This window comes from Marmota monax, unplaced genomic scaffold (genome assembly GCF_021218885.2).
Source record: "Marmota monax isolate L192 unplaced genomic scaffold, Marmota_monax_Labrador192_F-V1.1 WCK01_AAM20220418_F8-fsc00045, whole genome shotgun sequence".
Taxonomy (NCBI): Eukaryota; Metazoa; Chordata; class Mammalia; order Rodentia; family Sciuridae; genus Marmota; species Marmota monax.
The window spans coordinates 1738202-1810290 of NW_026692132.1; positions in this window are offsets into that span (position 1 = coordinate 1738202).

Genomic DNA, 72089 nt, shown 5'->3' on the forward strand with positions numbered 1-72089 from the left:
TGCAGAAAATACAAGTCCGGGTAATAAACCAGAAGTGATGGTATGAATGGTTTTTAAATCCTTCATATTTCAGCCACAATCACCCTGTTTGACCCCAGAGTTTGATACAAATGCTGCCTTATGGATCTCAGCTTGTTTCTGCTGAGTCTCTTGGCCAAGGGGGATACCCAGCCTCAGTGGCCCAGGCTTGTGTTGACAGCCCCTGTTGGTGTCATGCCACTGCCAGTGTTCCTCATCGCTATCCTACTACATGGTGGTCATGTGAAGAGCATCAGAGCTTTTGATTCAGAGCCAAAGGTAAATTACATTTGCCATAAATACATGAAGTGTATTTGTGAGGGTGGCTCCTTCCCAGAGGAGCAGTTTCTGTTCAGATGCTACCTTGCAAATGGAGCAAGAACCTGGTGTATTCCACTGGGTACCACTTCTTTATAATTTGTAAATGGTATTTTATTGGAACACTTAAAAGGGTTAGTTGAGAAAAACTGACCTCACATTTGAGGATAAACTGTACACAGCCATCAAGCTATAATGCAGCCAATTTCAAAAAATAGTCAGATGATATAAACTGGTAGAATGGATGGTGGGGGAAACAGAAGAGACCAGGAGCTGTCCCTGATCTGGCCTTTACCTGATTCTAATTCCAAGACTGTTGCACCGCAATCTGCCTCCCACCAGTAAAGCCTTGTTTGGGCATCATGAATGATACCAGATTGCAGAGCTTTCTCCGTGTCTTTCGGCAGATGCTCAATATTGAATGCATATAAGAAGCTGCTTTGACCAAATAGGATCCATCAATCACACCACTTTCCTCTTTTCCCTTCAATTTTCACTCCCAATTGTTAGTATACAGGCCTCCACACCAGAGGCATCTCAGAAGGGACAACTCCCAAATGAAAAGGCCTCTCTGCAAAATCCATTTTTTTAAAGTGTGTCTTTGTTGGTGTGAGGGCTTCTATGATCTCCCAGGGTATTTGTTAGAACTCTACCTACCTACTAGATTTAATGATATATGTCAAGCACTTCCCATTTTATTTCAAAGCCTTTTCCTCTATAGTTGCTTTCTTTATCTCCTTTTGAATCAATTCTATTATTTCTGGCCCCTCTCCCTCCCATCCCATCTCTTCCACCACACACATATCCTGCCTAAAGTGGCTGAATTTTAAAATGTTTCCTCTTACAGCAAATTCCACATTGCAAATACTTTACTGTTCATTTGTTCTTAATTCAATTGTGTGAAGGAGGTTACTGTGAAATGCAGTGGGATCCTACCTCATTTTTATGTACAAAGACAATCCTTAAGGCAAGATTAACTAACATAGGGAATTTAAAAATTTGCTAGATTTGGGTGAGTTAAAATTATGCAAGTTAAAATTTCATATGTCTAGCTGGGTGCAGTGGCACATGTCTGTAATCCCAGCCAACATCTCATGAGACTGAAGCAGAAGGATCATGAGTTCAAAGCCAGCATCAGCAACTTAACAAGACCTTAAGCAACTCAGTGAAGCCCTGTCTCTAACTAAAATACAAAAAAAGGCTGGAGTTGTGACTCAGTGGATAAATGCCTCTGGGTTCAAACCCCAGTATAAAAAAAAAAGAATTCATATGTCTGACTTTCACATTAGTTGTCTCAGAACCTCCCTAGACCTCCCTAGATCAAGGAGATGTGGATGGAGGAGGCATATGGCCCAGTTGAATGTGCACAAGAAAATGAGAGATCTTGGCTGCTGTTAATTATCATCTCATTACATCAGTTGCCCATTGGCTTTCTCCCCGAGGTTCCATCCCAATGTAGTATCTAAGAGGACTCTCATCTCAATTCTTCATTACCTTATACCTGTGACAGCATCTTCATACACAGTGTTGCCTCTTACAGAGCTTAATTGATTAATAATGCTCTTTAAAACCTAGCAGGGTATTGCAGTGAATGGACACTTTCTCCTCACAGGTATTGTGTATTTGAGTGTCCATTTTTTCCCCCTTGTTATGGATGTGGTTTTTTCCATGGATGAAGTGTGAGATTAGAGACTGCTAATATTGCAATGGGTCAGAACGTGAGTGACAGAGTATATAACAACAGTGGGGAAAACATCTGGGACATGCTGTGGAGACAAGAAACATAAAAGCCAGACAAGAAAGGAGAGAAGAAAAGATATGAGATGAGACATTAGAAAAAAACGCTGCAGGAAAATATTGATTCAACCAGGGACAAAAACTTCATTGAGCAGATAGAAAAAAACTGACATTGTGTGGTACTTGGGAAAGAGACTTTGTTCTGACCATGCCTGGTCTTGGGCAAAAGGAAAAATTTCTACTCATTCTAGAGAATCAGGGGCTACTTTTGCAATTGAAATTTTTGCCTAGAATCTTGTGGAAATGGCTTTGTTTCTGGGGGATGGAGGAGGGAAAAGCTAATTGAGAATAATCTGATTGTGAGCATGGTGATTCCCTGGAGGAGGGAGTAATATTGGAAAAATCAACATCAGTTACAGGCCCAGTGGATAAGATGAATAAAGTTAGATTCTGAATCTCTTATAACACACACACACACACACAGACACACACACTCGCACACTTATATACTCTTATATTCTTATATTGATATACTTATATATCCTTATAATATACTATATATACTTATATATTATTATATAGGTTTTGAATCTCTTATATATACTCAGAATGTTCCTATCAATATGAATTCTTGGAATCCTCAGTATAGGAAAGTTATTGCAAGTCAGCTCATCTCTTCTAGGAAAACCTCTCTGACCCCACTCCCTCCATATTGTTTTTTCACTCCTTTTTATTTTCATAACTAGGATGACTAGATGTTCCAGTTTTCCCAGGATGGTCCTAGTTTACATTTGTCCTGAGATAATTATTAATGGTTCCCCCTTTCATTTCCCTGAGTATCCTGGTTTGGAAAACATCACATATGAACATTCTATCATAACCCTTCCATATTATAGTACAGTACTTCTTGCCCTGCAAACTAAGTATTGATCTGTACCCTCCATTAGACTGGAAGACCTCTGAGTGCAGGCAGCTGTCTGTCTTGTTCACTGCTGAATCCTCAATACCTAGTACTGAAGTAAGTGTATTATTGGTGTCCTAAAGTGTTTATTAGAGAGATGCCCATGATACAACCCAGATTCTCAGGGGTTGCCTAGCAGGAAATGATTTATGGACTGTTCTAAACAAGTTAATAGTCACATAGAAAATAAAGAAATTGATTAACCATATACTTTTCCCATACCCACCCTTAGGTAAACTGATTTCTACACATTTCAAAGGACCTGCTCCCTTTGCCATCTGAGTGTCCTGGGCATAGACAACCTAGGTTACAGTTTCTGTAAAGTCATTATGCTATCTCAGAGCCAATGTGTGAACAAGAATTACTGCTTGGAAGTAATACTGTCCTAAAGGCCAGCTGCCAGAGAACAAACAGAGAAGAGGGACAGCAGAGGGACGCTACTGGCTGAGTTCAGTTTGGCTACTCATTGACTTCGTGATCTTGGTCAAAATTCTTTATCTCTCTGGCCTTATAAGAGAAAAGCCCCTTCCAACTGTAATTCTCTGTAATGCAATGACTTTTATAGTAGTTACTAATGGGAGCCAAGGGCTGTGAGTCAGGATGGACATGGGAAAAGCCAATTAACAGATCATCTGATTGTGATTATAGGGATGCCTTAGGGGAGGGAATGACATTGGAAAAATTAAAATCAGTTGCCTGTCCAGTGGATAAGATTAAAAAAGTAAATTCTGAGTTTAACTTTAGCCAGGAATATGATAAAATGGGCTGCTTATAAATAACCCTGTGGAGAGCCAAGAACCAGAGATTGCCTTTCGAGTTCTCCACTTTACTTCCTGTCTTGCCATCCTACTTCATGCTCAAACCCATGAAATAGTCTGCATTAGTCTGTTTTCCATTGCTATGACAAAATGTCCACGGCTGGGTAATGAATAAAGAAAAGAGATTTATTTAGCTCATGGTCCTGGAGGTCCAAAGCATGGTGACAGTGAGAGCTCTAGTGAGAGATCCCTGGACATGTCACAGTGTGGTGTGTGGCATAACGATAGAAAGAGCCTGTGTGGGAGGAAGAGATCACATAGTGAGACAGGAAGTCAGAGTCAGAAGGAGCCTGGCTCACTTTTTTATAGAAACCCCTCTCACTAGAACTACTTGGAGTCCCAAGAGAGCTAACTTATTTCCTTCCAAATGCAGCACCCCCAAAGACCTAATGACCACCAAGTAGGCCTATTTCCTCAAGATTATACCATCTCTCTATATACTCACCCTAGTGACCAAGCTTCCAATGCACTAGCCCTTGGGGCACAAACTCAAACCATAACTCAAACTCTAACTCACCACAAAGCTTTAGCTTAGTGTCTTGTCACTCATCAGGGCTTTCTTAGGGTCTTCCGTTCTTTCCTCAGAGCCTTGCTAATCAACCTTGCAGTAAGAGCCAGGTGTATATGGGAATCATTTAGGAGAATACAGTCCCAGGCAACCATCAAGATATCTAACCAGGAGAGTCTAGGGAAGAGCAACTGAAGACTATTCTGACCGTGACTGATAAAGAATGCACAGGGTTGATCAGACACGTGAGGAATATCCAGCAATAGGGAGGTGGCAGCATGAGATCTGAAGCCAGAAACACTCAGTACAGTTCAGGAAGCAGAGAGTGAAGCTGGTGGAGGCAGAGAGGGCAGTGTGAACCTGTGAATTGGGGGCACACCTGAGTGACATCTCTTTGTCAGCTGTGGGTATAGGGGAGGCACAGCTTTTGAGAAGGACTGGAATGTTAATGCTACTGGGGGTTCATTTGGCATCATAGTTGGGGTTATTTGAAATTTAACAGAGGATTCCCGAGGATGCAAGGCCTTCTCTCAGAGGGCTAATTCTCAAATGATTAAACTTCAGAAGGCATGGCAAGCCCAGAGGGGGAGATATTCCGAAGCACTAAAATCAGGTCATAAAGCTCATGCCTATTCTCACCCTCTCTAATGCCAGAGTAAGTGAGATTAACTAGGAGCGAGAAGAACTATTGAATAAGACGGGTGGAAAATCTTACAGCTTTTAAATCTCATAATGTTCCTGGAAAACAGCAACAACAAGCTGGTCAGGTCCTAATGAAGATGGCACAGAAGGGTAATGAGCACATGCCTCTGGGTTCTGGGGCATAACTCAAATCAGCTCCTTAAGCAGTTAGAGGTTCTGGTGAGACTTGTTTCCCTACCTACGAGTTAATGGGCTGCCACCTAGATATTGTGAAACCAAGGACCATGCATGGGGGCTTCCTCTGAGGGAAGGACTCCCAACTTTCAGATGGTGGCATCTCCTGGAACCTGCAAACAAAGCCTTCCCTGGGAACTGATGAGGAGTCAGAGAGGCTGCGGCAGTGCAGGGAGCTGCCAGCTCCCCCACTGCTGCCTCTCAATCCTGGAGTTCTAGACTCTCCCTGACAGTTTGGCAACACTTCAGGTAATAGCAGCAGAGCTAATTTGTTAATCTGCCAGAACTGCATCCAACATCCTTTTGTGCGCTGACACTAGAGTAATAGGAAGGCGCTGGCATGGCCACTGTTTGCCTGATGAAACTCAGCTACAGTGTTCTCTGCGTAATTCATTTGTGCATGAAATGGAAGCTTAATAGCATAAGTAAAGCACTAAGCAAAAGTTGGCGGTAAATGACTTTTTCAAGTCTTAAAGATAGACTCTACCTCACTCATGAAGCCTAATTTGGGATTACTTAATGGCATATGACTTTTTTCTCTGGAGCCGTCCCACTGATTTTTGATCCTCTGCCTTCTCTGGCCCCTGCCTGCTGGGAAAAGGCCATCATCATCGCCTTGCCGCTGTCTCCCAGCCATCTCCCAGCAGCTGGCACTGGGCCAGGCACTATGTCCTCACAGGACCCTTACCCTCCCCCAGAGGGAGGGCTGCTTATTCTAACAGTGATGGGTGGAGGCGCCCACGTGCCAGGCCAGGCCTGGGAGCTCGAGCTGGCTGTCGCTGAGAGAAGGGTGGGGGCTGAAGAGAACTCACAGGGCATCACTAGCCAGAGCCAGGAGGGCCTGAGATGGAGGAGTGGCCTCCTCTCTTCCAGAAATGGGAATGGCTCTACTGAAATTGCTGCTTCTCAACAGAGGAGTCTCAAGTTAACTGAGCCTGCTCAGAGCCTGCTCAGTCCATACATGACTCAGACACCTAGCAGAATGGACTGAAGTTCTGTAAGTCTCCTCCAGTTATCTACTGCTACAGAATAAGTTACCTTAAAACATAGCGACTTAAAACAACCATTTTATTTGGTTCACAATTTTATGATTGGGGAATCTGGGAAGGAAGTGGCTGGCCTGTACGTCTATTCATCTCATGGTGTCTAGTGGGGCAGGACCCACTTCAAAGATGGCTCCTTGTTCCTATTTCAGAGCCTTCTGGGTCCTTGGCCTCTCTGTCTCTGCACAGCAGGGCTATTCCTCCAGGACCTCCTCATGTGGGGAGGTTTCTCATAGCATGGCACTCAAGCTGGTCTCCTGTGAGGGAATGTTTAAAAGCAAGCATTTGGAGAGATGCAAGAGAAGCTGCAAGGCTTCCATGATCCAGCTTCTGAATTTCTGAAGTCTCACAGACTCCAATCTATGGATTAGTAGGGGCTGTAAGGAGGTATAGATGTCACCTATGAATCTGTACTCAGGGAAGGAGGTATTATTGATGGAGACTTCCTGGGAGATAAACCATCACCTTCTCCAAATGTGGAGATAGGACCAATCTGAGTCCCACTCACTGGTTCTTATTCATGTTAACCAAGAGGTCCACACACATGTAAAGACACACCCCCATGCTCCTGAACACGTCTTTACAGTAAGCCAATCGTGTTGACTCTGTGTAGGTACTTCATAGGTTTCATGGTTGCTTGCAGATAATAGTTTCATTAGACATGAAAAAATATCTGATTCTAATTTATTTAGATATGGAAAATGCCTTTTGAAATATATTTAAGCACATTCAAAGTAACTCAGTGGACCAAGACTGAAGCCTCCTTATTTGGGTCTATGGTTCACACTCTGAAAACACAAAGACCAGATCACTCAACCTCATGGCTTTGGCTCCTCAATGATCATGTTCTTTCTTGTGTGTGGGAATCTTCATGTCTTAGGCAAGAACCTAGTTAACAGTTTTGCTGCCAGAGACAGGGTGAGAATGAGAAGGAAACTCTGAGTCCTAAGGTGAAGGACTCAAGAGAGAACTTTGAGCTGGTTCACAACTCTGGGTAGCAGCTGGCTTCCACCTCCACCTTCCTTTTCTGGTTATTTTTTCTTGTCCTGGTGGGTTATCATAACACCAAACAAATGTGAACAAATCAGACACAAGACTAACCAGCTAGAGGCCTTCTCCAGGTCTACCCCAAACAGACAATCTTGCTGCCAATTTAACTTTTGAAACTATTCATGCTGAAAGAATATCCACCTCTGTTCTAACCTTGACTTAGTTATCAAGCCTACTTATGACAATTTGGTCTTGTAAGACCCAAAGTCTACTTACCCCTAATGCATTCCTCCTTTGTCTCCCTTTTTTCTTAATTATAGAAAGTGGGGAAAGGAAAATCCACCACAGTGAAATTATCATCAGTCATTATTTCTTTGATGCTTAATCCCCCTGCTAAGCCATATGCTCCACAAAGCCAGCCTTTGTCCATCTTGTTCATTATTGCAAAGCAGTGTGTAATAAGTGCAAAATCTGATACATGAAAGCACCCATAAAATTGTTTTTGAGCCAGTGGAAGGATGAATTGATTCAACAACATGTGTTAGGCACCTACCATATGCCAGGTGCTGTGCTGGGCTCCAGGGACTAAGATGTGGTCCCCGCACTCCAAGGGCTCAACCCACACCTACTATATTTCTTGGGTATTTCCTCCTCAGTCTCTTGATTCCTTTGCTGCTCATAAACTATCCAACCGTATGGGGCCATCCTTGATGCACAACAGACCAGATGGTGGCCTCACCAGACAGGATTATTTAGGAGTGATCTTTTCCCAGCCATCTTCCTTCCCAGCTCTCACTTAATTACCCAGCATGCCTCATAAATAAGGGAGGGGGGAGGAACGGCTTTCATTTCGTGAGCATAAATGTTTCCTAAATGATATTGTTCCTGTAGCTTCCAAGAGTCTCATTAACACGCCTGGCCCAGGATTTATTATGTGACGATAATCCTGCTTAGCCAGCTGGTAAGATTCATGGCTCTGACCCCTTCTCCAGCTCCCTTCTCCTCCTTGCCTCGTTTAGGAGAACCCAACGCTGAGGTTGAAAGATCACGTAGCCTAGAGGACGGCAGTGTTGTGCGCCAGCCTCTAGCAGGTTTGGTGCTCCAGACCACCTTTGAAAACTGTGTCCTCTCCCTGTGACATTTGCCCCCCAAGCTTTTCTAGCTAGCCTGACCCCCCAGAAAACCTCCAGGGAGCTCTGTGGCAGAAAGGCAGGTCTCTGCCCTGCTGTTCTCCTTGGCCTGGTCAAACCTGCACAGCTTCTTGAGGTGAAGCTGGCCCCCACATCCATGCTGGGATCCTTCAGGACTGTCTTCAGGCATCCACTGGAGGTTCCAGAATTCTTTCACACCGCCCCCTGCCCACCTGTTTGACTGCTCCTGGTTTCAGCCTTTCTAGTTTCAGGGCCCTCACCCTGGCTCTGAGAAATTCAGACTCTCTACTGTATAGTGTCAGCCTGGTTTGGGAGTAGCTACCCCAGTTGGTCTCGGAACCTCAGCTCACCTGACTTTTGTTCTCTGTGATGAAGCTTCCCACATTGAACCATGGATAGGAAATCCTGCAGGGCAGACCCAGAAGCGCCCCCAGCCTGATGATCTCCTAACAGAAGAGGGAAACTTGGACTTTAGAGACTGATTACTGTGACATTGAGGTCAAGATGTCATCAGCCTTGGAGTGCACACCCTAAGCCTCCTGTTATCTGTGCAGGCAAATGGGTGTCATCTAAATTAATCTCAGCCATAATGCTCCAGCCTTAAGGCCTGGTTTTGTACAATGACACATTAAAAAGAAAAACAAATCTAACTCCCAAAGCTTTGAAAAAGCAGTGTAACTTTTTCCCCTAAAGGTTCTTGAAGGATGGTAAAGGGGAACATATATCACATCACACAGACAAAAGCATTCTAAAATCCCTGTTTACTAATCTGCCTCCACAAGTTTTTACAATATCCAGTAGTAGAGTTGCACTATACAGCTGTTCATGCTATATACTGCATAACCCTAGAGGACACTACTCATATTTATATCCATAATATAAATATTTATTATAGAAAATTTCTGGAAGATACTGCTGAAGTGTTTTAAAAAGGGATGGCATTTTCAATTTTGCATAATGGTACATTTGGATACTAGCAAAATTTACGGTCCCTTCTCTAATCCCTGGTTTCCAGTTCTTTCCCGCTGAATTTCCAGGCTATACTAGATCTTTTGCATTACTTCCTCCAATCCTCTCAGCCTGTGCATCCTCTCACCGGCAGATCTTTTCTTTGGAATGGTCTGTGTCTTCCCCAGGCCAAGAGTTTAACTTTAGCCTTTTCTCGTGTTTGTCTGTCTTCTGTTAAATGCACCAATACCCTGGAGCAGGTCTGCAGAAACAAAGATCCCTCTTTACGGACACAATGGAAGACCATTTTATCCTATCTCTGCCATCCCTGCACCCTTTCCTACAGCCAAGGCATGGCCAGGGGTTCATGGATGTGTGCCCAGGGCCTCCCTCTTGTGCTTCTCAGAGTCTCACATTACCTCCTGGAGTGCTTTCCTTTTCTATCTCATGTACCCTCTCTTCCCTGGAACATAAGCCATGTGGGGAGGGATGGGCACTTGCAGAGCCAGCTCTCCTCTGAACAAGACTTCTCCATCAGCCAGCTCCCCAAAGCGTGGAATGGGAGAGGAATGAGCCTAACCTGGGGCTACTCAGAGTGAGCATCGAAATCCACCTGCCTCTTGCCTTCCTACTCTCCCTTTGATTGGCATTTTTTCTCCTGGCAGAATTCTTCTGGGAGTGATTCCATAAGATTCCACTCAGCACAGTTGCTTTCTAATTGGAAACTCAAGCCAGCTTCCCTCCTTAGGTATGTCAACCTTGTCAGGACAGCAGGTAGCAGGGAGCCTTCCTTCCTTCCTTCCTTCCCGCCACCCGATGCACCCTGCTCCCCATGGCTTCTTGCAGCTGCTGATTGACTAGCTCTCTGCCCTCTCTTCTGATCAAGGACAAATGAACCCCAGCCTCAGCACCATAGCTCACCTCTCCAAGGTGGAAGGGGTTCCTTCTCAGGCTACTGCCCTCCCCCTTCACCTTCTCTTTCCCTCCTTGCTCCTGACTCCTCTGACTTCTCCCTAAGGAACATCACAGTCTAACTGTATCAATCAGCCTCCCTCAGCATCCTCCCCAGGGGACCTTTTTGGAGAACATGGTACAATCTTCCTGTCACTTTATCATTTGCTGAAATCCAACAGCAGTGAGCAGCAGTTCCTGTCAGCACAGCATTCTGAGCAATTTATCTGGGTGGGGTGGAGGAGAAGGGAGAAGGGAGAAGGGAGAAGGGAAGGTAAACACAGACCCTGCTCCTGGCTGCTAGCTCCACAGGGCAGAGCTTGGCTTTCCACCCTCTCTTTCCCCACATGCATGCATATGTCCTACATGCCTTTCCCTAGAGAATTACAGAACCAGAGTTCCAAGCCTCATCCTCTGGGGCTGTCTGGTCTCCCTACTCAATTGTCTTAACATTTATAGATGGAAGCATAACATAGAGCAGGATGTTGGTGACAGAGGTTGGGGCCGAAGGAAGGATGGAGACAGAGAGTCTGGAAGTGAGGCGGTGCCCACTGAGAGGATAGAGAACGGTGCTGCTGAAGCACAGACCTAGGGAGGAGGTGGAAGGGAGGCTGGACATGGTCACAGAATGCTGGAAGAACTGGCTTACAGGGAAATGCTCCGTGGGCAGTTGGGATCCTCTGGATGCTGTAGGTGGCCTAACATTCTGGTAGCAATGTCACAATCCACTTTGTGTGGCTTTAATAGAACACTCAAGACTGATGAATTCATGTGATTCGTGGTTCCAGAAGCTTGGAAGTCCAAGATCAAAGGGCCACATCTGGTGGGGGCCTTCTTGCTGCATCAACCCCTGGTGGAATGTCTCATGCTATCAGAAACAACTTCCCCCCAAATGGCATTAATTTGTTATGTGGTCAGAGCACTTGTGACCTAATTACCTTGCAAATTCCCCACCTTTCAGCACCTTTGCACTGGGCATGAGGTTTCTATCACATGAGCCTTGGGGGACACTTCAAACCACAGCAGGCAGCCAAGATTCTCTGCTTGGTCCTTAAGGTATCCCTGTTTTCAACCCTGTTCCACTGGCCATTTCTGGACTATCATCATTTCTGTTGCCTCTGTTTTGTCTCTATTTTTCTCCAAGACATCCCACACCCTGTTACCATATAATCTTACCCAAATCCCAGTTTTAAATCTTGTTATTCATAAATACCTTCAATTATTCCCCATTGCCTCTCAGTAAATTCCTTATCATGACATTCAAGGCCCCCCGTACCTTAGTTCTTGTCTTATTTCATTTGGTGCACCTAGGATCTATCCAAATCAAGTCAGGATTGGTTATTCTGTGTCACATTCAATCACAGGGATAGTTGGGATCCTCTACCATTAATGCCATTAAAAGGATGAGTTCATATTCCCACATCTCTGTCTCTGTCTCTGTCTCTGTCTTTCCCTTTTCCTGTCTTTCTTATGCCTCAACTATCTCCATGTTCCCAGGTCCAGTTCAGAGGAAGTTCCATTGATGGCTTTCTCCCATGTACTCCCATCCTTTGGATTTTGCCTCTGGATCACTTTTTAGCTATTTATGTGCACATTTTACCACTCTTACTATACATCCAAAGGGGTAGGGTTTATGTCTGGACTCTCTAGCTGAGCTCAGAACCTTGTAGAGCTTGTATCATAATAAATATCTTAGGATTGGTGTCCAGCTGGGTTCTCCTCCTATCATGGGTTAGTGGGCATTAGAGAAAAAAAAAGCAAAGAAGAAGGAAAAAAGACATCCACAGGCATGTAGTAAGGGTCTCCAAGAGGCAGAAGAAAGAGAAGACCCGGTTGTTTATTTCTGGCTTCCTGAGTTGTTTGTTATCCGTTTCTCTCAGTTACAGCACATCCTTCACATCCTCACTGACAATTACCAAGGAAGCATTCAACTAATTCCCTCAACTCTGACTGCCTTTAGTACAGTCTAATTTTAACATTACTCTCATCTGTCTTTTTTTTTTTAAGAATGCAAATAAGCTGAAATGACAGGTTCCTCCCTGCCTATGGGTCTGTCTATCTGTCTCTCTTTCACTGGGTGGGCCAGATGTGCAGATTTAGGGATTGCCACTGCTTCTGTTTTTTGAAAGCTTGCCACTCCCTGGCTCAAAAAAAGGACAGTGACCCCAAAATAATATAAACATTTAAACTATGAAGCATGTGCAGATGTCTCCACAGAGATGCAAGAGTTCAGGTGTCCACCTGCATCAAACATTAGTTTAGTGATGCTGGTGGGTTGGGGGACAAGCCGGTACAATGTGTCAGAATTGTGGCCGTGATGAAAGAAGAAAGCAAGAGCTAAAGGACAAGCTCCAGCCACTGGCAGGAAAAATAGCCAGACCTTTCATGCAGGAAGCCTGAGGGTAAAACAACCACTGGGGAGTTCAATGCCAGATGCCCCGACAGGACCTGTGGTACGGAGGAAGTAAATCAGCAGGCTTCCTTGTCACCTGCCCCAGGCTTTATAGCATTCATGCCAACAATTACTTCTTGCTATCTAACTTTGATCCTCTTTTCTCTCTAGCTTCATCTGACTTGTGCTTGTTCTATACTCCGTAGAGACAAAGAATTGCTTATTTGTTCAATTCTGCTCTTGCTAGAAAAATAAATTGCTATTTAAAGAGTTATACATCAACATTTTCTACTAACTCTGCATAGCATACATATATGGAGTAAAAATGAAATGCATATGCTAAGACACACATTTCTGAACAAGATTGTATTACCGATACTATGCTTCCCAATGTGCTATTTCTTCCACCTAAACTGTTTCATTTACTCTTTACAACAATCCCATAATTTGGATTCCTTTGCAATCTTCTTTTTCTCTGTTGAAAATAAATTTCTGTGAGGTTAAGCAACTCCCCAGTCTTGTTCAACTTACAAACCAGGCTGGGACAGGAACTCAGGGTTCCAAGCACATATCTTCACGAACCTGGGTGGTCTCTTGCTAAATGTCTTCTAAAGACTGTTTGGAAAAAGGTACTGTTGGCTTCAGTTTGAGTCAGCTTTGTCACTTTTATGGCCAAAAGACCTGACAAGAACAATTTGAGGAGTATGATTTTATTTGGGTGCTCATGGTTTCAGAGGTCTTAGTCCATAGAAGGCTGACTCCATTCCTCAGGGTCCAAGGTGAGGCAGAATATCATGGTGGAAGAGTGTGAAGAAGGAAAACAGCTGAGAACAAGGCACCAGGAAGGGGGGGGGGGAGAGAGAGAGAGAGAGAGAGAGAGAGACTAAACACAGCTCACCCAAAGGCATGCCCCCAATGACCCACCTCCTCTAGCCACAATCTACCAGCTTACTGTCACCACCCAATTAATCCCTAATCAGGGGATTTACACATTGATTAGGTTATTCTCATAACCTAGTCATTTCACCTCTAAGCTTCCTTGCATTGTCTCACACCTAAGCTTTTGGGGGACTCACCTAATCTAAACCATAAAGCCTCTCACTACTTCATGCCTCCCCCAAGCTTTGGAACTGTTGGTTCACTCATTGAACAAATACTGGTGAGCATTATTATGTCCTAGGAACTAGGTAGACAGTTATCATCATGAATCACTGATAAGTAGCCAAATACAGTTTTGATTAAAGCTACGGTGGCCCTTCTGGATTTCACATTGATCACCCTTTCATTTCCTTATGTTTTTTCTGCCATCAAACCCAACCTGATGCCTGTGATTCTCTAAACCCTGATAGCAAAATCGCAGGCATGGGTCTCTCAGAAACTTCACTCATCCACAAATGAACAATGAAGGGCTAATGACTGGCAGCTGGTGCCTTCATTTACCCTTAGTAGTTTCTAGAAAGTCTCTTCATAGAGCCTCAGGCCTCCACACTGTGGAACATTGAGATGTCCACAAAGATTTTCTAAGGGATCATGGGCTTGGCTACATTTAAGGGAATCAGGTCTATATCTGCAACATCCATACATACCTTTTCATAAAATTGATCTGCCAAGAAACGTGCTTCCACTGAGATACAATGCTGCAATGCTCTTTCTACCTCCCCACCGCCTCTTATTTTTTATGTCTTTAAAATTTTTATTGGTGCATTATAATTTTACATGATAGTGGGATTCATTATGCCATATTCAGACATGCACATAACATAAATTCAATCAATTTCCTTCTCCAGTACTTTCTATTTTCCTCCCTTCCTCTCCCCCTCTTTTGTAGTTACTTTTCCCCAATTTTAAGAAAGAAAAAGTATTCATCTTGCCTGTTTTAACTGTTAGTATCATGCAAGATTTGCACAAAGGTAGCAAACCTCCTGAGCATCAAGAAAAGAGACAATTCACATTCTACCAGCCAAATTATACCAGCCAGGGTTTAGTGTAAGAAGCAAAAGCCTTTTTAGGCATTTCAAGCAACAAGTAATTTTGTACCAAAAAAAAAAAAAAAAAAAACCAAGGTAGATACCAAATTATAAGAACTCCTGCAAATGCAGGCTTCAGGCAGGGTCCTTGGAATGCTTTCTAGAGCAATAGAGAGTTGATCTAATACTCATCTGGGACTGGAGCCACCATCACTGCTAAGCAGTCCCTGCACACAAGGAAACTGGAAATTGGCCCCCATACCTATGATCCAGGTATTAGAAAGTGATATCAAGGAGTTGCCAAAGCAAAGCCATAGAGTTTCTTGACACATAGAAAGCTGGAGGATAAACACTGGGACTTGCAGCAGGAAAACAAACAAACAAACAAAAAAAACCCAGCCTTCTTGTCCAGGGAGGTTGCTAGAAGCCTGAGAAAGATGCTTCTGTGCTCAATCCTGCCTTCCAAATCTTACACAAGTGCACTGAATGGCAGAAATTAACTATGTCTCAATTCTAGGTTCAAGGAGGCACCAAAACACTGGTTGTTAGCTCTTCACTGTCTCCAAACAGGAGAATGAAATGGAATTTGAAAAGCCATTGAAGTACCTGCTCCAATGAGTATCCAAGGCACCATAAACCTGTGAAGTGCTCTTGTTTTTCTTTGTCTTATGTATACTTTTATTAATAATCACATACATCATGTTGGAAGGTTCTGAATTCATGGACTGAGAGAGTGGAATGAATTTTAGTGTAAAAACTCCACCTTTTCCTTCCCCACCTCTTGAGGGATAAGCCCTTGGGGCAAAGAGTAATGAGAATATCAGTAACAAATTTTGAAGGTGGCTTTATTTCATCCCAGTCACAAATGCAAAGTTCTTCCCAAGTTAGAATTAGACTATTTAAGATTTATCCAAACTCCCTGGGAAGTCTCAACATCCCAATCCCACACACTCTGCACTTCCCTTATTTTCAATGAGAAGGAACTTGGCAGGTGACACTCATTCACCTATGGCTCATTCAAGCCTTGGATGCATATTTTGCATGATTTTGAGGAAGGGAAGCTAAAAGCATCCACAGTTCCATCCAGCTGCTTAGCATCACTGCCTCAGGTCATAGAAACTCATCTTAGAGGTGTATCTACACTCATTTTTCACTTCTTCCTGCCATCAACCATGTGTCTGCTCCTTTACTCATTTCTACAAGGAGCTTATGAGATTTAGATTAATTTAATGAAAACACATTACAAATTCTACAATAAATAATGCTCTCAACGACAATCATTAATAAATATGCTATGGAAAGTCTCCCATTTACTAGTGACTCAATATACCTTCTCTGCTTTTGTTATTTATGTTGTAGCAGTAATTAATGTGCACCCAGGGACACTTAAATTAATTGTAAAAGGGAGTCTCAAGTCTCTTGTTATGAGAGACCCTTCCATGGTATTCTGCTTTACATATTTAATATTTTCGCCATAATTTTTTATTTATGTATAATATTCTGATCAATTATATAATGCTAATTATTATGAGAATACCTCAAGGAGAAGAAAAATATTTTACCGTTTAGAACCTATAGTCATAGGAATTGTTTTTAAAAATTAACATTAATGTATATATAATGGGGTGATCAATAAAAGACTTTAAATCATAAGAATACACAGCAACAGTATAATTCTGTGGAGGAAGTGAAATGGAATTTTAGGAGAAAATGGAATAAAGCAAAATCCTCAAGTGCTAAAGAGCCTGTTGTTTTGCTTTTTCAGCTGTTTCTATTCTTAAGTAGATGATGGTATCAATGTGCTACTCTATTCAATTTCCTTCTGATAAATGTAAAAGGTGATGTAGTGATTTTTATTATAAAATGGCAATATCTCTAACAAGAAATAACACCTTATGAAACTACTTAAACTTGTGATAAAATAAATTTAGATGTCAACTTAAAAATATGCAAGGGAGCACATGTTTTCTGTGCTCCCTTTTTTTTTTTTTTTTTTGAGTATTCCTGGTTGAAATCCAGCAGTAGCCAAACCCACAGAATGAACCTATAGTGAAGAAAATATGAACAGTATTGGAGGGCAGAGGGCAAAATCCTTTTCTATCAAGACAATGCAAGGAGGTGACATTTATCTAGCAGACCTGCTACTTGCAATGTCTCATTCTACAAGGAAAAGAAGTATTCCTGTCAAGAGTTAAAAAACTGCAGTCAAACTGCCTGGATTCCAATCCTGGCTCTTCCACCTACCAACCCAGGAGGAGCCCTTTAAATTCTGAGCCTTAGACTCTGTGAATCCCTTCCCTCACCCACCATATTGGGCCACAGGAAGAATGTGAAACTTGTGTTGGAGTAGGAGTCAATTCTGCAGGACCCTTTTGTGAATTGTTTGAAACTGCTACTGAAACCTCCTTAACACGGGGCTGCTGTGAGGACTAAGTGGGTCACAATATTCAGTCTTTAGATGACACCAGCACCTGGAAGGATGTGAACACTCATGAGGTCCATCAGCAACCCTGGTTTCCAGCAAGGAAACCCAGGCCCAGGCAGGTCAGTACCTTGAGATCTGAGCCAGTGGTCCCCACCATAGAGATGGCCTTGGACTGTGTGCCTGCAGCTGCTGTCCAGTGTAAAGCAATCCTCACACCTTACCACTGTCCTTGGATTCTCTCCTCTCTCTAATCCATGGGGGAGGTGGCACAGATACCTCTGCAGGGCAACTGTCCTTGGACAGGGTTGACAGCTGGGAGTAACAGGGAAGGGATGGAAGGCAGGTGCACGAAGCTTTTCACTCTGCCTAGCAGAGCTGTCAGTTCTAGTCCTTTATCAAAAAATCACAAAATACCTGCCTCCAATTTGAAGAACCTTTTTGCTTGATGGGAACCTTAAAACATCCATTCTTAAAATGTCACCAAAGAAGTTTAAAGGGAGGAACAGTAAAGAGACTGAGGTGTGAGCTTGTCACTTTCTCTCACACTTTCTTCCTATTTGTCCCTTCTGCTCTAGAGAGAAAAATCAGGGGAAGAAGAAACCGTGGACACTGTCTGACTTGGCTGAGAAGGCCACTCTATCTTCTGTTCACAGTCTGCCCTAAGAGAGGGCCTTCAGCCAAGAGCAGGAGAGAGACTCAGCTGCTCCATGTTGCCTTCCACACAGGCCCAAACACCTCCACCAGCGAGACTCCAACCCCTGACACTTCTGCACAGTGTACTGTTTATTATCTTCCTGTGGCTGACCCAAGCTGTTAATGACTTTGTTCATGTGTCTGCTTATTTATTGCCTGCATCCCTCCTGTCGATGTTAGAATATAAACTTAAACAGGGACGTTATCTGCCTTGTCCTTGGTAGAGCTGCCATAGTCTAGTGCAGCCTCAAGCGCACAGTAGGACCTCAATAAATGTTTAGGTGCATTCATGAATGACTGTGTGGCCAAATGGGTGACTAAAAGGTCTTCCTTTCCTTAATATACCTGAACTGGCAGGGCCTCTGTGTTCCTAACAGGACCGACATGTCTCTCGCTACAATGGAACAGACATGTTTGTTCATTTGTTCCTGGAGTATTCTGTGAACCTAGATTATGAGCCAGATACCATAAAACACATTAGGTTGACACGGAGCCCACAATACAGGAGATGGACAGACTTTAAATAAGTATCTCTCTGGTGACTTCAAAAAAGAAAAGAACAGAGAATGAGAGGACAGAAAGGGAGGGGGGCTGGCAACTAGTTTAGCTTGTACACCAGCAAAGACTCGGAAGATGAACCCACCAAAGGGAGGGAAGATGTTTTTAGGCAGAGAGGATGGTATTCACACTGCTTTTTGCAGACAAATGCATACCAAGTTTGTACCCAAGCATACACACAAGTTAGCACACATTTGCACACAAATGCTCAGCGATGGGAAAGGTACCCCAGGATATAGGAATGAAATGAACAAGGCATCGGTGGACTGACCCCCGTGGAGAGGCTCCTGATAGGCTTTGCTAAGTAGTTTTGTTTTTATTCTCAGGCCTGTAAAAAGCCTCGAGAAGCCTTGAGTAAGTGGGTCACATGATTCCACTTGTATTTAAAAAGCTCTTTTTGAATATTGTGTTGAAAACAGATTATAGATGGGCAGACATGGAGACTCAGAGACTAGCTGATGCAGTAGGAGAGTGGTACTTTGAACATAATTTCTGTCCTTCTGAGATGAACAGCCCATGGACAAGATCACTCATTCGCACATTCACTCATTCAGAAACTCATTAGTTAAGAGCTTTATGATAGCACAGTGAACAAAACATACACAGTCCTGGAACCCAAACTCACAGCCTTCCTGTCACATGAGGTTGAGCCCAGAGTGGAGAAGCAAGGAAACCATGGGAGAGGCACCTGATCCTGACAGGGATCTCAAGGACAGCCAAGTCAGAGAGAGCTATGGGCCAATATTACAAATTCCAAGATACACGTGAATTGACCCCACATCTACGTCCTGAAATAGCTCCGTGGTCTTGGTGTTTATTCATCTAACTGCCCACCGACCAACTGCTCTAGGGTGGCCACGGGTAATTGGATTTTAACATGGCCCAAACAGAAACCATTGCCTTTGGCATTTGACTACCCAATGCCCAATCTTGCACCACGCTGTCTCTCCTGACTCCAAGAAAGAGTCTCAGATCTCTGCATCACTCTGTTATCCTCTACATTCAACCACTCACCAAGTCCTATTAATTTGGCTTCCCTAGGGTCTGTTACCTTCTTCCCGTCTCTATTCCCATTGCCATTCGCCTGGTCCAGCCCTACCTGGTCATCTCTAAGAATAGCTACAACCACCCCATCTGTTCTTCCCCCTCCTTTCCATCCAGCGCTCCACCCCCATGGCTTTGCAAACACACACTGCACCTCACTGACTTCCGGCTGCATCCTTAAGCCTCAGCTTGGCTGCCACTTCCTTTGGAACACCTCCTCTGGTCTCCTTGGCTCAGTGCCTCAACCACCTGATGCCGAATACTGTGCACTGGTCACACTTCCCATTAAGTGCTTGCCTCCCCCATCAGGCTCTGTGGTCCAGGAGGGCAGGCGCCATGTCTTCCTTGCTTACACCGGTCAGAAGTTTCTAACAAGAGTCATTGTATAAAGAAGATGTGATTTCTCAGCTGGAAATTGTGGGGAGTTTTCTGACCCTAAGTGGATTCATAAGAAGCCTGCAGCAGGTGTGCAGGTGGCCCCCAGTGGCCCAGCCTCACCCCTTCTGCCTTTTCCCTCTCCTTTGCTTTCCCTCCTCCCAGAGTTGGCTGCTGTGACCACAGATGGCGAGAGGAAACATGATTTATATTTCTTTATTTGGTGTGGAGAGCGTGTGACAGACGGAGATAAATTCTCCCTCTCCTCATCCCACCCCCAGATTTCTCCTCCTTTGGTTTGTGAATCTTTGAAGACAATGCTCTGAAAGGGGCTGAAAGGCAGGTGTTTGGTGGAGAGAGAGGGCCAGGAGGTGTTTGGGCTGTGGGGAGCTGCTAACCCATCTGTGGCTGGCTATTACCATCACCTGGACCATCACGACTAAGGGGCACTTAGGAAAGGAAGAAGAGAGTAGAGAGGAGGAACCATCCTTTCAGGTGTTGGAGCCAAAGGATCTCTGAAAATCTTTTTTAAAAAACAGTCTGAACCTGAAGGGCAGCAAACCAGCGTAGGTATGAGCTGAGATGTGCTTCGTTCTTGTGGTTGCTTCCCTTGTTATTGACCCCTGCAGACCTCCCTTTAGAAACTTCTAGCTACTCAGCAGGTGGGTCTCCTCTGTGCCCCACCCCAGGTGCTAGGGTGCTCCCAGAGTTCTTATTTCTACCCTTCAGCTGAGTGAATGCATAGTGATCTCTGTGCTCTGCCCCTATGTACCTGAGCCTCCCTCTTCATGTACCATCTTGATATTTTTTTACTTTCATTTCATGAACAAAAGGAGAGAAATCCTAGAATTGAGAAAGTGCTGGGAATTGAAGAGCATGGTTGGACCCTGTGGCTCTGCAGGGAGAGAGGCTTGTTCCAGAGAACAGCACAGACAGCAGAGAAAACACAGAGGCAGGTTTGTCTGGGGCAGAGAGACAGAGAGAGAACTTAGAAGTTCAGAACTGAGGCTTATTGAAAATGAAGCCCAAGCTAGAGAATGCCAGATGATTTCTGCCCTGCTTGCTACAGACACGCAGACAGTGCAGGCTTGAGATGCCCTCCTGTCTCCGCTGCATCTCAGGGTCAGGCAGGTAAAGAGGCCCCAAAGAAACCTGAACAATCTCTACTGTCAGATTCTGAACAAAGCCCAGAATTCTGGACAAGGCTGTGCTCCACTCCTTTCTAAATGGGTGGGCTCTACTATCCCTACCTGCTTGTGCGCGCATGCACACACACACACACACACACACACACACCCCACACCACCATCAGCAGTAGCTTTTGCCAGGCAGCTGAATCAAGCTGCCTCATCATGGTCAGTAATCAAAGAGAAGAAGAGGAATTCTAGTGCCAGACCTGGCAGGATCTTGGCCTCATAAAGGCTCCCAGTCACCACCATATCCTCCCAATCTCACCTATCCCAGAAAATAACAGTCACAGAGCAGTTTAATACATATTCAGTGCTCACTATGGGTGGGCACTGTGCCAAGTGCCATAGACTTACTTTGCATAATCTTCACAACAATTCTCTGAGGCAGGTTTAGTTATTAGCTCCATTTTGAGGATAAATAGACAAGGTTAGAAGTTAAATAAGATAAATAAACTAAGCTACTCAGTCATACATAGCTTCCAAGGGTCTTGACCTCCAAGGTAGCCTCTGACTCCCAGAGCTGGCTTAGATGCCCCTTCTTTGGGTTCTAGTAAGGATCTTAGCACTTGCCACATAGTATTATAATTGAGGGCTTATGTACATGACCATGTTCTCACCATCAGAATGTCAGTGGAAACCACATGTACAATTTCCAGACCTGTGTGAGTGCCTTTGATCCAGCATCAACCACACAGACATGGACTATGCCCTAAGACAGAGGTTCTCAAACTTAGTTGCCATCGGATTCCATGTATAGCCAAGTTTGAGAATTGCTGCTTTGGAAGATGCTGGAGGAAAAAGATGGAAGGGATCCAGTCCCAGGATGACTGCATGGAGCAGAACTTCCTGCCCACTGGGAATTACCCTGGAACAGTGATAGGAGAGAGACAGCAACCCTCACAAATTCTATGGAGGCCAGGCTTGAGCAGTCAGAAGAGAAACAGGTAACACTTGGACACCTGGAATCCTGGCCACTGGTTAGGAAATGCAAAAGCAACAGCAATCACAGGCTTGCAAATATACACATGCATACAATTCACACACTTCTGCATGACTGTCTCTATCCCAGTCACCATTGGAGCAGCAATCAGCGAGAGCCACAGCTTTCCTGGCTTCCCACCAGGCTCTGATTAAGGGGGAACTTCTCCACCCACTTTCCCCACTGCAAGGCAGGCTGAGCTCCAGCTTCCTCCTTCATATTCTCTTCCTGATCATTAAAAGCAACCAAGTAAAAATTTCCTGTAGGCTCCACCTTTCCTGTCATCTCTCCTAAAACATGGCTCAGATTTGGTTTTGTTCTTGGTGCCCAAGTTTTCTCCTGCTAGCTCAGGAAATCCCATAATTCAACTGACCAGCTGTAGACATGGGGCTCCAATCGAGATCCCAAGTGCAAAACTCAGGTTGAATCCTGCCCCACCTGCTACTTGAGTGTGAGGCCAGGCCAGCTCAGTTGCCTTGGAGTTTAGGAATGAATCCCAACCAGCAGAAGACTAAGAGTAAACAGTGGCTGTTCCCTAAGGACTCAAAGCAATAGATCCAAGTCCAGGACCATGGACAGGGAAGAGCAGACCTGATGACTACATGGATAGGAAGGAAGGACATTCTCTGAATACTGGGAAGAAGTTATTAGCCTGCCTAGGAAGTTAGCACTGGGTGAAGATGCCTTAGGAACCACACCCATCCAGGAAGAGATGATACCCCTTGGGAATCAGATCAAAAACAAGAATGTCAGGAAAAGCACATGTACAACACACAAGCCACACAGGGAAAGGTCCAAGCCATGAATGGCTTTAATCGATAGGACAAGAGATGCTATAGAGTCCCCTGAGAATGGTGCTACAACCAGAGCTTTAGTATTGGGTTTTCTACTGCTCCCTGTGGAGCCTTGGACAAGTCACTAGGCCTCCCTGAACTTCAGTTTCTTCACCCATGAAATGAGTAAGATGGTGATATCTTCTTTACTGACTGTCCTATGATGTTATAAGGTCAAATAAGATGTTGTAAATCAAATAGTAGAACAAAATTTGTAATAAATATTGACATGCTCTGGTTTCAAATGAGATTCCAGTGCTGAACAGAGGAACTTTACTATAGTAGCTGCTCATCAAATATTTGCTGAAGCATTGTTGATTTTGTTGTTTAAAAAAAAAGAAATTAAAAATTCAGACACTTCTATTCAAATGAAAATATACAAAGAGAAGGAGGAAAGGGTTACAGATTCAGACCTTGAGGAACAGCAGTTCCTCAGAGGTCTTTTCTTGACCTGCCTGTTTCTATATCTTTGCAGTTAGAATGGGGGAAGTCTGCAGGAGGGAAAGTAAAACAGGGAGGCCATGAGTGAGCCCTTGGAAGGGCTCTTGGCCTCCAGGTTACCTTCCTCACATTATAGACAGATTGCTGGTGGCATTTACTATGCCTGTTGTCCATGTTGTAGGGAACCTGTCCTCAGAAGACTTATCCAAGATCCTTAGCCTCCTCAATTGACTACAGTTGAATGGTAAGCATCTGAGCCAGGGGCATTGTCTTAGTCTATTTTATGTTACTATAACAGAATGCTTAAAACCTGGCAATTTGTAAAGAACAGAGATTTATTTCTTATAGTTCTGGAGATTGGAAAGTCCAAGGCTATATGTGGTGAGGTCCTTCTTGCTGCATCATCCCATAGTGGACGTCAGAAGAGCAGGAGAACATGCACAGAGCATTGCAGGGAGGTTCAACTAGCTTTTATAACAAACCCACTCTTGTGATAATGACATTAACCCATTCATGAGCACAGATTTTTTTTTTGTACCAGGTATTAAACTCAGGGGCACTTAACCACCCCAGTCCTTTTTATATTTTATTTAGAGACAGGGTCTTGTTAAGTTGCTTAGGGCCTCCCTAAGTTAATGAGGCTGGCTTTGAACTTGTGATCCTTCTACCTCAGCCTCCCAAGCTGCTGGGATCATAGGCATAAATCACAGAACCTAGCAAGGACAGAACCTTTATGCTTGGGATTATAATTATATTATAATCATGAGGTAAAGAGAGACTGAGTAAGGGAAACTGAAGGGCCATTGGTGGGCCCAAGTTCTAAGCAAGCAGATACCATGAAAAAGAGCAGGGAGTGAGGAAGCCACATGACAGCAGAAGAAGTATTTAGGCATGGTGTGAGGCAAATGTATGGAGAGGAGCTGAGACACCTTTGGATTGTGCCCCAAAGCCTCTACTGAGTCCCAGCACCTCTTGGGTCTTTAGGACCTTCTACTCTCACCCTCTGCCAGGCCTGGCTCACCTTCAGCCTGCTCCTTCCAGAGCCTGATCTTCCCCAGATCACATTGGAAGCTTGGCTTTGTGGCTAGCATTCTCATTTCCTTATTCTCATATGCATCTTGTCTTCAAGCCCTGCATGACTTGAGGAGCCCTGAAGGGGTGTCGGTTTCTTATAATCCAAAAACCTAAACTAACAGGGTATCTTTGGAGATCTGAGTTTTGGAGCCCAGGGTCATGGTGGGCTCCTTGGGTGTCTGTCTAGCAAAACCAGTGGAGTAAATGCAGCCCCGCAGTGGGGAAGAGGTGGTCTTGAACACTTGAAGCTCCTGATCCTAGAGCCGTTTGGAGTCCTTACCTTTAGAACTGCCAGTGAGTGCATGTGAGCTCTCTGGTGTGTGCACTTGACCTGAGCCCATCTGTTCTAGTTAGCTAGGGATGATCACACCAGTGCCTATAACCAGCCAAGCATGCTGGTAGAGATGAGTATCAGGAGGTGATGCTCAACCCTATGTGCACAAAAATTCTCTGCTCTAAAATTTATAAATCTTGAAGCAAGGGTACAGAGGTTCCTCACCCAGCCCTGTCTCTTCACACTCCTAGATCCATCCTATACATCAAGGTCTCCTGCATACAGGGTTGGGTCTCCAGCACCAAGTTCAAGTTCCATATGTGCTTTCTCCCACTTCCTCAATAGTCACCCCATGGCCAATGTGCAGGGGTAGGATTTTGCACATCAATAGTGAAGTCTACCTTAAGAAGGATGGACGCAGGGAAGAGATCCCAGTAAATCTTGAAAGGTAAATTGAATCTGTTTGGGCCCTGAATTCTAAATACTTGGAATGTAGTCCAAAAGGGGATATGAATGTAGGGTAAATACCAAATTTATTCACAACATACAGCCCTCAACAAAAGCACCAGCTTTGCTTCTGTATTTTACCAGGGCTGCAGAATGCTCACTGTGTGCAGGCATAATTCTAAGTATATATAGCTCATTTGAGTGTTAAGCAACCCTAAGTTGTCACTACTTCTAATTTACAGATAAGGATCCAAGGGCACAGAGATTAAATATCTCCCCCATCGCAAGTAGGTGGTAGCAAGTAGGTCTCCCCCTGGAAGTGTGGTTCAACTCTGGGATCTAACCATCTTCCTCCAGGACTTTCATGGCTGACATGGCCTCAGGCTTTATGCTCACCTCAGGCTCAGCTTGGACCCAGTGAAGGCATGGAAACCACTATCCTATGTTTCCCTTTCTTTCTATAGCTCTGAGCATGGTGTCTTACTTGGCCCTGTTTGCATGGGAATTGCTTCAGGCAGCCCATGGACATGTGGAAGACAGTCAGTCTGGGAAGAGGTTGTTCAGAAGCCTGTCCCAAGTCTGACAGAAAGAGGATGAGTCTGAAACTAAAATCAGCCCTTCATAAAGTACCTGTTATGGATCAGCAATGGGCTCGCTGACATCACCTATAATTCTCAACTAAGAGTTTGCTAGTATTGCTTTTGTTTCACAACATATAACTAAAACTTTAAAAGGCTGAGTAATTTTACAGACATTAATCAATAGTTGTCTTGAGTAGGATTTGAACCCAACTCTCTGTGTCTCTAAATGAATGCTATCCAGAAAGTTACATTGCTGTGACCAGTTTCTATTAACACACCCCATCCCTTCCTTCCTCTTGCCTGCCTTCAATTTCCACTTCTTTGTCCTTCTACCCTACTTTGCTCCCTCCCTTCTTCTCCTTTTCTGCTCTTTCAAGAAGGGAGATCATCCCCTGGGTAAGTCCTTTCTACCTCTGCCAGTCTCTAATGAGATGGGCCTGTAGCAAGCACATTGCCTAGGTCAGCACTTGTAAAGATGAGGAGACAGGCTGTGGGGAGAGAAGGAAGAAGGGAGGGAGGGAGAGAGAGATCCAGAGAGAACAGAGAAGCCACCATTGTTGGTGCACTGGCTGCTGCCTCCCAGAAATATGGAGATTAGCAGCAGCTATCCCTAACTACTAAGCTATCCCTCCAACAGCTGTTTAAGGAAAAACATCTACAAATAAATATTTGCAAAGCAACTTAGCCATGGCCCACACACACTGGCACAGACCTACTCAGTCTCTCTGGAGCCTCAGTGACTCTTGAGTTCTCTCTCTCCAAACCTCTGACCTAGTGGAGCCTGAAGGCACTGCAGACTGGCCTGGGTTTGAGGGTCCCTGCAGGAGAGACCAGGTGCTGTCTCTAGGCCCCTCTGATAATTTCTCTAGGACTCGCAGTCTCCTAGATTCCTTGCAGGGGAGGAAGGCTGCTTCTTAACTGCATATTATGAAGCAATGAGCTGTCTTGAATGTCTGAGCTGAGAAGGGCTTTAGGGACTGCCTTCTGTCATTCCCTCATTTCATGAAATTTCTAAATAGTTTGAAGTCACAGATAGTTCTGAAATTCTTGTGGTTTGGCTGAATGTAAAAGTCAGGGTGGGCTAAATGCTATGACAAGCTCAAATTCTTAGTGGCTCAACACAATAAGGCAGCCCATAGGGGTCAGCAGTGGTGGATGGGAGGGCTCTGCTCCACACAAACATGCGGAGACCCAGGCTCTAACCATCTTAGGCTCCACCATTTCCAACAAGCTCATCACAAAGTGGAAAGAACAGGTGGGGAGGGTCATGAGCATGGGAGGTTTGGATGAGCCAGGTCCATAGTGGAGAACTCTACTCCTGCACACTTCCCATAGGCCATCTCCACCACAGCGATGCCCACAAAAAGAGGGAAAACTCAATATTGGAAAGCAGTAGCAATTTCTGTCCCTCTTTGGAAAGAGGCATAACCTTCTTTCCTTTTTTCTTTTTTTTTTTTTAATCTAGCACCTTTAATCTTTCAGGCAGGTGTTAATAATGCAAACAGTGAATAATAGAAAGAGCTAATATACTTGAGTGCTTATTATATGCCAGACCCTGTGCAGAGATTACTTCTTTTAATCCTCACAAGGACCTAATGCCAAGATATGAGCAGTATTTCCATGTTTCAAGAGTAGGACTAATAAGGCTAAGAGATGTTCAGGGTCTCCTGTTAGGTCACATAGCTTGTGGGCTGGTGGTCCTGCTGGGATTTGAGGTCAGAGCCAGCCTATAGTTATGAGCTGAGCATATCCAGGCTGAAGAGCTAAGGACAGTCGGGTTAGGGTTCAGCCATGGCCGGTCACTCCAACTTACAGTAGACAACAGAGAAGCTGGGCCATTGTTCCCCACAGCAGTGTCCTCACCCCCAGCTCCCAAGCAGGTTGTGAGACACAGAGCCTTTGAGTCACCATGCAACTTGACAGCACATCCCCTGCTCAGCAGAACTGCTTTTAAAAGCATTTACTTTTTAATGATCTAATTCTGGAGGACTGTGAATGTGCTCCAGTAGATGGCGCTATGCTGTTCCCCTACTTCCTTGGACCCCCTCTAGCTCTTCATACCACTTGCCCTCAGAGCCCGGAGCAATGCCCATACCGCAGACCCAGGTTCTTCCCTGTGACTGGGAGGAAAGAGCTTCACATGGTGGAATGGGCTGGTACCAGGTTGCAGTCTGGTTGCCTCTTTGCCCCTGTGTGCCTCACAGGTCCATAATACTAGAGGCTATAATGTCTCTGCTATAGGGCAGAGCATGCTCACAAAGGTCATGGGCACTGGGAGCACACACAAAGCTGGACTCACCACTTATATGTTACTTATAGGCATCTGGTCAAAAATTAACTCACTTTCTTCACCTGCAAAATGTGAAAATATCTGCCCCAGTGAGCCGCCATAGCACCTGGGGTGAGGAGTCAGTGAATCACACAACTAAAATTCTTTCCCCAGTGCCAAGCACACAGCAAGAACTAGAAGTGTTCTTTAGTGTTATTAGATCTGGGATCAATTGTGTTGATAAGTAGATATTCCCAACAAAGTCTTCCCACACTACCCGAGTAAGAGAGTTCCATCTGCTCCACTTCTCAGCTGTCTAGTTCTCTGAGGCAATCTCTAAGCACCAGACTGTTCCAGGGTGTTGATTAGGCCAAATTGATGTAAGGGAGGCCGGGGAGGCCTTAGCTAGAGGCTGAGTTCATCTATACAGTGAGTGAAGTGAGAGAAGAAGGAGATAGGAGGCAGCCATGTCCTCTGAGATGGGATTTAGCACACCAGGATTCTATTAGTGAAATGTTTATGTGGAAGGAAAGAGTGAGCTGGGAAAGCCAGGAGGGGCTATCAAGCGGCATCATAGGTCTTTCTTGAGAGAAGGAAGATTAGGTGGAAGCTCCTAGGCGGGACTGCAGTGAAATCTAAGGTTTCCAAATCCTGGAGACGCCCTGAGCCCAAGTTGGCTGACAAATGGACACCCATGTCTTCCAGGAAGGAGTCTGCCTGAGCCCTCTCTCCAGCTGCCCTCAGAAATTGAGAAGGGCTGGTGGAAGCACGGGGTCCCTGCCAAGGCCGCACGGATCTCAAAGTGCAGTAGTTAATTATAGGAGGTGTATCTGCCCCAGTGAGCCGCCGTAGCAGCCTGAGGTGAGGAGTCAGTGAATCACGCAACTAAAATTCTTTTCCCAGTGCCAATTCTCATGGCCATCATAGGAGAAAGACAGTTGTGGGCTGAGAGAGGCTGAGGTTCAAGTTGGTGGAGGGAAGTATGAAAGGAAAGAATGAGGAGCAGGGTGTGGGGTAAGAGAATGAGGAATACGAAAATGGTCGGAAATTACGTAACCTGTTTAGTGTTTCTTGAGAAATACAAATTATAAACTGGGAATTCCCTTTTTATTATCTTTGTCTTCTTGGGCTATGATCTTTCCAATGTGGCTTATGATTGAATCTGAAAATAGTTCCAGGGTTCACAAATAGTTGTATCTATCTACCTATCTCTCTCTCTCTGTCCATCTATTTATTTATTTTTGTACCAGAGATTGAGACAGGGTGCTTAACCACTGAGCCATATCCCCAACCCTTTTGTTTTATTTAGAGACAGGGTCTTGCTGAGTTGCTTAGGGCCTCACTAAATTATTATTGAGGCTGACTTTGAACTTGCAATCCTTCTATCTCAGCCTCCCAGACCACTGGGATTACAGGCTTGCACCACCACACCCTGCTTCAACAAATAGTTTTATAAAATATGGAGCCTATGATGAAACAGACATGATTTGAAGTGCTTTATTAATTCATTTCATCCTTATAACAAACTGGTGATGTGGGTATAATTGTTGTCATGTCCATTTTGCAGATGAGGAAATGGGGACAAGAGAAGTTGATAACTTGACTGAATTCATAGCCAAGAAGTTGCAGAGATGGGATTTGAAGCCTAGAGTCTGTGCTTCATCTGATACACCACAATGCCACTCACCGCGGCCACCGCTGTGTCTCCATTTCCTTCTTCCCACCCTTCTCTGCATTATGACCTCCTGTCAACACACCAGTCCTGCAGTGTGCAGCCACTCCAGTATCTGATCCTCCAGCTGTCCCATGCTCTCGCTGAGGACAGTGAGGCCCCTTCCTTCCCTGGGCCTTCGGAAGTGCAGGTCAACACATTTGTGAATCTGGGTTTGGATCATCTCCCAAAAGTATTTGCAGCTCATAATCCCCAAATTCTACTTTGTCATTGAGGCTTGCCTGGCTTAAAATTGGCTCTCAAAAAAAGCTGAGGTCCATTCTGGGAGAGCCATAGGGACACTCCCACAGATGTGGCCACAGCTTTCCATGGCCACCACACCAGTGATCCACAACTTTCTGAAGGTCTAACCATTCCTCCACATTATTCCCTGATCATTTCTTTCCTAACCTCTTAGAAAACTTCACTGCCTGCTTATGTGTAGAATTGGAGACTCAATTCAGCCCTGGTTTAGGTAGAATGCTTATTTTATAGGAATTTAGGAAAGTGTTCACTGGGACAAAGAGACCTGGAGAAGTCGACAGGATGAGAAAACAGATGGCCCTGTCCACAACCCTTTGCATGTCAGGGCTTCCAACCCACCATTTCAAGAATCCAGAGGCAAGTCAGGTCATTTGATAATTGATCCTTATGGGAATCTAGACCCTCGAAACTTACCTGACACCTGATTAGGGCTCCTTCTGAGAAGCCAATAGGTATGTAGGGAGGGAGAGTCCAAAACTGACAGTGTACTATGAAGAACCCTGTCCTCACCCCAGATCAAAATTCCTAGTTAGGGCAGAGCCCCTGGGGAAAGAAGTTAGAAGAAAGATGCTGCGGGTGGGCGGCAGAGCACCCTCAGGATGGCTTCATGCTTTTCCTGGCAGTTTGCCACCCCGCCCAGGCCCTTGGAAAGTCGTTTGCTAACCCAAGAGAATCTGGTGTTCCCTAGGGCCACTCCCAGGGCTGCAGACAGGCTGAGTTCTGCCTGGTAGTGACCAGTGATGGTCAGTGTCGTGAGCTCTGAGGCCTCAGCTCTAGGCCTACACTCCTGTCTGCCTCTCTCAGCTCTGGAGTCAACGCCTGGACTCTGGTTGATAAAGAATCGATTTCTGTTTCCTCTTGTTCCTGTGGGGCTTGGCTGTCATGACAGGAAACTGGAAACCTAATAAAGACTGCACTGGAGCAGCTTGCCCTGAGCCTGCCTGAGTCTCAGCATTAGGGAGGAGAAGCCTGGGGAGGGAGGGAGGGCGGGAGAGAGACAGGCCCACCTCCTGGAGCAGCCTGGGGGCACCACAGGCCTTGTGGCCTTGGGTTCACCATGTGCTGGGGTGGGAGGCATTCACAGGGACCACAGGAAGCACACACACAGAGGGTGGAGCGCTGGCAGAAAGAGGAGATTGCCATCCACTCCTCAGCACCCATGCCTCTGAGCTGGCCTTGAACTGGGGACCAGCTTCGTGGCCAATGCCCAGTGGGGCCACACAGGCCCCTGCTTGCAGTTTAATGCTTGTTTGTTGTTGTCTTGAAATTCTTATCAGTTTTACTTTTTAATTTCTGTTTCGTATATGAAGCCAGATGGGATACTGGAGCGCAGTAAACTGAGGTTTCTCCACCATCCTTCCCAACCCCTGGTGCCTGGGCCCTGCCTGGCCTCTCTTCCCCTCCCCTGTCAGGGGACTGGGTACAGGTACAGGCAGGGTAGGTTTAGGCAAGCAAGCCTTGCAACTTCTTCAGGCCAGGCACGGAGATCTCTATCCCTGACCTGAGCTGGCAGCACCTCACCATGGTGCTCTGGGGAGGGGGACAATTTACCCCCCTCTGACCCAGGTACTGAGTGTGTCCTAAGGCAGAGAGGGCAATCCCTCTGGAGTCACCCACCCACCATGGGTCAGGAAGAAGAAATACCTGGCTTGACCTCTGCCTGGCTGGGATCATGCACCATGATCCAACTGTTGCTGGGCAGAACATGCCCACATACCATGTCTACTGTGATATTCTGTGCTTGCCCAAGAGAATACAGCATTAAATAACATTTTAAAAACCATCAGGACAGGTTGCAAGAGAGACCATAAAAGCAAAGGGAAAGTTTTGTATTTCACAGCCTTTAACTGCACTTTCTCCCCATGCTTTGAACAAGGAGCCCCATATTTTTATTTTGCACCTGGCTTTGAAAACTACGTAGCCAGCCCTGCCTTCACTCCCCGGCCAGGATGGCATTTCTTACCAATGATCAGGGAGAGGGCACCAATCTGAGAAGGGCCAGGGCCCTCCAGGACTGCAGTGAAGAGTGGCTTCAGGGTTGTTACCGGGTGAGGTGTCTCCCTAAAGCTCATATGTGAGACAAAGCAAGAAAGTTTGGAGGAGAAATGATTGGGTTATAGCCTTAGCCTAATCAGCGAGTTAATCCCTGATGGGATTAACTGAAGTGGTAGGGGTGTGGCTGGAGGAGGTGGGAATTGGGGCATGGCTTTGGGTATATATTTGCATCTGGAGAGTGAAGTCTCTCCTTTCGGGTCATGTGAGTTACTCCCTCTGCCACACCCTTCTGCCAAGATGCTCTGCCTCACCTTGAGCCCCAAATAATGGAGCCAGATTTCTATGGACTAAGAATTCTGAAACCGTGAGCCTTCAAATAAACTTTTCCTCCTCTGTAGTTGTTCTGGTCAGATCCTTTAGTCACAGTAGTGAAAAAAAGCTGAAACAAGGGTTCCATCTGCAGCCTCAGTCCCCTGCCTCTCTGTCTTCCCTTTGTGGGCTCTGACAGACAGCATTTGGCCTCCTTCCATAGTCCACCAGTTCTCAAGTTCCTGTCCCTATTCCTGCTCCCAACTCTGCTTATCCTTGGCTGACTTTGTGCCTCCTCCCTGGTGGGAACAGCACTGGATAGGCTTGTCTCAGTCTCTCTTTCCCTAATTGACTCCTCCAAGGCCACTCCTCTGTTCTCACCTCCACCTCTGACAGACAGTGATTAAAGACATCCCTGCAGGTGCGGTGGCACATGAGCGTAATCTCAGTGGCTCAGGAGACTGAGGCAGGAGGATCACGAGTTCAAAGCCAGTCTCAGCAAAAATGAGATACTAAACAACTCAGTGAGACCCTGTCTGTAAAAAAAAAAAAAAATACAAAATAGGGCTGGGGATGTGGCTCAGTGGTCAAGTGCCCTGAGTTCAATCCCCAGTACACACAACACACACACACACACACAGGCCATCCCCCGGTCACCCTCTACAGCAGTTGCTGTCCCCACTTAGGATTTCTTGCTTGTCTGTGCAAGGCACTCCACTCTTCCCAGAACATGCTGTCATCTCAGACTTGATGTGTTGAAAATGGAAGTCACCCTCTTCTCCTTGAGTCAGCTCTTCTTTTGACTGCTCTATTTCTGGCTCTGACACCCTCATCCTTACAACCACCCAGATCTGAAACTTCCTGGTAGTCTTTTATGCTTCCCTTTCCATTATCTCCCACCTCTAATAAAGCTCTCATTCCTTCCTTAAAAATGTGTCTTGCACTTGTTTCCTCCTATTGGTTTCTACAGCCCATAGTTCAGTTCAGAACTTGATCACTTCATGCCTGGACAAGACCTTCCAACTGACCTCTGAGCCTCAGAATCTCTCTTCCAAGGGAGGGAGGAGGGAAATGCTGGGAAGTGATATTGCCCAAATTATATTATTATGTTGTGTCCATGTATGAATATGTAACCACAAATCCCATCAATATATAAAACTGTAATGGGCCAGTAGAAAAAAAAAGTAAATAAAAAGAATCCTTCTGCCTTATGCATGCACATGGAATGAGTTTTTTTTATTTGTTTGTTTGTTTATTAGTACTGGGATTTGAACCCAGAGGCTTTTAACCACCGAGTCACATCCCCAGCCCTTTTTATATTTTATTTAGAGATAGAGTCTCGCTGAGTTGCTTAGGTCCTCACTAAGTTGCTGAGGATGGCTTTGAACTCTTGATCCTCTTGCCTCAGCCTCCCAAGCCTCGGGGATTACAGGCGTACTCCAATGTGCCCAGGTAGGAATGAGCTTATTAAAATGTGCCCCGGTGATGGTATCATTCTGTTACTCAAACATTTTCATTAGTTCTCTATCAAAAAGCTAGTAATTCTCAGTTTAGTACTGTAATATCTGATCATGCCAGATCATGATCAGGTCACTCTCCTGCTAAAACCTTCATGGCTTAAAATGATCTCTAATGTGTCTCTCTCTCTCACACACACACACACACAAATGTACATATACTCACTTTCCTTAGGTAATTCCCATTCATTCTTCCTTGTTATAAAAGGTTATAATACTTCATGCTTCTGTTCTGAAACCCTTATCACTACTGTTATTAAACTATGAAACATGATCTAATGCCACTCTTCCCTATGAGAATATAAACCCTTACAAGGGTTAGGACTGGGTTAGTTTAGCTTAGACAGGTCTCTTTCCTTGCCTGATATATAGTAGACATTTAGGAAATCTTTGTTGAACAGATGAATGAACTACCATTTACTGAGTGCCAGGGTCCCTGCAAGGTACTTCATCTCATTTAATCTTCAGAATAGCCTTTTTGGTGTTATTTCTACTCCATAGAAAACTAAAATATCAAACTTTATATTATAGACAGGAAGCCACTCTGCACCCCAGCTAAATAGGTCTTTGCTCCAAACTTATGCCTGCTCACCTTTCTGACTTGATTCTGACCTCGTATCCACCAGAAAAATCCCTTCTTCCTTCACATATGAAATTTTAGCCACATCTTAAGGTCCAACCTTAAAAGGACCTACCTTCTCATCTGACCTTAAATACATAAGATAATTTAGACCACAGGCTCTGAGATTAGACAAACCTGGATTTGAATTCCAATTGCTTCCCTGCTTCCAGGTTATGTAACTTCAAGCAAGTTATGCTTGGTTTCTTTATCTATAATTTGCACACAAGGTTTAAAGGAGATGAGATATTTGGAAAGTTTAACATGAAGCCCGGTATATAGAAGAGCCAAAACAAATTAGCAATTAGCTCTTCTTCTCATTTTCCTCCTTTTCACCACTTTAAAATCTGCTCCATTTCCTATTCCCTTCATACTCACCTACCAGACCATTCACACCATCCTGGGATGCACAGTACTAACCGAAAGACCCATCTGTAATCATTTCAAATGTAAACCTGTTGGCAGCAATGTTAGCTGTCAGCCAGTTTGTAGAGCATTCCATGTGAGCATCTAGGTGTGTTCCCCCTGAATCTTTGCCCTGCTGCATCCAAGAGGATACATCATTTTTCATTCATCAGTGCACCTAAAATCTGTGAATTCTTTTTCGCCAGAATTTTGCAAATGTCCTCAGGGATGGAATTCTGAGGTCCCAGACATCCTGGTGAAAGTTGAGTAGAAAGTCAAGTACATGCATCCAGTGGGAGTTGAGTGAAAAGAAATTCGGAGTCTTTTTTCCAAGGCCAGGAGAGGCAGGGTGATGCTGCACTATCATTTAACAGAACGGGTCTTCTTCTAAGGGAGGGATGGGAAAGGACAACTAACATTTCTGACCACCTACTCTAAGCCAGTCCTGTGCTGACTCTGTATATCCATTGCCATCTTTATAAGCCTACCTAGGAGGTGGACCAGAGCATCCACACTTCAGTCCATCCGGAGGGTCAAGAAAGGCTTTCTACAGTAGCCACTTCCTTTTTGGTTTCCCATACTTTTAGGAAAGGTTAAAAAGTCATCATCACTCCAAGAGAATGGGGGAGTGTCCATTGTATTCCTACCCCTGGAGTAGAGAGGATGTGTTTTCTCTACTTGGAAAGAGGCACTGGGGTTGGTGGAGGTTGATTGTAACATCACGTTTTTCCTAGCCCTAAGTTGTGTGCAAGCCTTGGGTTAATCCTACAAAACCAAGCCAGACCAATGCTGGACAAAGCATTCTACATGGTGCTGCAGGTAATGCAGCTAATTCATCCAGGAAGCTGATTGCATTTTTAGCTTTCCAAGGGATTATTATAAGCAGCTGTTGTGAAAAAAATTAAAGATGATAAAGAATTATTTGGGCCCCTAGAACCTGCTGTGCTGTTTCTGTATATCTCCAGAGCACTTAGGATGTATAAGAGGTGTTATTTAAAAGAATAAATAACAACATTTATAGGCTTTCCCTGGAGAGTGCAATCAGCTTTGCATAATCCTCTAAAACTGCTCAGCAAGGATGCCCATGTTAGGAGCAGGTCACTAGGAGCATCTGAGGGCAAGTTCCACTGGATGAGAGGGGCCCATGGCAGGCAGATCAAAGTTTTTAAGCTTCTGCTCAGGAATGTGTCTAGAAGCATGTTATGGTTTAGACATGGTGTCACCCAAAAACTCACATGTAAGACAATGAGAGAAGGTTGGGAGGAGAAATGATTGGGGTATAGCCTTAATATAATCAATCCCCAATGGGATTAACTGAATGATAACTGTAGGCAGGTGGGGTGTGGCTGAAGGAAGTGGTTCATTGGGGTGTGGCTATGGGGTATACATTTGTATCTGGGAGGTGGAGTCTTTCTGCTTTCTGACCACCATGTGGGCTGCTTCCCTCTACTACACTCTTCCACCATGACCTTCTGTCCCATCTCAAGCCCCAAGGAATGGAGCCTGCTGTCTATGGATTGAGATTTCTGAAATTGTGAGCCCCCAAATAAATTTTTCCTCCCTTACAGTTGTTCTCGTTGGGTCCTTTTGTCAGAGCAGCGAAATAAAACAAAGCACCACTGGCCAAACTGGCTTCCCATGGGCCTGCTGCTCACTGAGATTCCCCTCAACTCTTGCCTCCAGGCAGCAGGGAAGAAGCTGTTAGGGCTTTATTAATTTTTAATGCTATAAAGAGATTTAATCAACTAGTCTTCCTCCACAATGACAAGCTCTTGGAAGGCCCAGAATCAACAGGAGTTTGGATGGGAAGGAGTCTGAAGGAGAAAGTGGCCATGTGGGAAGAGAGTCTGACTGGATGGGCACCTTGGGGCAATGCTTCAGCAGGTAGAGGGAGAGGAAGGAAGAGAGGCCCAGGAAGAAGGCTGCTAGAATCCTATTCACCATACTCTACATCTGCCCTCTGGAGTGAGCCCTGGCAACTTTCTCACCTGTTGATTCTGTCCTGTCCCACCCTGGCCCTGTCCTTTCCTCTAACTTCAATGATTTCCTGCCAACATTGACCATCATTCTTTTCCCCCATCTCAAAAACATCCCGCTCCCTCCCCAGTGACCGTCCTTTCTTATTAATGGATTTTAATAATTTAATGGTTGAACATAAAGTTTGTCTTAGTCCATTTTGTGCTGCTAAACAGAATACCGGAGAGTAGTTTATAAACAATGGGATTTTTTTTGTGGTTCATGGTTCTGGAGGCTGAAAGTCCAAGATCCAGAGGCTACTTCTGTCAAGGACCTTGGTGCTGCAGCGTGGCATGGCGGAAAAACATCACATGGGGAGAGAGCATGCAAGAGAGGGAGCAAGAGGAGACATGAACTCGCTTCTACACCACGGCACTCTCACACAGTGGCACTCATCGACTCACGAGGGCAGAGCCTCTTCAAGTCAGCTTCTAGGGGTCCCACCTTCCAACATTGTTGCATTGGGGAGTGAGTTTGACGTGAATACGTGAAGTCTGGGGGACACATTCAAACCATGTTAAATTACGTTCATTTCTGTGTGGGGGCACATCTGGACATCTTGAAGGAAACTCAGGGCCACCAGAGATCTGCCTACAAGGAACCAAGGAACTTTCAGGAAGAACTTTACCATATAGAAAGAAGAGTCAAGAGGAGGTGAAGGGTGGAATGATTCTGAGAGCAGGTCTCCTTCTGTCTTCAGGAGTCCATGCCCGAGCCTCAATAGGGCAGTCATGGTTATGATGGTGACAATGACAATAACAATAACTATGATCATAAAACACAGCTTCACTAATATCTGCACTGGTCTCACAGAGATATTGGCAATGGTAATAGGAAGTTCCTGTAGTATGGGAGGTGGGTTGCTGCAGCCCTTGTCCAGAAGCAGCTCCAGTAAAGGGCTCCAACCTGACTGGACACAGATGGACACCAGCATCAGCTCCAGATGAAAGCTGTAAGGAAAACGGCTAAATCTCCACAGAGGGATCAAGTGGTCTAGTCTGTGAGACCCTTAGGAGTCCTAGAGGATGTAAGAGAAGGGGACTGAAATTCCCAAAGAATGAGAAGGTACAGGAACAGAGAAATCCTGGCAGGAGATAGTCCTTCTGTCTTTATTTTAATTCACAGGCTGGTGTGGCTTGGAGAGTTAGGCTTCTGACTTTAGAAGGGAAAGTAGGATTTGTGGAATCTTGTAACTTCAACTGTTGAAAAGCTCCGGGGAAAAAAACTCTCAGGGGAAAAAAAAAAAAGGATAGGTTTTCCCTTTACCCAATAATTTGGTACAAGGTTCACCAGGTCCCTGGTCCCCTGTGACACCTTCTTAGCAGAACATTGAGGAGAGTCAGCTCATGGTATGTATATTACCAAATGACTGGGCTTTCTTTTTATTTACCATAAAGCTCTAATGCTGCCCAGAAAAGGAGAAGTGGCCATGTAGTAGGTACCAAATCAATACAGATTGAATTAGTTAATTCATTACTGTTTCAATGATCTCAGTTCCTGAAATTGTGGCACAGCTTTTAAAAATAAAACTCTTCTCACTAGCTGGTGGTTTCCTCATATCACAAAGATGATGCTGGTTGTTAGGGATCAGCTGTAAGTGTAGCCTCAGCCTCATATTGTCTAATTAGACACCATCAATTTCCACGTAAAACTTGTACTATGGTTAGAAAACAAGGAATAAAAATAATATTTAGTTTCAGTTGGAGAGGACTTCTCTCTGCTTGCCTTCTTGGATTCCCACAACTCAAGCCATCTGTGATGAGGTTAATATAGCCCTGTGTTTCCTGGGCTCCCTTCTCCTTTTGGGGAGGCAGTTCTTACCTACTCTGAGTTTAATGTATTAGTTACCTCAAGTTTGTCTCCCTGTGAGCTAAAGAGAAAGGAGCCACCCATGAAAAAATTAACTATCCTGATGCTACCAGCTGCTGGTCCTCACTAGCTCTTAATCAGCCTGCCTCCCCATTTTCTTTTGTAGCCTCACATTCGTGTCTGCTTCTGTGGCCTGTCTTCTGGGCTTTTATAATGCTTGATCCACCTCAGTCAGTGGCAATACCAAAAACAGCTGGGGGGCCATCAGCCCCATCTCCATCAGCATCCCCAAACCCAATTCAATTTTTAAAAGAAACTATTGTTTGACAAGGACAATGGATATTATATTGCTGAGATAAAATAGCATCTTTATTAAGTGCTAGTCCTTTTATTGATCTGCCACAGACACCGTAAAACAAAGCAAAACCAGACTCCATGCAAATATTCCTTCCAAACAAGACTCTTAACCCATTTCCAACCAGACTCTCAGTCCCTAGGCAAAATTCACTCCTGTCTATCAAATCTACCTCTCCTCTGGCCTAATACTTCATCATTTATGTGGCTGAATTCTTGGGACAGTACACTGAACTTCCCAAGGGAGATGGGAATATTATGTCATCTTAGCTTAAAATTTTTCATTATTGTTGAAGAAAAGTACCCTTGTTGACCTCCAGTTGCAACCCCCTGCCCCTGCTACTCACACAACCAGAGTGTTGAGCAATTCATTTGGCATGTATGCTTTCTATTCACTGGTCATACTTGCCAAACATGTAAGAGCCATAATAATAAACACATTACAAACATATAAATAATAATAAAAACTATTACAAACATATAAATAATAATAAAACCTATCGTATTATGTAGTTTTGAAATTTACATATATGGGATCATAATGTAAATATTATGCCATAACCTGATTTTTTCTCTCATTATTAGAGTTTCAGATTTTTATAAGTCTGTATCTTTCATTCCTTTTAACAGCTATAAAACACTCCAACATGCCAGATTTCTTCTAACCAATTGCATATTGTTGTTTCATTTAAATTGACTAGAATATACCTCTTTCTCTAAAGTAGAATGAGAGGCTATGCATCAAGCCAAGATAAAGTACCATGGACTGGATTTCCTTTCCTACCTGAAACAACTAAAAATCAGAGAAAAATGATATAAAACAGTGATTTCCAAGATATTGAACACCAAGCAACAAGGGACAGTCACCCCTGATAAATAGAAAACAATTGAGTTAAGCCCAAAGATTGCCCCAATTTATCGCCTTGGGAATTTCCAAGCCATAGTATGGGACATAGTATCCCAGCTAATGAATCTTAAAAGTAAGAGCAGAAAGCATTAATCTGTGTCCAAAGCAGAGGATTTCCTGATTTAAGAAGTTAGGAGTCTAGAGGGGAAAAAAAATGTGGCTACAGTGAACAGAGTAGAGCGCAGGAGAGGAATGAGCTCCACACAGGGAGAACTCTGGATCCGCAGAGAGACCTGAGGATTCAGCAGAAAACTGATCAGTACATTCAGGTAAAGAAAGTATCAAAGGTCAATGGATGGATCACCCGAAAGGATTAGGAGGAACAGTGTACATTGCTCATATAGGGCTTGTAATAGTACCTATTCCCACCAGCCAGATTGGGAAATGTTACACTCCATGGCACTGAGTTGAATATTCAGAAGAGTCTTGCTTTGGTAGTGGGGAATGACTATCTTGAAATTAATGTTGCTCTGATCCAAGCTAATGAATCTTAAAAGTAAGAGCAGAAAGCATTAATCTGTGTCCAAGTAGCTCAACTGTATCCCAGAAAGAAACATTAAGAATTTATAGGGATATGAAATATCCAGCACTCAACAAGGCAAAATTGACAATGTCTGGCTCTCAATCAAAAATTATCAGGCATGGAAAGAAGCAGGAAAATCTGGACCATAAGGAGGAAGTTAATCAATCAATTGAAACTGACCCAGGATGAACATAAACGTTAAAATTATGAGACAAGGGTGCTGAAATAGTATTTATAACTATATTCCATATGCTAAAAAGATAGAATAAAAAAAGTCACAGAAATACTGAATGTGTTGTGCAGAAACATGTAAGATTTTAAAAAGAGGTTAAACCTGGGCTGGGGATGTGGCTTAATCGGTAGCGCACTTGCCTGGCATGTGTGCGGCCGGGGTTCGATCCTCAGCACCACATACAAACAAAGATGTTGTGTCTGCTGAAAACTAAAAAATAAATATTAAAATTCTCTCTCTCTCTCTCTTTTTTTTAAAAAAGGGGTTAAACCAAACTTGTTCAGATGAAAACTACAAGATTTTAGGTGAACTATTTACCACCTAAGGTTAATAGTGAGTGATCACAGAAGAAAACCTTAGGGTTTTACTTGAAGACAATAAAAGCCCTCTAAAATACAGCACAAAGAGAAAGGGAGACTAAAATAACGTGAAAACGTCATTGGGTGAGCAGTGGGACAACTCTGAGCAGCCTAATGAACATATAAGGGGAGTTGCCAAAGAGGGCAGTGGGACAAAAACATATTTGAAGAAACAATGGCCAAACTTTTTCCAAATTTGGTGAAAACTAATTTTCCAAGAGGCTTGATGAATCCCCGTGACAATGACAGCAAGATACATCATAATCAAATTGTTCAAAGCCAGTGATAAAAAGACAATCTTCAATGTGGCCAGAGGCAAAATAAAGATACCTATGTAGAGAAGAACAAAAATAAGCATGACATCAGATTTCTTGTTGAATAATGCAAGAAAAAGACACTGTAGCAACATCTTGAAAGCACTGTGGAAATATCTTTTCTACATGAAGGTGAAGTAAAAACATTTTCAGACCTCTCAGAACTGAAAAAGTCTATTAGCCGCATATATGCTGAATAAGAAACACTCAAGGCCATCTCTCAGAAGGAAGACAAATGAGTCCTCATGAAAATCTACATCTATACAAATGAGTAAAGAACACCAGAGACAGTAAGTAACTCCAGGAGTCAACTTACAATATTTTAAAAATTATTTTAAAAAATCATTTAATTATCTTTAAAAGTGAATTGACTGTTAAAACAATTACAACAATCATGTAATATGAAGACTATAACATATACAGAGGTAGAAAACATGCTAAAGATATTGTGAAGTTCAGAAAGAAAAAAAATGGAAGGATAGCAACAGAAGGTTCTTAAAACCTTATATAAAGTAATGTACTGTCACTTGAACATATACTGAGAAAATGTTTTATTATTATTATTTTTAATTTATTTATTTATATTTTTTTATTGGTTTAAATGTGCTATAAACTCTAATGCGCTCTCTCTCTCTCTCTTTCACACACACACACACACACACACGTTTTAGCTGAAAACCAACAAAAGAGATAAAATGAAACAATAAAAACAATTAAATCAAAAGAAGACTTCAAAAGAAGGAAAAGGGAAAAAAAAAAGAACAGATGGGACCAAAACAAAAAAAGATAAATAGCGAGATAGATTTAAACCTAACCCTATCAATAATTACATTAAATAATAGCCATACTCCAATTAAAAGGCAGAGATAGTCAAATCAGATTTTTAAAAAGCAAGACCTAACGATTTTCTATCTCAAAGAAATTCATTTAAAACATAATGAGAAAAATAAGTTAAAAATAAAATGATGGGAAAGATATATCTGTGAACACCAATCAAAAGACAGATGGAATGGCTATATAATATCAAAGTAGATCTTTTTGCAAGGATTATCAACAGGGATAAAGAATATTGTTTTATAGAATACATGGATCAAAAACATATTGAATTGAAACCAAATCTACAAATATAATGTAAAAATCAATTTTAATATCTATTCTCAGTTTCAATATCCTCTCTCAATAATTGATTAAACAAGTAGACAGGAAATCTGTAAGGATATAAAGAACTTAATACAGTTATCTTTTGCTATCTCTAAAGGATTGGTTCCTGGATACCCCCACCACCCATATCCCCAAAGGATATCAAAATCTATGAATTCTCAAGTACTTTACAGAAAATGGGGCAGTACTTGCATTTAATCTATGCATATCCTCCATTATACTTAAAATCATCTATACATTACTTACATTAACTCATAAATATTATATAAATATTATTTAAGGAATAATAGTAAGAAAAGTCTAACTTGTTCCTTACAGATTTTTAAATTTTAAAAGAATATAATTTTAGTTGTAAATGAACACAATACATTTATTTATTTTTATGTGGTGCTGAGTATCGAACCCAGTGCCTCAAATGAGCCACAACCCCAGCAGATGTTTAAAATTTTTTAAAACCTTCTGATGCACAAATATAGAAGACTGTACTATCATCTCAACCTAACTGACATTCATAGAACATTCTAACCTACAACAGTAAAAGACACACATGGTAGTCAAATTTCTGTCACTGTGACAAAATACCTGAGAAAATCAACTTATAGAAGGAAAGATTTAAAGCTGGGTACAGTGGCACATGCCTGTAATCCCAGCGGCTCCAGAGGCTGAGGCGGGAGAATCATGAATTCAAAGCCAGCCTCAGCAATAACATGGCACTATGCAGCTCGGTGAGACCCTGTCTCTAAATAAAATACAAATAGGACTCAGTGGCCAAGTGTTCCTGGGTTCAGTACCCAGTACCTGAGAGAAAAAAAAAAGAAGAAGAAGAAGAAGGAAAGATTTATTTTGGCCCACAGTTTCACAGGTTTCAGTACATGCTCATGTGGCAGTGATGCAGGAGATTATAACAGAGAACACATGGTGGATCAAAGCTGCTCACCTCATGGCAGGCAGGAGAGGAAGAGAGAGGAAAGCCAGGGAGAGGACAGAATATGGTCCCCAAGGTCACATCGCCAAGGACCCACTTCCTCCAAGTAGGCCCCACCTCCTAAGTTTCTCCACATCCCAATGGCCCAGTGAATTATGAACCCATCAATAGATTAGTCCATTAATGAGCTTAGAGCTTGCATTATTCAATCACCTCTGAACACTGCTGCATGAGGACAAAGCCTTTGACACATGAGCTTTTGGTGGACACTTCAGATCCAAACCAAAACAACATATTCCTTTAAAGTGGACTTGGAATGTTTACCAAAACAGGTTATGTTCTGTGGACCATACAACAAGTTTCATTAAATTTAAAAGGATTCAAATCCACATCATTCATAATTAGGGATGTGTAAATTCAAATTACAATGAAGTTCACGTCTGTTGAATGGCTGCAGTGGAAAAGGCTGGACTTTTCATATGTGCCAAGTGTTTTAACAGGATATGGAGAAACTTGAATTCTCATAAACTGCTGCAAGGAATATAAAATTATATAATTCCTTTGGAAAACTCTTCAGAAATTCCTTTAAAAGTTAACCATCTACCTACCATATGATCCAGTTATTTCACTGCTTAGTATTTACTCAAGAGAAATAAAAGCATATGTCCATAAAAAGATGTATGCATAAGTAATCATAGAAATTTTATTTGTAATAGCCAAAAAGTAGGAATAAACCAAATGTCCACCAACATATGAATATATAAACAAATGTGGGATTTCATGAAAAACTGCTCCGCAATGAAAGGGAATGAACAATTGATGCAAACAACATGATGAATCACAAAATAATTACACTGAGTGAAAGAAACCAGACAAAAATATCATACATACTGTATGATTCCATCTATATAAAATTCTAGAAAATGCAAATGAATCCACAATAACTGAAAGCAGATCAAAAATTGTCTAGAAAGGGATAAGATGGGATGGAAGAGTGGGAGAAAAGCATTATAAAAAAACCACTAAGATACTTTTGAGGATGATGTGTATGTTCTTACCTTTATCTCAGTTTCACTCTATACACACACACACACACACACACACACACCACTGCAGTAAATCCAAAATAGGATGTTTGCAGATGCCACCAAGGCAGCTAATCAGCTAACCTTGAGATGGGGAGATGATGCTAGATTACCCAAGAGGCCCAATCTAATAATATGAATTCTTAAAGGCAGAGAATCCTTTTGGCTGTGGTCAAGAAGATCAAGAGAAAGATGGCAGCATGAGAAGAATTTGATGAGCTACTGCTCATTCTGAAGGCAGGAATAACTTGCAGGACCAAAAAGAGGTTCAGAGTGGAGAAGACAAGGGGAATGTCTCCCTCAGAGTCTCCAGGAAAGAATATGGCCCTACCAACTCACACTTGGATATTAGTGCAGTGAGACCTGTGTTGGACTTCTGACCTACAGAACTCTAATGAATTTGAGTCACTAAATTCTTTATATATAAAGTGACATTATATATATATTGTAAATACAATATAATTGTATATAATGTATATATATTGTAAATATATATTAGAAGAATGGCATAGATAGATAGATAGATAGAGATAGTAAATATTTTCCCTTGACTGCTAATGTCTTTGAACTTTGTAGTGTCTTTTGGCATAGATGTTTTAATTTCATGGTAAAATGTAACTGCTTTTAAAAGAAAGTTTTGGGAATAAATAAATAAATGATTGAGGGGAAAACCTGTAGAATAGAGGAAGGAGAATAGGGGGAGGGAGGATGGGAAAGGAAAGTGGGCAGGCGTCAGAGACTGAAATGAAGTAAATCAAATCCCATGCATGTATGATTTTGTCAAAAAGAATTCATCTATTATGTATAGCTATGATGCTCTAATTTTTATAAATGGTGAAAAAATGTTTTGAACATATGTGTGTGTGAAGAAAATTTTTCTCATGTAAATGTCCTAAAAATAATTTTCCATACTTTATCATAATGATTTTAAATTGCATATTTTAAGTTATGTGTATACCTTTCATCAAGTGTAACCAATTGTTTCAACCCCACTTACTAAGTACTTCACTTATCCCTTACTGATAATAATCCCACATCTATCACGTGTCAAGTTCACATATGTACATGAGTTTGTTTCCAGTTTTCTGTTGTGCTCCATTTATTTATTTGTCTACTTTTATGCCAATAAAATCATACCTTTTTATGTAGGACTCTACTCTTTCTTTGTGAATGTGGATTTCAATTCTTCCATGTACATTTTAGAATTTACAATGGAAACTCCCTGAGAACAGAGATTTTAGCTTATTTTGTTTTCTACAGAATTCCTGGTACATAGAGTAATATTTGTACCAACTCAAAAAATATTTGTTGAATGAAAGCATGAACCCTTGTGGTATTGAAGTCTTGACTTCATTCAAAGTGCTTATATTGGTTTCCTAGGGCTGCCATAACAAAGTACCCCATACTGGGGGGCTTGAACAAACACACACCACCTTTCAGGTCTGGAGGCTGAAGTTGGAAATCAAGGCATGGGCAGGGCCAGGCTTTCTCAGAAGCCTCTAGGTCTGAGTCTTTTCTTGCCTTTTAGCCTCTAGTAGCCCCAGGCATCCTCTGCTTATGGAAATGCAACTCCAGTCTAGTTCACCTTCACAAGGCTGTGGTCCTCATTGTCTGCAGCTTCACATGCCACTCCCCTGTCTCTCTCACGAAGACAACAGTCATTTTGGATTAAGGGCCTATCCTGCTTCAGTATGACCTCATCACAACTAAGTACATCCTCAGTGACTCTATTTCCAAATAAAGTCACATTTCCAGCCAGGTCCTGGGGTTGGAACTTAGACCTAATTTTTGAGGGTCATGATTCACCCGTAACAGTGATGTACGTCTTCTCTCACTCAAATCTTCTTTTTTGTCCTTTGATCACAATTATAAATATCTCTCCATAGATTGGATCCATCTTTTGTTATAGTTATTTCTAGGTAACTCTACACTACAGTTCTTTATGCTGCCGAGAGTATTGAGATTATTTTCCCTATTACCTTTTTTAAATTGACTGTTACTAATGTGTGGGAATTATATTGATTTCTGTATGTTGATCTTTAATCCAGAAAACTTGTTGAATTCTCTTCATAGCTTTAAATAGTTTCTCTTACATGTGGAAAAAAAAGAATTTTAAGCTCCATATTCTTTATTGAACCATGATTAGAAATGATAGTGGAATATAAAAAGTAGAGGTTTCTGTTGGCAATTTAAGCAGAAATTTTGAAAATTTTATTTTCAACTTGAATATTGATTAAAGTACTTTCAAAAGACAAATACCCAGTACATATTCTTAGATGATAAATAAAAGATTAGTGAATATTTGCTAGTTGATTGCACTAAAATTTAAGTTAAATCTGTTCCTCATCTGAATCTTGCCAAAATTATGTTTTTCCCTACATCTGTTTGCTAGGAAGGCCAAAAAAGCTTTCCTGCAAAATTCAAATATTTGTTTTCTTTGTTCTAATGACCCTTCACTTATAATTTGGAGACTGGAATATGTTTACTATGATAAACTAAATTTGTAAGAAGTTTTATTGTAGAGAAGTGTTCCCTTAAAGTGGTATTCTGTGTTTATCAAAGTTGGTTGATTTTTGCCAGCAACCTCAGTGATGATGAATTCACTCTGACATCCCTTCTCTGTCTCTACCTCAGCCTGTAAAAGAAATCTGAGGTTCTCTTGAAATTAGGAATGTTGTTAAAGGAACATTTACCTCCTTTTAAGATATAGTCACAAGTCGGTTTAAGACACCGCAGCAGAATTGTTTTAGAACACATGTTGTCTTGATGTGTCATAGAAGTAAAGTGTTAAGGGTCTTCTTCACAAAAGATCATGTCATCTGTAAATAACAAAAATTTCTCTCAATTCCAAACCTTATATTTAGTTTTGGCTGTATTTATAAGGCTGTATTTAATCAGTAGAATACAAATATTTGAATTTTCCAGGAAAGCTTTTGGCCTTATATTTACCTCATTTCATTAAGACAATCAGGATAATGCTGAATAGTGGAGAGTTACTGCATTTAGACTGTCAGTCCACGCTGACTAGTGGCTATCTGCTATAGGTTTCTGGCAGATCCATCCATTAGGTTACAGATTTGAAACAGAAATCTCATTTTATTTCTAGTTTGATGTGTGTGTGTGTGTGTGTGTGTGTGTGATGGTTTATTTTGAACTTTAGTCATATTTTTATGTATTGAAGTGATTATATGCTTTTGCTCATTTAAGCCATTTTATTAATAGATTTTCTAATGGCAATTTGAAATTTTAGGAATAAGGCTGTATTTAATCAGTAGGGTTTATTCCAAAAACTACTAAATCTGAGTTATTACTATTTATTTAGAAATTTTATATGTATATTTCCAATAAAATTGATCTATAATTTTCTTGTCCAGTGTGTTTTTCAGTGTGGGTTTTAAAATTTTGCCGGTTTCTGAAAATTAGTTGAACGGTCTCTCCTGTTCTCTGGATGAATTTATAGAGGTTATAGATTATCTACTAGAACCTACCCCTTCAACTTGACTCCAGCATGTCATTTGACTATTGCAGCAAAATGTGATTATAGATACACTCATTCATCTTTTTGTTTCTCTCCAATTTTTGTGAGTCTTCTGTCATTTATTCATTCACTCATCATGAGGCAATGAGGGTAAGTCCTTTATTAAAGGAGCCCAGAGACTAGTTGATAAAAACTCTTCTCTTTCAAGACTACAATTCAAATATCATTTTCTCTGCAGAAAACAAGACAAAAAATAACCCATAAAGATGTATCTCTTTCTTTCCAAACCTTAATTGCCTCATATACATTAATATAGTCTTTACCCAAAATGGTCCATGTTCTTCTGCTCCTCTGCAATGTTTTATACATAATCCTATTGCAGCTTTAATTTGGAAATATTTTGTAGGTTGTAGTTCAAATCAAAGTCTCCTCCTGTTCACTGCTGATGGTCTAGGAATGTGACGGGGGGTGGAAATTTTTTAGGAAAAAACTCATATTGTGTCCACTACTCTGGTTTAGACTACTGGCATCATCAACAGCAACCAAATCCTTTGGTTCAACTTCAATGAATACTAGAAGTTTATGACTCAGCATCATAATTTTGAATCTACATATGTGTCTTTCCCTGATCTTAAAAGATGTCCAAGACATGAGCACGATGAAGAACAATCTCCCCACACGAATAGATTTGCTAGTGCCTCATTATTTTCTGTTTTCATTTTGTTCTCTTTGAGCCTTTAGAACAGTCTACTCAAGTGTTCTTTCCTGATCACAGGGACTATGGACTATTAGTGAGGGTTCTGTCTTTATTAGAAGGGAAGCCATTTATTTCTTCCCACTCAGCCCAGTGTGGTGGTGGCAGCCAGGTTAATGAGAAAAGTAACTGGTGGCCTGAGCCAGAGATACTAGGTGTGGCGATTCTTGCAGATTCAACTCTACACTCAGGGGCTCCTTTGGATAATCTAGATTTGACCTTCATTAAGAAAGTGGAGCTGTTTTTCTCCTGTTTCAGTCAATCTGAATATGAAAGAAAGGAACAGGTCACAGCAAGTCTTGAGATATTTATAGAGATTTCTCAGAAGAACTTCAGAGTCAATGCAGTTGACTTGAAAGCCAGAGAGAAATCTTTAGGAAACAGAGATTCACATGCCACCCTCCTTCAGGATGCAGAAGCTAGACAGGACCCATGAAGGCTAGAGTGGGCCCCCATAGGAGCAAAACCTCTTGCCTGGACATAAGTGTGCATGGAGCAAAGGTTAGGAAGCTGGGAGGAGCTGAGATTCCCCACAGTCTGACACTGTACCGGCTTATCGCTTCCGTAGGTCTACGGTCTGAATGACTGGGGAAAAAGAAGTAGAATTAGATGTCCTATGAATTGTGCTGTGAGTTTGTCTTTAGAATCTGATGCAGAAATCTGAATTCTGTAACTCTCTTCCCTATGGATATATAATTTTCTCATATGTCTTAGTAGAATATTTTCTAAAAGCAAGTTCAACTGCAAGTGGCAGAAATCACTGATTTTAAGAGCGTTAACCAATAAAAGATTTATTATCTCAGCTGAGAGGAAGTCCGAGATGGAAAGATTCAATGGTTATGATCCTATGATCTTCTGTTCTGATAGTCTTCCATCTCCAGTATGTCAGCCTTGTCTGCAGATCAGCTTCACTCATTTGGTCACAAGATAAGTTACAGGAGTGTCAGGCTGTAGCAGTTATGTACATCACTGTACAAAGGAAAAAGAGAACACTTCCTGTGTCTCTCTTTCTGTGTATCTTCCCAGAAGCCTCCAGCAGCCTTCCTTTCAACTCTCATTATCTAGAACTTAGGCATATGCTCATACTTAAACCAATCAATAATAAGGGAAATAAGGCCACCATAATTGGCTTAGAATAATCAGGACTGGTTCTGAGAGTGGAGCCAGCCTTCCTCAAAGCACATGGCTAAATGGAATATGAATAAAATCAGAATTTCTTTGGTGCAATAAGTTCAGGATTGTTTGGGAGGAAGGAGATGAGGTGAAAAATGAATACAAGCTAAGCAATCAATAGTAGGTATTAAACCTGATTTCTTCTGAATAGGAGATTTCCCAGCCCAAGTTCAGACTAGAAAGGAATCAATATTTGCTCTGGTGGTATTTGGAATAGACTTGAAGCAAACATAGAAGAGAAAAGTGGATGTTCCAACAGAGACAGAGAGGGAGATCAATATGAGGCTACCCAAGGATATTGGCGAATTTCCTCCAGGACCATTTCTTCAACGTTAGATGCTGCTGCCTCCATCTCCCTTGTGAAATCTAACTTAATAAAGCCAGAAGCAAGCTTTGAAATTGCCGAGATGGGGGCTTTGACTCTTTTCAAATGGCAGGATTAACAGGAACCTCAGAAAGCTGCTCCATAAGGAGCCATTAGCCAAAAGTACTGACAGCTGGATGGCTGGAGTGCGTCCACCAGGATGGACCCCTCCAGTGGTGAGTGGGCAGGATACCATTGTATGCTTTGGGCTTGTTGAAGTCCTCAGATAATGCTGACCTTAGGAGCAGGGAAATGTCTGGATCCCACTTTCCCTCCTCCTTAAAGGCATTTTGCGTACATAGGCAACCTAGGGTCCAGGTGAAAAAAGGTACTAGCAGGAAATAGAAAAAGTAGAAATTGATTTCAAAGGTCACCTTTTACTGATTAAGATTGCTTTGGACCACTTCTATGCAAACTGCAGCAGCAGCAGTAGCAGCAGCCTCAACTGGGAACTTGGTAGAAATGCAATTTCTAATGGTACACTCAGACCTTTTGAATCAGAATCTGGCTTAGAGACATAGGAATCTGCATTTTAAAAAGTCCTGTGGGCATTTCCTGAAGTTTAAATAGCAATGCTTTAGGTTGTTATTGTCCCAAGGCCCCAGATAACCTCCTCTGGAAAGCTAACTGCAAAGAGTGGTGATGTCAGGCAGAGCCTAGAAGAAATAGATCGGTAACTGAACCCTGTGTGGGTGTTCATTGTGCCAGAGACTTCATCAATCTGCACTGAAGCTCGGGGGTATCCGTGATGTGATGGACATCACAGGAGAAGACATTAGTGAAGGAGAAGCCACAGACTCCAGGTCATTGCATATGTCTGCTTGGCTGTGCACTCTGTGAATCTAGAGGAACCTGTGATATTACTGGGGTCCTAGAATTGCACAATGCGATAGCCCTGCTGATATACTCCCGAGATCAAAGAATTTTAGGTCTAGAAAGGACCATAAATCTCAATCCTTTCAACTAAAGGATGTGAAATAACTTGACCAAGATCATATGGTTAATTTGCAGCAAACCCAAGATCCTTGAAAACACAAATTTTTATCTTAGCAAATTAGTCTTTATAGAATAAGTCAAAAGAGATGAGGTAAATGTTGAAAATTTTTATTTTAACTGTAACAATCAGTTCAGTAATTTACATTATCTTCATTGTATAGTGTTTAAAATTATATCTTTAAGGTTAAATGTATTATTTTGTATTTATCTTGTTATTTTTATTATAGTATTATTTATATTATATTTATGAAGATATACACACACACATTTACACAGGTAAGCATTTGTGCCTGTGCTTTAAGTAATTTAAAAATTATGAATTTTGCTCTTACAGACTTTCCCAAACCTGTCAGATCCTGTACACTGTTGCTGCTAACCCCTCCACACCCCACAGGGGTGCTCATTTTCCCACAGCCTCTAGAGCACAAGAAGGAGCCACCTACCAGGCTGAGAATCTTCAAGTAAATTTTAAAAATAACACTGCCCAATCCAAACAGGCTGATTATATCAGACTTTCTCAGTCAGATGTCCAGACATCTGAATTTAATCAAAACAAAGAAAAACAACAAAACAAACAAACCTCCCAGGTAACTCTGCTATCCAGCAAAAACTGAGACTCAATGGCCTAGTCAACTCCACCTTTTAACCTTGAGTTACCCTCATGCACACCTTGCTTTTAGCTTCAGGAGACAAATCACAGGAGGTTAACAAAGCTAGTGCTGTTGCTGTTGACCTAAAATTTAAAGAACACATATGTTTTATTTGAGATTACCCAATGTATGGTTATGGTAGGTTAAAGATGATTGTAGATTCTTTGATACTTCTTCCATGGAGAGGTAGAGCCTATTTATTTTCCTCATAAAAAGTCCAAATACTTTGAGACCATAATACCATGCAGAAACCCAAGGTAACCTCTAGGACAAGCTATGTAAATAAAAAGTTCCTGGCTAGCACAGTTGTTCCAGCCACCATGCACCAGGCACCAGTCCCATCTTGAAAATTTCAGCCCAAATCGATGCTTCATCTTTTCAACTGAAGAAAGATCTGAGACCAACTGGTTGTGTTTTTTTTTTTTTTTAATTTCTTTTCTCTCCATAGCTGGTGACACTCATATTATTATGAAATTCACCTTTTTGACCCTGTTTTCATGACTTAGGAGTGGAGGGTAAATTTCTTATGCAAAGAAATATAGGTAGCTGAAGTATCTCTGAGGTTTAGCACAACAGATTTTTTTAAGGTTTAGGAATTTAAAATGAATTAGAATGAAGTTTTTCCTCAACCAGTTTTTTTTTTTTTTTTGGAGGGTGCATATTGCTGTTTATCTGCTTTTGTTGCATGTGATAGTCAGCTTTCTGGTGCTATGACAAAATACCTGAGCAAATCAACTTGAAAAAGAAAGGTTTATTTTGGCCCATGGCTTCAGAATTTCAGTCCCTGGTTCCTTTTCACCATTGCATTGGGCTTGAGATAGAGAGAGGAGTGACCAGGGTCCCAACATTCCTTTCAAGGGATGACCTAATTTATGCCCTCAATGACCTAACTTCTTTCACCCAGATCCTGCTTCTTAAAAGTTCCACCATCTCCCTATAGTACCATCAGATAGGAACCAGGCCTTCAACACATGGACATTTGGGAGAGTTTTAATATCAAAACATTAATACTACCATGATAGGGTTCACCTAAATTAGGAATATAATAATGACAGAAGGGTTCTCTAGCAAAGGACTTTTTAAAGATCATGAATAAAAAATGTTGAAACTCATACTTATGATGCATACATATCTGTTACAAAGCAGTTTTTCAATGTTTCTTCAAAACCTCAAAGTGAGTCATAGAACAGAGTTTGTCTGGTCCCAACGTGCCTCTCCTTCCATGCTCTGTAAGGCCTCTTCCAGATGTTCCATGCTCTCTAAGTAGTAATGCCTAACTCTCCAAGTTCTTTTGTTTTTCATTAAAGAAAATTCTAGTCTTAGCTTAAGCTATTATCAGAGTGGAGTTACTAAGAACTAGGTGATTTACCCAGAAGATTTGGTTTCTCTATGAAATGATCTGTAAAATGTTAGGTCCCTGTTTTATTTGTTAATCCTAAGAATGGCTTATTTCTGTTTACCCTAGGCACTGCTTATGCATGTATATTCCCCGTGGTCTCCATAACTGCTCCCAGAAGGAAGAACTCCCTTTGATAAGTGTAATCCCTTATTCAGGTCTAACCTAGAGATGACTTTCCATTATACATTCTACTTAATACCATAACATTTTCATGATAGTAAGAGCTCATTGGCAGGATAGTGCAGTCACTTTGTGTCCATTCTTATGTGGACCACATTAGTGCCCATGTACAATCATTTATTAAAGACTAGAGAAGTCAACAAAAAACAGTATTATTGTAGAGAAATTATAGTTGATTTTTTTCTTTTACACAAGTTTGCCTACAAATTTAAATAACTTAAAAATAAATCTGTACTATTTCCACCAATTAATACTACCTGTAATATTTCTTCCTTGGATTCATTGAATAAGTTCCTCAAAAGAGGAGTTTATGCCTTCTCAATGAACTTCAGGAACCCAACTTTTGGAAAACATATTACTACTTGGTCTTTCTAATTTTTAAGAGCATTCGTGTTAGTCTGGTTATTATTTTCCTTGACAACAGCCATGGTGAACTTCAGCTCAGGGAATGAAGGGTTTTACTAGTACCAAGACTAGTACTATTAATTTTCTGGGGAAATGGAAAGCTCTGCAAGATATACTCAGCAGGTACCAAGCCTCATAGTCAAGAAATTCCCATGAGAATTGCAATTTTAGGACATCATCCCTAGAAATAGGTCAGAGATTTATTTTATTTTTCTAATGAAGATATTGGAGTCTACTAGAAGGGTCATATGGCCATTGGATGAGTATGCTTGACTCATCCTGCTTGACTCAGTAGACTAGTTCCTGGGAAAGTATGCAGGTGATTTCTAGGGATCCAGAAGAATGAGAGAAACGCTCACAGAAGAGACTGTACAGAATATGTGCTTCATGTGGGTACCACTCCGATACCTGCTATGGGTCTGCCAGTCTCACTGAACTACAAGGCAGTGTTTAATTTTGGACCATTGCTGATCATGAAACCTAGCTACAGAAAACTCTGCTGTGTTGGCTGCCTGACTCTCAAGGATCTCAGCTCTTGGTGAGGACTTCTATATATATACAGATGTCCTCAGAGGCTTTATTGGTTCTTGTGACTCTAGTCTAAGACTAGAGTGACTCTCTGTTCAAGCTAGAACCGTCATAGTCCTCCCTGGCATCTTTTAAGCTGGAAGTAAGGGGAAGAGGTCATCCTTTGATGATGATAGTAGAATCCAAGCCATGAGGTTTAAGAACTGTCAGTGACATTTTCCTCACTGCTAAGAAAACATTTTTATCATAAAAAGGGGAAAGAGGTGGAAGACAGAGGTCAAACAAACAAACAAACAAACAAAAACTCTAAGGGTCATTAAACTCCCTAATTCCAATGATTCCTGAAGCCCCTTTCTTCCTTTAACTGTGCAACACATTTCAGTCTTCATTGACTGAATTGTATTGCTAACACACAGTCATCAAATTGTCCTAAATACAAGGACACTGGTTTCTCTTACAAACTACACTGATCAATCCTGTAGGAAGCCCCCAGCTCTGGACCACCTGCTTTTTGAGGAGGCCAGATTTGTTCAAGAGCTGCAGACAAGTGTCGTCAGTGACCCTGTTGAGGAAGGATGGACAAGAAGCACCTGGACTTAGCCTGATGAGTGTTCAGTTGCATGCATATTCCTTTGTTTTGTTTTTGTTTTTGTTTTATTTCACTGAATAAGTAACCCCTTCCCAACTTGCTGTTCTAAGAGAGTCTGGACATCCAGGTACCAGACTGGAGATAATGAACTCCTTTGAGCTTACCAGTAAAATCCCTTTCTTGGCACTACCCTTTCATTCATCCTTCTCTATGCAAGATTCCAAGAGCTTGGATAAGGGTGAAGCAAGCGAAGCACTTCAGGGACACTGCTTAAGGAGCACAGCTCTCAGAGTCTTGCAGCTGCCCTTAGCTCCTCAATTGCCTGTCCCGAGTCCTGGTCCAGATGTACAAGGATGCCTTACCTGGGTTCATGGCTCAAGGTGTGAACATTCAAAGTGATGAAAAAAATTACAATGGAAACCAAAAAGCAGAATTTTGATCTTAATTTGGCCACTGACAATGTGATCTTAGGAAAACTCTGTAATCTGTCTGATTAGTGTTAATAAAGTAATAATCATCATTTCTACCCTAGTCACTTCCCAAGTCTATGAGAAAAACAACATAAAATCAGAACTTGAGAAGTTAACAAAATTATCTGAGGCCATAAAATTAACTCACTGGAACATTAGAGCTAATCTCTTGCACCAATGCTAGGTTTTCCTGTGACTCATTGCTTAATTCTTCAAATAAGTGCCTACTATCAAGATCCTGTGGGAAGCACCAATGGCAAATAGAAAGAAAAATTCCACAAACAATGTGCTATTGGGGAAAATGATGATGAAACTACTATCAGGATCCTCTGATTTCCATGCCCAATGATTCCTGGAACCCAATTGTGTTCCTCATGTGGCGCTGAGCCTTCCTGGGTTTCTCAACTTTGAGTTACTTATTCCATTAGGTACACCTTTATCTAAATGCTGATGAACAGGAGGGCCAAAGTGGCTATTAAGATAACCCTCATTAGAATTTTCTTAGGGAAAAAAGAATTCTGTCCCAAGAGCAATCACTCATCTCCTTGATTTACTTGGAGCCTCTTAGTTACAGACACATGAGATAGAATTAGCTGATGAGCAGTTCTGAAAGAGAAAGCTCCCAGTGAATGTTCTTTATCACTGTTTGGGGTCTTTCTTGACCTTCAGTGACACAACCTTATATTTTGAAGTCCAGGATAATTGGAAATAAAATGGGACCTTCAATGATCAGAGTTCATAGCACTTTTGAGCAGTGGCTAGGGATGGAATCGCACTGCATAAATACTCTGCATTAACAGGCAAGGAATAAAACCTCTGCAAGTCTCTGCTCCTTTGCTGCCCTATCTGGGGCAAGACATGCCAGCAATTTAACAAGCACAAGGGTGTAAATCATGCAGTGAAATCTCTCACCACGGGAGGACAAAGATTTCCTGAAAGAATGAAAAAAAGCCACCCAGCACTAGGCATTTTAGGAGTCAGTGTTCGTGTCTAAATGTTAAACATTTACATTTTACAGCAAAGTGACATTTTTAAAGGAGTTCTATTGCCCATTTGCAGCCGTTACTCGCTGTTGGCCATGGGCTTGGGGCTGGAGCTGGGCGATGAATCAAAGACACCCTTTGTGTCATGTCACTAAGCAACTCCCTCCTCTTCTGTTGCTCGCAGAGCCTGGGCTGGGCACACAGCCTGTGTCATCCACATGGTGGATTTACAGGTCTTGATTTATGCCAGCTGAAGTTTCCTGAGGAAAAGGCAGCTGGGCTTGAGCTCTGGCCGTGTCTCAACTGTGTGCTGGGAGTAAAATGTGGAGCAAGTAAGGACTGGTACAACTGGCCAAGGTTAGAACTGGCCCTTTATTACAGGCGCCTAAACCAACTGTCTGGAATGATGCTTCAGTATAAAGCAGGCATATATATAGCATGCATATTGATGACCTTCTTCACCACCCAAAACAGACATCACTAATCCATTATAGAGTATGCTCTCCTGCTGAACCAGATATGCCTTAGAATTATACTTGACACATATTTCAGGCATCCACTGCCAACTGGTCAGTTGGCACATGAGATAAACCTACTGCCTTGGAATATGTGTCACCCCTGTCTTGGAATATGTGCCCAAGCCTACTTCCCATTTCTGTTTTCACAGTAAGATGGTATGCTTCAGAAATTCTCCATATATGACGACTCTCTTTGTAACAGCGATAACACTACTAGTAACCGTTAATACACGTGCTTCTTATGTATAAAATCATTTAGTCCTAAGACATCATTGGACTACAGATCAATGATATCTATGTCATACAAAGTAATAATGTTTGTCACTTATGGAACATCTGCCGTGTATTTGGGGCATAGATGTCCTAATCTCCCCAGGTTCCCTTCCAACTGTGAACTGAAGCTGAAAGAGATGAAGAAAGCTACTCATAACCAGTCAATCAGAGAGAAAGTCAGGATCTGAACCCCCAATATCTAATTCCAAAGCCCACTTTCTCAAATCAGCACTAGACCTTGACCTTGGGCACATCAACTTATCATTTTGACACTTCATTTAATTTTCTTCTTTATTGCCAAAGGGAGAGAGGTGCTCCTGATTGTGCCCAGCCAGACTGCGGCAGAGAGGAATTTAGGAAACTGTCTCTAGACTTTCCTAAATTGTCCAACTTCACTGGCTACATCCTTTTAAGCTTCCAGCCCTCAGCATTGCAAATAGGTGATTCTCTTTTTCACAGAAAGAGGGGATTAAGGCTACAGAGTAGACTACATTTGAATTAAAGTCATTGATTGGTTTGGTTGCAGTGGTGCAGGTTTATAATACAGCTGCTTGAGCGGCTGATGTAGGAAGGTCTCAAGTTTGAGGCCAGGCTGGGCAACACAGTAGGTCACAATCTCGAAATAAAATAAAAATGGCTGGGGGTGTAGCTCAGCTGTAGATACTTGCCCAGTATGTGTGAGACTCTTGGCTCAATCTCTAGTACCACAGGAGCAGGAGGGACAGCAATCATTTTATACCATATGTGGTGCTCTGAGAGTGAGGAGGGCTCCCAGCATCCCTGTAGTAGACAGCTAGACTGAAGATGGTGTGGACTTCCCAAGCTCGGCACCAGGAAGGAGCCAAGGCAGCTTCAATACCTCATGCTGAAAATTTCAGCCAGACTGAGATTCTCTCCATTCCTTCGAGGCCTTTCACATTACCCAGACTTTATACCTAATGTTTGCCCTGCCAGGATCTGTTACTGCTACCCACCCATCCTCCAATGGCTCAGCCACTCCTCACTCTGGTATCTCAGTCTGCCTGACTCCCACTCATCTTCACATTTTAGCTCATACTTCCCACATCCTTGGGAGACTTGAGTTTGGTGTTTCCTTTATATTCTCCCTAGCATGCTGCACTTCCTTCTTCCAAACACATGCCCTACTTTAATGTACTTGCCTAGTCTACCTCCTCCTCTGGACTATAAGCTTAATTAGGAAAGGTATGTGTCTGACTTACATCTCTGATAGCCAGTAGTATCTCAGGGTCTGTAGCCCCAAATCAGCTGATGAATAAATGGATGATTGCATTGAATGGATGGATGAACTCATTGTCAGAAAACTAACAAGATTGGCATGTATATAGGGAGATTCTCCCCATCTCACTTCTGTGCCCAGTTAACTGTGATTGGCAGATGTCCCCAGAGCTGATAGAAATGTGAGAGCAACCAGTACAACCCACAGGGAGATCTGTAGTGATATCTAAAGGTGGTGGGAAACAGGCCCCAAAAGATTGCTTTATTCAGATGCTGTCCATCAAATAACTTTGGGCATAAAGGAAAGCAAACACAAGTGATTACATCTTAGTTTTATTGCTTAGCATGGCCAAAATCCATATCTGAGGTTAAAAGAAAAGTTCAAAATTTGGCCTTGGCATACAAATATGTATTGATTTCTCCAAAATAGATATGTGTTTACCCATACAGGAGTATTAGCACCAAATGAGAATCTTTTCCAGAATCTAAGGACAGGATCATTAAATGTCACCCCTGGGCCATCAATTAAATGAGATTTTCCAGTCCAAGATAGGAGAATGAAGAGAGGGATTGTAAGATTCACACCACTGGGAAGAACAGGATGGAGTAGACCCAGAGACCTAAATTATGTCATCATTCTTTCCCTCTTGAGGCTCAGCTTTGCTCCACATGTCCACTTCCTCCTCTTCTCCAAGGCATATACGTTCACAGACAGCTCCAGGCTCTCATCATGCCAGTGTGGAAACCCCAGAGGAAAGAGAGCACCCTTCTGTGTGTAGCACCAAGCGCCACTCAGGTGTCATATCTCCACCCTTGACTCAAGACCTGTAGCCAGGGAGATGGGGTGCCATGCCCAGCCTTGCCATCAGAGGAGGCCAAGGTACTGAGAAAGGAGGAGGAGGATGGGGGTAGAAAGAGGGAAAGTAAGGGAGGAGGGAGCCAGTTTGCTAATAGAGGAAAGAAGTAAAGGATATGAAGAAGAAAACACAAAATAAAAATGAATGAACCCAGCTGTTTTCTGCAGTACCCATGAGGAGTTAGCTTATAATAATGCACAGTCCAGAGTGTCTTTCAAATCTCCCCAAGATTAAAATATGGTCAAGGGAAGATAAAGAGAAGTATGTAAAGCTCTCAATGGGGTAGAGCCCAGGAAATGGGAAATTGGAGAATATGCCAGGGTGTGTGGCCATCATCCAGACCCGTGATCTGATTGGCAGCATACCTAGTCCTGTTGTTTGAGCCCCCTACAGTATGTGTCAGTGGTACCCATTTCCCAGGGTAACTCTAGTCAACATGGTGAGTGTGGGTCCAGTGGGGTTTCCAGGCCCAGGTCACCCCGGGTAAACTGACAGACTGAAGTCTGAGTTTGCAGAGCTGAAGCCCAGACACAACAGACTGGACTGAAGTAACCTCATTGGAGCATCTCTGTGAGGCCAGCCAGATGCTCAAAGCTGCTCTCTGGCTGCTGAGCATCAGTGACTCCCTTGCTTTTTCCTTGTGATTCTTGCAAACAACTTCATCCCTCAGGGGTCAGCAATCCCTATGTCAGCCGAAGGTGTCTAGGCTGGCTATTCACTTATTACCCCCGCACTGATGCCAGTGCCCTTCTAGACTGCAGTGTTGGGGGCTGGATCATAGTCCCTCAGACCCTTTACCAGCTGGCTTCCTGCTGCACTTTGATGATGGGTAGTGGGCAGAATGTGAGGGAAGACAGTGAGAGGAGGAAAGTATTTCCTCTTGCCTCTGTTTCTGCCCTGTATAAGATAGCACAGCCTCCATGCCTTTATTTGGGTTGCCCCAGCTATGGCATCTCAGACTTTAGCACCAGATGGCCACAGACAGGCCCCTTCAGTGCCTGAGCATCAGCTGCCTTCTGCCCCCTTGGAGACCCGAGGCCTGGCCATAAGGCACTCTATTCCAGAGATCCAGACCCATCCACATGTTCTTTGTCATGCCAGGCCTTTGTTTCTGATCATTCCGTCTCTGTTACATAAAACCCAAGGGTGGCATCTGCTTCCTGTAGTTGACAATAACTGGATTGTCTCAGTATCCTTCTTTTGCTTTTATTTTACTTTTTAAATTTTTTTTTATGTTTGGTACTGGGGATTGAACTGAGGGTGCTCTAACACTGAGCCATATTATTTATTATTTTGAGACAGGGTTTAAATAAGTTGTCTAGGCTGGCCTTGAACTTGCGACTCTCCTGCCTCAGCCTCTTGAGTAACTGGGATTACAAGCACATATCACTGTGCCCAGCTTCTTTTGCTCTTTAAGCCTTTTGACATCTGTGTAATCAACTCCCTGAATTCAATTGTTTCTATTCAAAACAACTGCTGTGATTTCTCTTTTCCTACCTGGATCCTGATGGATAAAATCGCTTCTCACTGCCCCTCCACACTCCCCAGCTCATCATTTCTCAGCTTCCCCCAGAGAGATATTTTTAATTGCTTTAGATTTCACCTTTATGTTTTAGTAGAGAAGTTTCCTCCTTTGTCATGACTCACTCACCCAAAGTCTTGGGGTTCCCAGGCTATAAGCTCAAAAACTGTCAGTCCAAGGATCTCCAAGTTTATAACAGGAGAAATTACCTCTGGACAAGCAATCCAAAGCCAGAAATGGGCACCAAACATTCCTGCTAACTAGCCCTTGACCCATTCACATTATTTCCCCAAACTATCCTGTGGAAGTTTCTTGGAGAGCCACACCTGGGGATAATGCCAGCATCTATCCTTGTGTCCAGCATCCTCTTCTATAGGTCAAGGCAGTTCTGGCAGAGACTAGAGTCCAAAATATTGCAGGTAACGTGGGGCCCATCCTGGATTCAAATAGTTGTAGGGAAGTGTCAGTAATGCTTCTGAAATAATATTTTATATATAGGTGTGCATGCACATCCACACCTAACACAAAAGAACACACACATGCATACACATGAGTGGTAAGGACTCACCAGTGCACCTTGTGCTCTCTGAACTGATGTATCCAAGAGGTAACAAGAGGAGGATGAAGATGATGCCCAGTGCCCCAGGAAAGCAGCTGGCTCACACTGGCTGTTTTCCCTCTGCTCAGATGCCCAGAGCCTCTCAACTTTCAGAAGCGCTCAGGTCATGGCCTTGAGTGTGCTTACTCTTCCTTCCATTCACTCTTATAGGTGCATACTAGGTACTGAGCACTGCACCAGATCTTGTAGATACAATTGTTAAATGGAACATGATTCTTGACTTCTAGAGGCTCAGAATAGCATAGAAGCAACCAGCTGAACAGGTAATTAGAACAGTATGATTCATTCAGCAATAGACATAGGGACCCCTGGAAGCTCTAGGGAGGTAATGTTTAACTGTGTCTAGAAAGTCAGGGAAATCTCTCTGGAACTTTACTAAGATATAATTTACATGTGTACATATGAGTTTTGGTAAATTTGTATGCTTGTATACCAATTACCACAACCAAGCTATAGATCATTTACATCTTCTCTAAAAGTTTCTTTGTGGCTCTTCTTAGAAAATCCCTGCCGTCCCTTGACCTAGACATGCACTCATTTGATTTCTGTCATTGTAGATTGGAGTTGTACTTCTTAGGGTTCCATATCTTGTGTCTTTTGAAACTGGGGGGAGAGTATTGAGTTCCATGTTTGGGTCAATGCCTGTGAGCTGGAAACTTCACACACAAGATGATTAGAACATGCACAAATGGCATAATATAAGGTGATGTCAAAGCTTGAAGCTAAAATTATTGCAATACCACAATTCACTTCTCTCTCCCCTCTGCCAAGAATCATCAAACATCTTAGGATGGTCTGAGCTCTCCAGAGGCTATGGGGTATGAGGACAAGTTAGGTTTATCTAGGTTTTAAAGGATAAAGAGATTCTTGCCGATAGTTGGATAATAAAATCAAAGTAAGACTTAGGTCAAGATACAAGGTGCTTGATGAAGAGTGTTGAGCAGGAAGAAGCTTTGGGCATTCCCGAGTAGTAAAGGCTCCACTGTGGGTGGTTGTGTGCGTGGTTCTGACATTAATTCTTTCTGCCTGTCCAGCAGGAAACCCAAAGCCTGCTTTGGAGAAAAGTCAGTGGTCCCAAGAGTCTCTTCTAGCAGCACAGCATCACCATGGATCCTCCATGGAGTTCTCTGAGCTGAACACAGCAGCCAGCTTGCTCCAGATCTCAGCAAATGGCCATTCTCCTGAGTGTCAGCTTGCCAACCACCTTAAATATTTGGTGAAAAAGTCTTTTTTTCCTGAGTGTTACTTATACATACACATCACCAAACTGATTTAAAAACCTCTCTCGTGCCCCCCCCAAAATGCATATTAATCAAATCAAATGCATATAAAATCTCAATATTTTTAAGATAAGGTGGAGCAAGTGGGAAGGCCAGGAGCTCATTGCACCCTCTGTCCCTTCCTCAGCTTACCTTCACCTCTCTTCACCTCTCTCTCTCTTCACCTCTCTCCCTCACCTATGTAAGAGCCCCTGCAATGCCTACAGAGAACCCCAGATCCCTGAAGAGCTCAGTCTGAAAGCCATCAAACAGAGGTGACCTCTTAGAACAAAGGGTCTGTGTCACATTCCCCTGGTAACTAGGGGGTACTGTTACTATGGTCATGTTTTCTTTTAGGTGGCTTTTCCAGTGCCTCACACAGTAGGTCTGTTCTTTATCCCGTCATTCTTCCCAGGCCCCCATGGAAAGAAACCCTCCCTTTGTCCTGATTTGTTCCTGTCTTCTTCCACACTATGATTCCTTCCTTCCTTGCAGAAGTCTTGCTATTTTCAGTTTTTCGTATGCTCAAGTCCTTTCCCTTGGCCCCCAGCTGTGTATCATTCCAACAGGCTTCTTCTTTGAACTCATAGGCTCAGAACCCTCCATGGAGAGCCTGACCATTTTTTTCCCCCAATATCTGAGGGTAATTAAGGTAGCATCTGTGGGATGAGCTCTGCATAGGTGGATGGCAGAAACTGCTCAGGTGAGCCTGGACGCTAGGACACATTCATCCCATTTGTGGGCAGGGAATTCTGCTCATCCAATCCCTGACCTTCCAAATCAAAGTCTCCTGCAATCACAGGAAAAAGAAAGGTGAGTGGACCTGGTAGGTATTTGTAAAGGATTTGACATCCTCCTTTCTCCTTATATGAAATGGACTGAAATGTTACTCCTCTTTCCTGAAGTTTCATCATCCCTAGATTTATTTTTTCCCTCCATATGTTGGAATTGAGGTACATAAACATGAGTCTTACTTTACAAATTCAGGTGTGCAAAACATTCACATGGTTTTTTGTCTTTAAGTTAAAATAAACCTGACATTTTCCCCTATTCCTGTCCCCTGAATACTGGCTGGCAGGAAATTCAGTCGTGGTCATTATTGCTGTTCCCTCTTCTGACCTCCCCAATCTCAGGATCTTAAGCAGCTCTCTAAGCAGGAGCAAAGGAAGAGGGATGAACTGAGGCTCAGGAAGGGAAGGGATTGCTTGAAGTCAGCAGGCAGGGCCAAGCACGGGGCCTCCATGTCTGTCTCACACTCCAACTGGCTCTTTCCGTTTCTTCGCACTGGCCAGGAAAGACGGTTGATTTCCTCTTCTTCTTGAGACATTAACAGAGGAAATGAGGTCCGGAAGTGCCCCCAGGAACTAGATGAGGAGCTAGACACCCACACCAGTTTTCTTCCACCATTAAACACCCAAGTAACCAGATACATAATTAAACACTGAGTTAGCTCAGTTGCTTCTGGGTGACATTTGAGAATTACAACAACAACAAAAAAGAGCGTGTAACAAATTTGTAAAGCTCTAAAATTGGAATTGGTATACAATTTAAAATTAATAACATTTCAACTAATCACAGAGACAAAATCAACACAAATTCTTCATGAAGTTGCAAGAGGATTGACACGCATATAATTTATTTGACAAGCCTAGACTTAAAAAAAAAGAAACAATTTGGTAACAATTAAATGTTACTAAAATCACTTTTGATTTAGAATATGACAGCCCAGGCAACACTTTTGAGACACTGGCCACCCAGGACCTAAACTCTGCCAGCTGCATTCCCCAAACCTCAGGCCTCTTGCCACCTTCCCTCATCCCTCCAGCTACCCTATCCCTGTCCCCTAAGCCAAGTACAAGGGCACACCACCTTCCCCCTATAGGGGCTCAGCCTTGATGTAATAATTACAGTGCTGAACATTTATTGTGGTCCTACAAAGTGCTATTGGATTATCTTAATTAATCCTCATGGCAATACTTAGAGGCAAGTGCAATTATTGTTTTCTAAATGAGGAAACTGAGGCCCAGAGAGGATATACAACCTGCCAGGTTACTATTGAGTGATGGAGGCCTTCAGACTCCAGGGACTCTGGTCTCACTCACCTCATAAAGCCTATTTCTCATGGTTGATGAGGGAGGATTAAGTGAGAAATGGATATGAAAAGACTGGTGCGGAGTATCTGTAGTTTCCCTTTCTGCTTCTGAACACACTTAACTCCCTTTCCTTGCCACTACATTGTCCTTATTTTCTGTCCTCGAGATAAATCCCTCTGAGTTTTTAAGATGGAACTTTAATGAGGTCACAAACATGTGCTTTGAACATCATTGCTACTTTTCAAACATTTTAAAATAACTGCCAGAATTTAACTTCTGTCTTTTGTCCATCCTCTGGTTTCCTCTGGTCACTATGAACACAAATGCTGCCTACTGTGTGAATGCCTGCCTTGGATTCAGGTCTATGAATACGAATGTTTATAGAGATGGGGTTACATGTACAGGGAATGAGAATTACGGAGAGGAGAGGACCTTGCGCAGCTCATTCACTGTAGAAGCCTAAGGATCCCTGGGCCAGGCCAGGCAAAGCCTTTGAACAAAGAATTTGGGCCAGGTTGGGCCATCATTAAGGTCCATCCAATTACTGTTTCCTTAAATCCGAGTGCACCAAACTTGGAAGTGCATGGGCCATGGAGAAGAATTGCCTCTGACATTAACTTCTCCAAGTCTCAGCTTCCTCATCTCTAAAAGTGGAATGCTAGCTAGGTGCAGTGGTACATGCCAATCACTTGGGAGGCTGATGCAGGAGGATTGAATGTTCAAAGACAGCCTCACCAATTTAGGGAGGCCCTAAGCAACTTAGAGAGACTCAAAATAAAAAAAAATAAGAAGGGGCTGAAGATATTGCTCAGTGGTTAAGCACCCAGGTTCAATAATAATAATAATAATAATAATAATAATAATAATAATAGTAATAATATACTAATAGCACCTACATCACAGGATTGTTGCATCAATGGTGTAGAATGATATTTTGAAGCACTTAGCACAGTGCTTGGGACACTGTGCTAGTAAATGCCAGCTGGGGTTATTACCAGTAGTAGCTCTAATAGCTGCGGTTGTAGTAGTAGTATTTGTAGTAAAGACATGATCTCACCAATGACCGTCTCAAGCACAAAAACAAGATGGGATAAGTCTGACCTATCCCTAGCTATGCTTTCAACCTGCACTGATTTAATACTCTTTCATAGGTTCACCCCAAGTCACTCCTCAAAAAAATTTAAGACATCATAATAAGACACTGTTAAATTAGAAATAGAAAATTGAAAATCATGTTGAAGGAGAAGAAAGGACACAGTAGAAATGATGACGGTTGATTCTCACCTTCAGTTCTGACCTTCCTAGTAGCCCGTACAAAAAGGAAGCCCAATGCACTATGAGATGTTCATTAGAGACTTTGTACTTATCAATTTTGTGTCAATCCAGATTAAAAAGCTATTTTTCTTGGAATTTGCCATTCAGCAATTGCTACTTGATTTTTCCCACTATCTTCCTTGTGAACATGTCTATTTTCCTTCACTGGTCTGTAGTTTCTTTGAGAGGAGCTGTTTTGTATTCACATTTCTCCTTCCTAAGCATACACCCTGTTCTTAGTACATGCTTTTAAAAATATTGAACAATGAATAAATTATATATAAATTGCTTAGCCCTCAGACTGGTAATTCGGTGTTTATACATTGTCATGTTCAAAATTTGACTCCAGGTTCTTCTGACCTCCAAAATCTAGGCTGTTTTATTAAACTCCACTGTTATAGTTATCAATTTCTAGATTGCAAGCTAAGGTAAAACTTAGTTACTTCCAAACAACTATTAACTTTCACAGTTCTGAGGGCTGCATGGACTCAGCTGGGTTTTCCTTCTTAGAGTCTTTGACAAAGATACAGTCAGACAGGACTAGAGCCACCTGAAGACTACTTTAATCACAAAGCTACAATCCAGCAGGAGTACCTGTGGCTGGTCAGGCATCTCTGCCTACACGGCCTGTCCGCCAGCCAGCATGGGCTTCCTCCCAGCAGAGTGGAATCAGGATGGTCAGATTACTTCCATCCTACCTGCATATTCTAGAATAAGCCTTCCAAGAGACTAAGGCATAAACTTCAAAGTTTCTTCTGACCTAGTCTTAGAAGTGACATGGAAATAATTTTGTCATATTCTATTATTCAAAACCATTGCAAGCCCACACAGACTCAAGAGATAGAAGAACAGATTCTATCTTTTTAACCCATGATGTCCCATCATCTCATATATGGAACACCTATAAAAACATAAATTGAGCAACAATATACCATTTATGGTAACTTTGAAATAAATATTTGTTCTTAGACTTCTATGCTTTTGAGAAAAGTAACAGGTAAATGATTAGTGATAATATTCATGATTATTAATGATAAATTATTAATTTAATACTAATTATATAATAAGCTCTGGGTCATGGTTTCCAATCTATTTTAATGCCCCTGTGTCAATTTCATTAAAATATTTGCAGAATTGAAAATTTGGAATTTGATGGGATAATGGGAAAGGAGTTAACTGATTTAAGTTATAGCAATTTACATAGTAAACTATCTCAAGTTAAAGCTACAGATAATGATAATGGCACTACAATATACACAGCAATCAAAAGAACACGATGAAGTGTTCAGAAATAGACTCATATGTTTACATTTGATTGATCTTTGACAAAGTTCAAAGTATATAGTTTTTAAACATATGATACTGGACTTATTATTAATAAAGAAAAATAATATTTACCTGTACCACAAAACTTAATTTGTGCAATACACATAAAATAACTGGATATGAATCATAAGCTCAAATATGAAAGCTAAAACTATAAAGCTCCTGAAGGAAAACATAAGGCAGTGATTTTGAAATTTTGTTATAGATAGATTTCTTACTCAAGACACAAGAGCAAGCCCTAAAAGAAAAAAGAAGTGATAAATTGGATTTCCTCCTTTAGCTGATCAAAAGGCACTATTAAGAAAATGTAATGGCATTGTGCTGCATGTATATACGGCAAAGGACTTGCATACAGAATCTACAAGGAACTTTAACAACTCACAAATAAAATAAGCAATATTAAAATTCAAGCAAAATGCTTGAACAGACACATAACAAAAGAAGGTATACAAATGAAGGGTAATTAGTTGAAAAGCTGCTAAAAACCAATATGGTCAGGAATATAAACATGAAAACCATCATGAGATATCACTCTACACCTCTTAGGATGGCTAAAATTAAATAGACTAGCAATATCAAATGTTGATAAGTATGTGAAGAAACAGGAACTTTCCTGTATTGCTGGTGAGAATATAAAATGCTTATAAAATGGGCTCACCACATTAAAAAACTGGCAGCCTCTTATAAAGCTAAATATACACACCTTATGACCTAGAAATTATACTTCTAAGTATTTATCCAACAGAAATAAAAATGTGTTCACAAAAATTTCTGCTAAAGAAAGTTTATAGAAGCTTTATTCATAATAATAAAAAAACTAGAGCAACTAAAATACTAAAATGTCTATCTGCATGAGAATGGGCAAACAAAGAGTGATATAGCCATGTAGTGCGATATCTCTCAGCAATAGACCCACTAAAACATAAGCCCCAAACATAGTAAGGGGAAAAGGATGGGGAAGTAAACTATACACATTTTTAACAAAGATAAGCTAATGAGACCATAGTATTTCAGATAATGTGAATTTTAAAGTTAAAAAAATTTTAATAAGGAAAAAGAGAAACATTTCACAGTGATCAAAATAACTAAACCAACAACTAGGAAGAAAAATTTTAAAAACCCATGATCATAGTGGAAGATTTTTAACTCACTTTCAGTAACAGATGAAAAAGCAGCCTAAAAAATCAGTAAGAATGTGAGATATTTTAATAACACTAAGTGTAGATTTAACCTAATGGACAAAAAGAACATTGGACAAAGGAATCCAAATAATTTCCCAGTTTTTGTGGAACATTTGCACAACTGATCATATGTTGGGCCACAAAACAAGACTCAACAAATTGCAAAAACAAGTTGTGAATACATACTCTGAAACAAAGGAAACAAAAACTAGAAATATTTTTTTAAATGCAAAACTCAAAATGCTATATATATTTTAAATAAATTTCTAAATAATCATATGACAAAATTAATCCTAATGAAATTGTAAAATATTATAATGGTAAGATAGTAAAAATACGATCCATCAAAAAAGCTTGTAAGGATACATTTATCATAATGTTTTTTTAAATGTAAATTTAGAGTTTAGACACATTAGAAAATAAGGAAGAATTTTTAAAACCAGTGACTTAGAAACTATCCTAACAGTTTAGGAAAAAAATAAACAAAACAGAACCAGCTTCTAAACTTTTAACTAAAAAAGAAAGAAGAAGAAAAATCATATAAATAAGTGCAGAAAAAAAATATAATAAAAACAGACCTAAAATGGAGAGGAGAGTTAGAAGTTGGCCCATTAGAAAAAGTTAAAAATTTGAGAAATACTTGCCAAAGCTGATTAAGAAAAAGGGAAGGAGAAGTTAGCAATGTTAGGGGACATTGATATGAATTATCATATAAACATTGCTTTATGACAAAAATATTAGAAAATTGGATACAATTGAAAAATTTCTAGGAGAAACCTAACTTAAATCTGGAATGAAAGAAATATTGAACATATTAAAATAAAATGAAATATATATTTGAAAATCTCCCCCCAAAGAAAGTGTTTCCAGACCCAAATAGCTTCAATGGTGTATTCTGCCAAACATTAAAGAAAGATAATATATGCCAATCTTAGACAAATTTTCTAGAGAATAAAGATAAGGCAGCACTAATTAACTTGTTTTATGAGGCCAAACTAATCTTAATACCAAAGTTTACAGAAACTTGATGAGAAAGGAAATTCAGAGAACGGACCAGAGCACACCGTCTGCTCCACAACACTGAAAGTGCCTCATTGGGGAAACCAAATCCAATATGGAGCTCCTGGGCGCCTGAAGGGATCTCATGGGACATAAATAGCTCCTGTAGTCTATGACTTAAAGCAATTATCTGCATCTTAGTCACCATGGATGAATTTTAAAAAAGAAAAAAAGAAAGTACCTCATCCTTGGGAGTAACTAGACTTAAAGGCAGGCACCATTAGTGACTCAGGAGATTGAGGCAGGGAGATTTCACATTCAAGGCCAGCTTCAGCAACTGAGCTTTCCATCCTGGATCAGGAGCCCAGATTTCCTTGCTACACAGAAGCTGAAAACAAATCACAGGGCAAATGCTGAGAACACTAAAAGCCAGGAAATGGATCACTAGGCAATGCTGAGCTGACGTGGATCTGGGGCGAACAGTCTGGGCCTCTCAGAACACACACCGAGCCCGGATCGGCTGAATTTAAGCTCCTGTTCGCCTTCGTCTCGCAGACAAACCGCGGTGACTCAGCACTAAACAATCCCGCTGAAACATCTGGTCTGCCCTTCTGAACCGGTGGAGGTTAATGCCAACCGAGTCTTCATAGGCAGAGGCCAAAGGATTGAGACGTGGCTTGGGAGAGCCAGTCAGGATCCACCTGTTGCATTGGTCACCTGGCAAAGGGAACGAACTGTCACCATTTGCATGGGATACCACCACGGCAGAGAACTGACATCACCAGAATGCAGCGGAGGAGATAACTTCATTGAAACTGGCGGTGACAGGTGTGTAACCCCCTAGCCCTCCCTCTCCACACAGTGGGGAAACCTTAAGGGCCCCTCCCAGCTCTCCTGTGAACGTGATAGTCAGACCGAGGGAATCAGGAGTGGTGCGGGACCCGTGGCGCGGAACCCCCGGCTACCGCTCCCACCAGTGCTGACAACTGAGGTCTCTGGCACCAGCTACTGGGGGTGTGGCTACCGGAGGGCAAGCAAAATTCGCTGAGGGTTCTCAGCCCCAAGCTCCACAAACTTAGGGTCTGAGGGAATGGCAAACAGGGAGAATGTGCCCAGTCGTTCAAGAAAATAGGACTCCCAGGAGCAGCAGACCTGGCGTGTAGCCAGTATTGTGGTGAGCATCACCGGGGAGCAGGGCCTGGCTTGAGGAAAAGTGGGGAAGTGACTAGACATAAGAGAAGACTCTAGGCACTCAGGATTGGAGACCCACCCAGTCTGGGAGGAGGAGCTGCTGCACAGTGATTGGTTCCCGCGTGTTGAGAGGAGAAGCTTGGCCCGGTAGGCACAGCTCCACCTACTGGAAGAGAAGTTAATCAAACTCTAAGACTGCATTTATTAAATTGTTTTTTTTTTGGGGGGGGTCCATTTTTTTATTTTTTAAAATTTTTTAAAATTTTTTTATTATTTTTTTAATTTTAATTTTAATTTTTTTGATTATTTTTTTTTAATTTTTTTTCTTTTTTTCTTTTCTATTTTTTTCTTTTGTCTTTTCATTTCTTTTCAACTTCCTTATTCCCCCTTCCTTGAATTCTACCTGCTTACTCTCATTCTCTTTAGTGACTTCTTCCCTTCCCTTCTAATACCTTTCCTCCCAAGCATCAAATAAATTAATAGGAGTAAACAGTAACTCGGCAGTCAAACAGAACAAGAAGTAACATGAGCAGCATGAAAAAGCAAGGAAGAAAAGGAGTACAAACAATGCAGGACAGCCTAATTATTCAGGAGGACCTAGAAGCATCAGAAAAATGGTCAAATAAAGAACTCAAGGAATACCTTAGACAGATGGAATGGAACCTTAAAGAGGATATGAGACAGCAAATTCAAGCAGTGAAAGAACACATTGAAAATTTATTACATAAACAGATAAAAGAAGCAAATAAGCATCTTTATCAGGAGATAGAGATTATAAAAAAAATCAAACAATAATTCTAGAAATGCAGGAAACTATAAACCAAATTAAAAACTCAAATGAGAGTATCACTAACAGAGTGGAGCAAGTAGAAGCCAGAACGTCAGATAATGAAGACAAAATATATCATCTTGAAAAGAGTCTAGCCAACTCAGAAAGGCTGGTAAAAAAATCACGAGAAAAACATCCAAGAGATATGGGATAACATAAAAAAAAATAAACTTAAGAGTCATCAGGATAGAGGAAGGTATAGAGGTTCAAACCAAGGGAATGAGCAACCTGCTGAATGAAATAATTATAGAAAACTTTCCAGAAATAAAAAAGGAAACGGATATACAAATTGTAGATGCATACAGGACACCGAGCATACAAAATCACAGTAGACCAACGCCAAGACACATTGTTATGAAGATATCCAATATACAGAACAAAGAGAAAATATTAAAAGCTACAAGAGAAAGGAGGCAGATTACATTCAGGGGTAAACCAATAAGGTTAACAACAGATTTTTCATCAGAGACGCTGAAAGCGAGAAGATCCTGGAACAACGTATTTCAAACACTGAAAGACAATGGATGCCAACCAAGA